Source organism: Bos indicus x Bos taurus, chromosome 11 (assembly GCF_003369695.1).
Source record: "Bos indicus x Bos taurus breed Angus x Brahman F1 hybrid chromosome 11, Bos_hybrid_MaternalHap_v2.0, whole genome shotgun sequence".
Lineage (NCBI taxonomy): Eukaryota > Metazoa > Chordata > Mammalia > Artiodactyla > Bovidae > Bos > Bos indicus x Bos taurus.
The window spans coordinates 77053188-77123549 of record NC_040086.1 but is presented as its reverse complement, the minus strand read 5'-3'; the positions used below and the strand labels follow the sequence as shown (position 1 = coordinate 77123549).

The 70362-nt window shown below is 39.4% G+C and overlaps 1 protein-coding gene and 1 long non-coding RNA gene across 2 annotated transcripts; both read left to right on the top strand.

Annotated features, from left to right (window-relative positions):
• The first annotated feature begins 13777 nt into the window (after positions 1-13777).
• LOC113901520 lies at positions 13778-37197 on the top strand. The gene is made up of 3 exons (XR_003513459.1): positions 13778-14031; positions 35480-35645; positions 36807-37197. It is a non-coding gene; the product is annotated as an uncharacterized LOC113901520 (long non-coding RNA).
• Positions 37198-59933: 22736 nt separating this feature from the next.
• TDRD15 (tudor domain containing 15) lies at positions 59934-69569 on the top strand. The gene is made up of 3 exons (XM_027554467.1): positions 59934-60232; positions 63202-69442; positions 69514-69569. The coding sequence occupies exons 2-3, from the start codon at positions 63205-63207 to the stop codon at positions 69567-69569; spliced, it is 6294 nt and encodes a 2097-aa protein (XP_027410268.1). The 5' UTR covers positions 59934-60232; positions 63202-63204.
• Positions 69570-70362: the final 793 nt, after the last annotated feature.

Below are 70362 nucleotides of genomic sequence, written 5' to 3'. Positions count from 1 at the left end.
AGCTGCAAAAAGACCCTGTTAGTGGAGTAGCTGACTAGGGACTAGGGTCCAAATGGGCTTGGAACTGCCTCACTGAGTTAAATGGCTTCCTCAGAGTCCTGAGATGGGCTTTGGCCATGTGATTGCTCCGTGGAACGACACCTTGGGAGAATAGTGCCTCTAGAGCATTCTTCTGGGCAGCCAGGAGCTGTGCTTAGTTGCACATTCGTGTCCTACTCTTTGTGACCCCCATGGACTGCAGTCCATCAGTCTCCTCTGTCCATGGGATTTTACATGCAAGAATACTGGAGTGGGTCACCATTGCCTTCTCAAGGGGGATCTTCCATACCCAGGGATCAAACCTGCACATATTGTAAGTCTCTTGCATTGGTAGGCGGGTTCTTTACCACTAGCGCCACTTTGGAAGTCCTGGGTAGCCAGGAGATCCTGTAGTAATTTCAATAGTAGGACAAATCCAGAAAACAACTGGCCTGGGACACTAAGACAGCCTATCAGCAACAACAAAATAACCCATAATAATAATAGAGTGCATTATTTTGCTCATTATTATTTTAAAATATTTATTGATTGATTTGGCTGTGCTGGGTCTTAGTGGTGGCATGCAGGGTCTTTAGTTGCATCATTTGGGCTCTAGTTCCCTGACCAGGGTTTGAACCTGGGTCCCTGGAGTTGGGGGCTCAGAGTCTTAGCCATTGGACCACTAAGGTAGTCCTGGCTTTTGCTCTTAAAGGACTACTTTTCTCCCTTTTCTTCTAGCAGAATAAACTCATCTCTAAGAGAATTAAAGATAGATTCCTGGGAAATTATGGATTCCCTTGTACCTGTGGGCCAGCAGTCTTCTTAGCTCAGGAGCAGGGCAGCGGTGGCCTTAACCTGATTAGGAAGGGCAGATTAATACTTTGATACTGTGAATGCTTTGGGTGGAGAACAGAGAAATAAAAGTGTCTCTTGCAAGAAAAAAAATAGGTGCAAAAATCTACAGATTAGAAAAGACTCATTTACATGAAATACTAGGCTTCTTCTCAAGGAAATGTGAGAAATCATTTATGAAATTTTTTTTTTAAGTGACACCATTAACATCAACCAGCCTATGAGAAAGTCACGGTAACAGCACATTTGGGTAAAATCACAAAAATAAGGCAACGATAACATTATATTATTTAGTTGAGTAGTTTCACTGAAACCAAAAGTGATTTCATTATGGTCAGAGAATTTACTCTGTATGATTTTAATTATTTCAAATTTGTTGAGGTTTGTTTATGGCCCAGAATATGGCCTATGTTGGTGAATGTTTCAATAGTCATTTGAAAAAATGTGTATTCTACTGAGTTGGATATAGACTTATATGCATGTCCGTTAGATCCTGTTGGTTGATGGTGTTGTTGAGTTCTTTTATATTCTTGTTGATTTTGTCTATTGATTCTATGAGATGCTGAGAGTAGGGTGTTGAACTAGCTGACTATAACTGGAGCTGGGACACAAAAAGAATAAGGCTTCCTTGTATCAGTCAGTCAATAAGTCAATTAATCAGCAAAAGAACATTTATTATTTTCAGCATTCTTTAGTCCTTACACTGGGTGGTGAAAGAAAGAAGATATGGATTTAGTTAATAAAACTGGGAGTTTATGTCATGTATGAAATTAGTGTGTATGGGCTCATGATGATATGCTGAAATATTTATAACTTCCCTTTCTAGAGATTTTTATGTGTTCATTAATTCATTTGGTCAGCCAAATTGTGTTTGAAGTAACCATGTGTGTGCATGCTAAGCTGCTTCAGTCATGTCCAACTCTTCGCAACCCCATGAACTGTAGCCACCAGGCTCCTCAGTTCATGGGATTCTCCAGGCAAGAATACTGGAGTGGGTTGCCATGCCCTCCTCCAGGGGATCTTCCTGACTCAGGGATCAAACTCAGATCTCTTACATCTCCTGCACTGGCAGCTGAGTTCTTTACCACTAGCTGCACCTGGGCAACTCTATGGCCCAACAATGAAGGTGGGCTTTCAGAATGGACAGTCTATTGAGCAACTTATTCTTGCAAAACAAGCTGATCCCAGGAGACCCAGAAATCCATTTTTTTCCAGAGTTGGGTACTGATACTTCCCTTGCTCATGTATTCTTTTCAGGAAGTGCATTTGCCGAATGGTTAAGAGCCCAGACTCTGAAGTCAGCACTACAGCTCTGTCACTTACAGGTAATGTGACTGGGGGCATGTTATTTAATCTCTTGTGGCTCTGTTTCCTTATCTGTAAAAAGGGGATTGGAATAGATCGTTCCTACCTAATAAAATTGAAGGTACTGCACATAGTTCTTATGCATGGTAAAGAGTCCTTAAATATTAGTTACTATCATTGGTCTGTCAATATATCCTTTCACATTCAGCTTCCTTCCTTCTTGCCAATGTCTGTGGTCTACTGATATGCACACATAATGTCTACTTCAGATATCTTCCCAGGATGAATACAAAGTTTTTCTGTTAATTTACACTCTTAAAGAGGAAGTGAGACCTACAAGAATAGCCAGACTGTAAGACCAGACGTTATTGCTCTAGAAGAGGTGCAGCTGGGTCACCAGAGGTGGTGGAGGGAGACAATGTGCTGTCATGAAAGATCCAAACCTTTGAAGGTTTTGCAATAAGTTCCTTTGCATGCTAGCTGAATGGCCAACTGACTTTTTTGTGATATTTATGTTTTACTAAATGTATTCCTGGCATTTTCTTTATTAGACGCAATTTTCATTTGAAGTAAAAACACTAACGTCTAATTTTGTAAAATGAGTTTCAGCTTCTTACTTGGTATTTTTACACATTTAGTGGAGATTCTCAGAAATCTGGAAACTCTCAAATTATTTGTCTGGTAGGCTGTTTCTTCATCTAGCTTTAGCATTTATGAAAAGCAAGTAATTCTTTTCCCATGCAATTTGTAAAAATATTTTCATAAGTATAATATAAAGTTTGCAATACAATTACAATATCCACGGTTGGGCTGAAAGCTGAGTTACCTTAGAACCTTCTGAACAGGGTAGGAGTGAATGGACTGCCCACATCTTTGATCTCTGGTCAGGGGAGGAAACTAAAGCCTCATAGTGAAATCTGATAAGGAAGATTCTTCTGTTGAAGAGCTCAGAATTGGGACTCATGATTTTGTGATTTGTTACATGGGGAGGTATTTTCTAAAATTTTAGTTTCATGAAAGACTAATACTAGAAGGTAAAATGCATCCCGCTCTCCAGTAATTCAACCAGTTGTTCCAAAGTTTTTTAGAGCTGTGATTCTTTCTGATACAACCATAAAAGGAAAGAAGTAAGGCAAAAGGACTTTCAGACCTTGAGCAAGTCTCTGAGTCTCTAAGGATCTTCTTTTTACCACATCCCCAAACCGTAAGAGTTGATCATATGGTATAACAAGTGGCCTCACAGAAGCTAAGAGAAGTGAGAATTTTAAGAAGGGTCCAGTGGAATCAAGGGATGGAAAATGTCCACTGGCTTTGGAAATTAGGAAATTATTTGAAGTCTTGTTTCTGTTAAAGGTGTGAGGCCTAAAGCCAGATCACAATAAGCTGGGATTGTAAATGGGAGACAAAAAGGAAGAGACTCTTTAGAAAAGCTAGCCTATAAGGAAAAAAGAAGGGTGATCTGAAGAGAAGAGCATAGAAGAGCCTTTATTTGGCAAGATGGAAACATGGATATGTCTTGAGGTTATGAAGGAGAAGGCTGATGGTATAAAAAGAGTAACTGAAGGAGGATTTTCCCAATGGAGTTGGGAAATAAGGGGGAAGAAGATGTGGTAAAGATTGAAAATAGATAACTCAGTGGGGAAAAGAAACGGAGACTAGGATAATAAACCCTCTCTCAAGGTGAGTTCAGTGTCTAACTGATGTTGGAAATAATGTTTAAGATGATCCTGAGAACTCAGTGGGAATTTTCTCTCTATACGGCCTTGTATATCCCTTGTAGATACTGCATGGTCGAAGTAAGCATGGATTTGGGACTGACTGAGGGATGTGAAGAAGAACAAAGGAGTCAGGTAACCAAGGGTGGTAGTCTTTGGAGGGATTCACTACGTAATCTGGAGATGAGAGGGCACAGGGGTCATGAAGTGTAGACAGATTAGAAGGGGTGAAGGGACTGAGGCTCTTTGTGAAGGTGAAAAGAAAGCTTAGTGGATGTTAGGGTCAGATGTTGGTTTTCTGAGTTTAAGCTTTCAGAAGAAGAATAACTCTGGGATTCTGGACAAAGAGATAGTTTGGAATGTGACCATGGATGTGGGTTGCTAGAATACAGGTGAAGGTCACTGGAGTTGAGGTGATTTAGAGACCTTTGATTATAGAGTACAGGTGAGTCACTGATTTAGAAACTAACATTATTAAAAAGTTGGCAGGAAAGGAAAAAATAATTTGTCCTGTTTGTTCATTCACCTGGATTTATTCAACAAACACTGATCAGTATGTATTTGTCTTAGTATTGCTGCTGCTGTGCTAAGTCATTTCAGTCGTGTCTGACTCTGTGCGACCCCATAGACAGCAGCCCACCAGACTCCCCTGTCCCTGGGATTCTCCAGGCAAGAACATTGGAGTGGGTTGCCATTTCCTTCTCCAATGCATGAAAGTGAAAAGTGAAAGTGAAGTCGCTCAGTTGTGTCTGACTCTTCTCGACCCCATGGAATGCAGCCTACTGGGCTCCTCCGTCCATGGGATTTTCCAGGCAAGAGTACTGGAGTGGGGTGCCATTGCCTTCTCTGGTCTTAGTCTTAAGAACATTCAAATAACTTGACTGTATCAGTTTGTGTCCAGAATCTATTCTGGAGTGATTCAAGTATAAAAAGACAGACTATGTAACAATCTTTAAAGGCTTTTACTTATAAGACTAAACACTTTTTGAGATAACTGCATATTCATATGCAGTGGTAAGAAATAATACAGAGAGGTTTTTGTTTGCCCTTCACCTGGATTCCCACAAGAGGAACATTTTGTAGAAGAATAACACAGTATCACAACCAGGAAAATGACACTGATACAATCCAATGACTAACTTTCACCAGTTTTGCATGCATTTGTTTGTGATATGTGTGCACATAGTTCTGTGCAGTTTCACTGCATATGCAGATTTGTGTGGCCACCCCCACAGTCAAGACACGAATCTGCTGCTGCTGCTGCTAAGTCGCTTCAGTCGTGTCCGACTCTGTGCGACCCCATAGACGGCAGCCCACCAGGCTCCCCCATCCCTGGGATTCTCCAGGCAAGAACACTGGAGTGGGTTGCCATTTCCTTCTCCAATGTGTGAAAGTGAAGTTGCTCAGTCGTGTCTGACTCTTAGCGACCCCATGGACTGCAGCCCACCAGGCTTCTCCGTCCATGGGATTTTCCAGGCAAGAGTACTGGAGTGGGGTACCATTGCCTTCTCCAAGACACGAATCTATTCCCTCACAAATACCTTTGTACCTTCTCATCACTACAACTACTTTCCTCTTCAGTGTTCCTCCTTAACCCTTGGAAACCTCTAATCTGTTCTCCATTTCTATAATTTTGTCGTTTCAAGAATGTTATATAAATAGAATTATACAGTATACATACTTTTGAGATTTTTTTTCACTCACAATTGCCTACAAATCTATAGCAATGTGTATCAATAACTGTTCCTTTTTATTGCTCAGTAGTATTGGATGGTGAAGATTTATCAGAGTATGTTTAACCATTCACCCTTTGAAGGACCTTTGGCTGGTTTTCACATTTTTGATTATTAAGACAACGACTGCTATAAGCATTGTGTATGGGTTTTTGTGGGAACATAAGCTTTTGTTTCTCTGAGATAAATGTCAGAAAGGATGCTTGGGTAAACATTATCCTGAGGCTTTGAGAACCTGCAGAGAGGTGTTTGCATGTGGAGACAGGAAGCCATTCTGCTTGGACTAAGAATTCTTGGTGGTCACCAGTGCTAAACGATAGCAAAGAGAATTGTGAATGATAGAGAGTTACTTTCATCCCTCTTCACACCTCCCCCTGGACTCTGACCTCCTTCCCTGGGCAGGAAATACATTTACCGTCTGTTTTTGTTTGTGGTGTATTAAGAAAGCAGCAGGGTTGGCCTTGAAGAGTTTCTTTCCAATCCTGTGATCTGTACATTCCTGGATTTGCTCACATGTTGCAGATAACAGATGAATTGCTTCACCTGCGTTGTTATCCTCTTCTGCTTCTGGAGGTTCTTATTCCACATGTTGTGCCCTCTCTCTCTTATCTTTAGACTCTGCTCCGTCAGCAGCACAGTTGTTTCAAGCTTTGGAGTAAAGCATTCTCTGCCCCTCTGCTCTGAAACTCATTGACTGACCTCACAGTAGGCAAACTGTTTAACCTCTTAGACTCCGCTTCTCATCTTTAAAAGGGTGATAGGAACAATTTTATCATTTCTTGGACTTTGGCATTAGACTTCTGGTTCAATTTTGACCTGGCTGTTTTATAACTGTATGCCTGGAGATATACTTCTCTGTCCTTCAGATTTTCTCATCTGCAAAATGAAAGTGAAATGAAAATACCAGTTATCCCATAAGAGTTTTCATAAGGATTAAATGAGATAATATATGTAAAGTGTCCGTTTCCTATATTAGAATGCAGGAAGCACTCAATAAATGTTAAATATGATTGTTATCATCTCAGAATTATTCTGAGAATTAACCAAGAGTGCATATCTAAAATGATTAAAATTGCATATAAAACATGCTATGCTGTTTGCATATATAAAACCTGTCAAATCCCTACTAACTTAAAAAATGTTTTTTGATACTGAATCACTAACTACCACCCTCTATTCCTCCTTGATTTTCCTACAGCTTTTCCTAAATGCAGTTCACATAAACATTGCTTCCATTTTCTCACTTCTAATTCACGTCTCAGCTCAATGCAATCTGGTGTAGACCCTCTCAGCCACTAAAACCCATGACAACTACTTTGTTAAGGGTGCCAAAACTTATTTAACACATCCCGTGTCAGCATCCCAGTCTCTATGCTGCTTGACTTAACTTCAACTTTTGACACTGATATGTGTTGCCCTGTTTGTGAAGTCCCACTCTCCTGATGAGTTTCATGTCATTACAATCTACTAGTTCTCCTCCCATCCTCCACAGAGCAACCTACTTTACCCAACATTGCTGTATCTGTTCTTTAAATGTCACTCTTCTCTCAGGCTCTGTTCTTGTCACTCTCTATCTCACCTATCCTGTGGCTTCCACCTCTATTGACATGCTGATGGCTTCTCATTTATATTTTCAGCCCAGTTTTCTTGTTTGGGATCCTCACCAACATATATAATTGCCATCCAATTGGACGTCCTGTAGGCATCTCAAACACAACACATTTGAAGCTGAATATTTCATTTTACCCATCCTTGAATCTAAATCTCTTCACCATGTGCATTCCCTATTTTATCGATGGGAAACAGTTTTCTCCACATACCCAAACCAGAACCCTAGGAGTCAGTAGGGCCTCTTCCCTCTTTATTTCTGAGCCCTGTCAATCACAAAAACAAGTCTAGTCTACTTTCTAAATATCTCCATTACTTTTTTCCTCCAGTTCTCTACAGCCACTGATCTGGACAAGAGCCATCGTGCACCCCATCTACAGCCATACAATTCAATGTGTAGTTGCCTGAATATTTCAACATCTTTCACTTCTTGGAGTCCTTGAAGATGCCACTCTCTGCCTGGAATGCTCTCCTCCCATCAGTTTGACAAACAAACTTAAAGGCCTTTCTGTAGCTATCTGTGATGTCCCCAACAAATTAATAGTTGCTTTTAATGCTACTTCTGTGCTTTGGACATATTCGCATTATAGTAATATCTGGTGGTACTGTAATCATCTATTTGTCCATCCATTTCTTCATTACTCTGACCATTTTAAGGGCAGAGGTTCTGCCTTTTCACTTTGTCAGCTCATTGCCAGGCACACCAAAATGTCTCCACTTGGATACCCCACAAATATCTCAGACATGACTTTTTCGAAAGTACAAAATTTGTTGAATATACTTCTTTTCATCTTCTGTACTTTAAGTGTGAGGATCTTCATCGTCTTTGGTGGTGAATATTTAATCAATCCTATGTCTTAAGTGATGGAGATTCACAGACTATTGGTTCTCATCTGTCATTCACAACCTGTTCCCTTCTCAAGTGGCAGTTTTCTGTAGGGTGTAATACAGACTTTTTTTCCTTTAAACTCCAATGAAGTTTCCATTGTTTCACAGAAAGATCCTCATTTGAATTAAAGCACAGTGTTAATAGGAACGCTTCCTGGATGCACAGTTGGATTTGAACAGGGCAGTGGTATTTCAAGAGCGTCGCTTCCTTTTTATCTGGCTTGCATTTAAAAAGATCAAGAAAGATAATTTCTTTTGCAGAATCATTTGCAAAAGTTATGGTTGTGTACAAACATACACACACTTCATTCACAAACCTCAAAACAATTAATGAATAAAAAAGGAAAATTAATTCACATTGTCTTAGAGGAATTGATGGTTTTTAGCAATTTCTACTATCTGTTTGGTCAGAGTTAGAAAATGTTCTTCCTTTGTGTCATGTGAAATTCCTTCTAGTTCCACACTTTATGAAACATTGTTCTACTCTGAGCAAAAGAACAGAGCCTACTTTTTATTATTTTTTATGATTCAGTAATGAGATATAATTTTCACTCTAGTAAAATTCTTTGGGGTTTAGAAAAATGAAGTAGTTTAGAATTGGAAATATAAACGCTCTGGTACATGGACCACTGGTTCACTTCTTCAGCAAAAGAACCTATCAATTCCCACCAATGAAACATAAAGCTGTGAAGGGAAGAATATATTTCTCATTTCTCAGCTATCTGAAAAATGTCACTGGGCCAACTTTAATCATCTTTCCCATTACCATCTAAATGTATATTTGAAATGCAGCATCATAAACTAAATGGATATTTTTAAATTGTCATGTTAGATTTTCACTGGTCATAAAGCTGCTTGATATTATTTTCTATTATTTTAGCAGCCAACTAGAACTTATTTTATACAACTCTCCAAAATCAACATGATATAACTAAATAACATGGAATAGTTAACTATTAACTTTTTCTACTTTTTCATTATTCTATCAGTAATGACTCAGTCATGATAGAGATAGTTATTGATTTAGAACACTGGAAAGAATGAATAGAGGACAACAACATTTTTATAGCCCAAATTTTTCTCTTGTTGTCAGATCCCTGCTTTTAAAAGTGAATGAATTAATTTTGCTGACATTAATTATCTGTAAGAAACTTAATACTTAAATAATTAGGTATTTTCATACAAACAGAAAGAAACAATCCCAATTTAGGCATGGGATTAACCTTCTTGGAGCTCAGGAAAGCTACAAGCTGTGAAATTAGGCCATAGTTAATCTTCTGATAAAAACACCTTGATTTAGATTATACAATTGTGTAAAAGTTATTTAGTCATTTAGAGGACATCAGGTAAACTTTTTTCTCAGCTACTCAGCAATAAAGAAAAGAATGTCTCTTCTGGAACAAAAGATAAATACCCTAGTTTCAAAGGATACATTTTTAGATTTTCTTAGATTCAAATTTTTAAAAATCAGACTATAAATACACAATGTGATCAGATAACAATTAGCCAAATGAGTTGCAATAAGCCAATTCAGTAAGAAACATCATGGCCTAGCTGGATACGGTAGAGTCATCATAGCCTGCTCTCTCAGTATTTTTAATAGCAGCGATTGAAGGAACAGAATCCACTGTGGGGAAATCTACACTCTTCACGCTGATGACAGAAACTGGGGGACTGCTGTATTGCATAACAAATGGACTATCTTCTATTTACTTGTTTTTGAACATGCTGCTACAGTAGGATCAGAAACCAATGCTTACACAAATAGTACAGGGATAGTAACGTGTGACACTGCGTTTTAAGGAAATCAGCCCTTAGATTTGGTCAAAGCGCTTCTAGCTAGTCTTCCACAGGGTACGCATTCCCACTGAGGCAGTAACACCCTGGCCACTAGAATCTGTTAACTGACCACTTACTAAGTAGATGCTGGGGCAGTAAATCATACAGACACCATCTTCTGTTACTCAAAAGATCTTTGTCCCCATTTTACCCAGGGTTACAAAACTACTCTTCTTACTACTAGAACACATAAAGATTATACGTGAGAAAACTGATTGTTCTCAAACATTTGGGGGCCACAGAACCCTGCCCTTTGATGATCTGATCCTAGCTGGTTTCCTCTTACTATAAATAGCTACAAATGGCCTGCAAATTTTGCACAGAACTTCAAGAGGTTGTGAAGTCCCTGGAACCCATCCAGACCCCAACAATGCTTTAGCTGCTTACTCTGACAACTAGAGGATCAGGTTTAGACTTAATTTGTCCCTGTATCTTTAGACTTCCTTGTGCAGTGACTAGCCTGGAGCAGGATTTCAGATTTACTGGCAATAAATAACTTACCAGGGGTTGGAGTTGGTGCTCTCAGCCACAGGGAGCCCCAGAGCACCAGGAGGAAGGCTCTGAGAATCTCAGTGCACCAGTGCCTGCATCTCCAGAGGTCGAGTGCTCCCCACCGCAGCCCGTTGTCTGTGCATTCAGGATAGAGGATTTCAGGAGAATTGGGAAGCCCGGGCAGCGCTGGGTGAGTGCTGGCTGTCAGGGACACCCACATGCTGGCACCAGAAACCCCAGCCTGACCACCCTGGGCAAGTTATGGGTGAGGTCACTGCTGTCAGGATGGTTTTTGGTGCTTTGGCCCGTGATATTAGATGATAGAATAATACCATCCTTCAATAAATGGTATGGTTAACCGCTCTAGTGTCATCAAGAAATCCTGGTGTGAGCCAACAAGTGTGCTGAGCCACAGGTCCAGAAATGATGGTCTTGACAGGGAAAATGTACGCTTTGGGAAGAATGCAGAGAAAGCCTTCAAATGGAATCCATGAAGCCTTAGAATCAGGTTTTCCTCTGGGTGTTGCCGTGTGTGTGTGTGTGTGTGTGTGTGTGTGTGAAAGAGAGAGAGAGACGGGGACAGGGGGCAGAGAAGGAAGTCCCAAAGCTGCGCCTCAATCCATGCTTCCAGGGATGTTTCGAGGCTCACCGTCCTAAAGTACACGTGACCTGTGACATCACTTTAACTTCTGAGCCAAAGCCTTTGGCACTGTCCCAAAGACTCACTGTACCTGGACAGTGTCTCAATACTAGAGCCACACTGAGCTGTGTAGGACAGTCATGTGCCAATATACCGCGTCAGTGCAGAGATCAGGTTTCTGTGAGAACATCCCACTGGCAAAGGTTCCTCTCAAGTGCAGTAGCTCAAGAATACAAATGTGTTAAATCTCAGATGACATGTTGTTCTGCTGCCTGTCTCTTGTCCTGTCCTGGCCTGTAGTAACTGTGCGTGGTGACTGGCCAGGGTTAGGGCTGAGAGAAGATGATGCAAGGGAGGGAAACTCGGGCTATGCTTGCTGAGAGCTGGTAGCTGGGGTCAGCCAGCCAGGCAGGAGCTTGTGGGCACAGAGGACTGGCAAGATGTCAACCCATTTACACGGTGCTGCCCTTAGGATTTGCTCTCAGTGGACTTATTAGAAATCTGCCTGGATATCTCAGTTCCCCTCCTCTTCAATGCCATTCTGTTAACTGAACTGTAATGATTACCTGGTGTGACATTTAAATATTCCTAATATTCTCTATTATTTGTGATCATTCTCCTTTACTGGTTATGTCCTTGGGAGTGAGATGTCTGTAGGCAACACCCCATGGAGTTGAGCAGGTGTAGAAATCAAGAAATACTGGCTTGAGTGAGTTAAGAATCTAACTATTGAATTATTAAAGAAGCAACCAGGCTTAGTCCAGATAATTTTATAAATATTCAAGTAGAGAAGGCATGCAATCTCTATCAACATTTCAAACTTCTTGAAAGTGACTTCTAAGTACTTTACCATTCCAACAGAGTACATACACACACACACATGAGATAAAAGTTACCTGAAACAAAACTTACTCTTATCCTTATTACATGTGATACACTGATTTTTAAAATTCTGTTTCATTAAAAAAAGAAGAAAAGAGCTGGTCACCACGCATTAAATTGATTTCCTGATCTACCAATGGGTGGCAATTTGTTTGCAAAATATTGGCTTACTTCATTGGACTATATTAAACCCGGTAAGGAACCCTATTCTGCTTTGCCCTTTTCTCTAAAAACCATAAAAATATTTTCTATTCATACATAATTTACATAAGCTAAGCTTGGAAGCAAAGCTTTACAACATTTCTTAAGTAGGTTTCACATCCAGGAAGTAGTGAAATTTAGAGCCACAGCCAGTCTTAAGTTTCCAAATCAAAGGCTATTTCCACTTTATCATGCTGCATTCATGATCTGATTAGTGTCGGTCTAGCCTCCAAAACTTGGTTGTAAGTTCCCAAAAGACCATGAATACTCCTAACACCATGCTGGATGCCCCAGGGGTGATGTGCTCAATGGTAAACAGAAAGGTATAATAAGGTTAGTCAAAAGCCATGTTCTGGTTTTGATATTGTATTTTGGGCATTTTTGTGCCGAAACTTTTTATAATGCTTTAGAGGCAAACCTCATAAAAGGAATGATTTTGTTTCATAGATTGTATCATATTTATGATACCCTATGTGTCAATGTTTCCCAAGGTTGTAGGATCTTTTGAGTGAACAGATAGGAAGTCATGAGAGAGGGACACTGGTTCCTGTACTTGAGCTTTCCCCAGAGCTCAAAGAGAAAGTTCCAGAAAGGCCAATAAAAGGACCAGACAGCAAAGTCTTTATTTCTGCTAGTTTTCCCAAATGGCTTTCCTCAGGCTGTAATTTGCAGACCTGGCAGACTCTGAACCCATGGTCAGTGCTAAAGTATCAAGAATAAGCCCCCATTTCAGTTCCTTTGGGGCTCTCCAGCTAAAATGCAAAATCCTTAGGGGAACACATACATACATCTGTCCTAAGGTATACCCACATATGTATGTGGGGGTAGGTAAGAACTTGTAAAGACTGAATAGGCAATAAATACTCACCTGTTGATTGAGAGTACGGATGTGAAAAATCAAAGTGTGAATGTATGCTATACATATGCGGATATTCAGCATTTTTATATGTCCTCATAAGGCCTGTTTTCCTCAATGTTCTAGGAGCAGGAGGTGTGACAATACCAGTCCTGGGGGCACTCAGAAAGGAAAGGATTGGGGAAAGAATAGCTGAATGGAGAAAAGTGAAGGGAGGAATGGGAAAAAAAGAATGAGAGGAAAACGTGGCTGAAATTGCAGGAAGAAGGCCCAGCAACACTGAGCGCTGATCACATCTTTGTTAGTTCTAGAATCATCTTTATCTTACTTGTTACTCTGTATACTTTGTTGGACTCAAAGTACACATTTCATATGGTGGAAAGTTTCCCTGTTTACTTACTCTTCCTGACCCAGCTTTAAAGGCTATTTGACCATTTCAATATGTTTCTTGTAGCTGATATACCTGTGAGCTGAGGTAAGGAGTGGGAGGAAGCAGACTAAGATGGCTTCCTACATCTAGTTCATGTGAAAGAAACCTATCCTAATATTACATCAAATGGAACCCTCTCAGTAGGAGAAAAATAGGTGATGTTGCAAGGATAAGACTCACCTTTCAACCTCATGACTGATAAGGTTTGGAGGAAAGAATGACATTCTGTTCAAAAGTCAGGTCAAAAGCTTATCCACACACTGATTTCTCAATCCAGGATCTGTAATACCAAATAAAACAAAGGCCTTGGTCCCAAATGAAGTCATTAGCAAATATCTCTTTGCTCTGCTGGGAGTTCTGTTCTCTCACAACATCCTTTTGAATTATCACTTTGTATTGAGGCAGCAGTTTTACTCTTTCAAATGAACTATACAATCTCAGAAGAGGCCAGTGGTTCCGAGGGAGGAAGGGAAGGCTGGTTCTACCCTTGTGCTGGGAGAAACATTAAGATCAAGAGCACAGCTATGGGAGTCAGACAGCCTGGATCTGAAATTGGTTCCACCACCAGCTCTGTAAGTGACACAACCTTTCTATGCCTCTTTTGTCAAAGTCAATGAAATGGTTTTCATATGAATGATACAAGTGATGTACTTGTTTAAAGCAGTGCCTGAATACAGCAGGCATTCATTAAATCCTAGATATGAATAGGATCTAAAAAATAAATATTATTTGCTAAGTTTGTGGTTTATTTTGGTAGGTTTTTTCCCCTGCATCTTTATAAGGACCAGTGGTTTTAAGAATCTTGGAATAATAGGTCTGAAAGGAATGTTTATTTTACAGAGATGTAAAAAGCCCAGAGCATTGAGCTCTTCAAGGTCACACAGATATCTAGCGGTACATTCAGGACTAGAAACCAGACTGCTGACTTCAGACCATTCTCCACTGGACACTTTTTCCCTGGGGGAGGATGTCCAGGACCAAGAAAGTTCCATCAGAGCAATAGCAACAACCAGAACTGCCGTACCTCCTCCAGGGGCTCCCTTGTCACCCCAATGACAATCTTAAGCTGGTTTGTTCATTCGTTCATTCACTCACTCACTCACCCATTCCCTCACTCACCCATTCCCTCACTCACCCACTCACCCATCACTGAGTTAGGCTATCAATGAAAGGTACAGAAAAGTAAAATGCAGTCTTTGTCTTTAAAGGACTTTGGTTGAAACTGGAGCAACAAAAGAGGCAGAAATAAAATGATACAATAATACAAACACTTAATGATATGGAAAGTATTAGAAAGGTTAGTCATCTTTTGCTATACAACCAATCAGAAGTTTGGTAAAAGAACTTATGATAAGGTCAGTACATTTATAAAATGACTAGGATAAATGAAACTAAGCAGGTCTACTACGAGCTGGGCTGTGCTTACTGTTTAATGTAGCTGTAGGTGTAGGTGCGGGAGGCGTCAGGTTTCTGCAGTGCCTTTCTGTTCATCTCCCCTGCTGCCCAGGGATGATTCCCTGAGAAGTCCTCCTTAGACAGAATCTGCATTATCAACCATAGCCCCCTGCTACATCACAGCCCTGTTTGTGTGGTGGTGAGGTGTCTGGGAGGGAAAGCATTCTATAGTTTTGTAGTTAAATCTCAGTGTTTGAGTGTGCTTTGGTCGCTGGTAGGTGACCTTCACAAGTGTCCCTTGGACCCCTTCTCTGTTAGGCAGGACAGGAAACAAACACATTGAGGGCTGGAGGCAGGGGAGAGCACTTCTCCCAAATGGACAAAGACTTGGGTAGAATCTTTCCCCTGAAGGGCAGGGCTTTGTTATGGAAATCACTCTGGATTTATTTCAAATTAGGAAAACTTTTCCACCACCTGTCAGAGCCATGAGGTGATGTTTCTTGGTTCTTCACTGTGAGAACCTGGTGGGTTTCCTAGAAGTAAAGTCCATGAAAGTATGAGTGATCCCCTAAGATCAGAGATTCTAGGAGTCTCACTCTCTTACTAGTCCGCACTCAGCTCCTGCAACTTGTCAGAATTACCACAAAAGTATTGTTATCAGTGTCTGGCTCCAGTGATTCCCATTCCAGGGAAGTGGACCTCAGTGACCTTACCATCCATCCAGATTTTGGGGTGGTCGCTTGCCCTGCTACCTAAGCTTCATGAGTCCAGGGAAAGTCCCTGATTTTTAGTGGGTTTTTTTTTTCACTTTTTTTGGGGGTAAGATTGTGGTTTTTACATGCAGGGCTGAAGCCTAAAGCTCCAGATTCATTTTTTACATTTGGATCTGCAGTTATACCAGCACCATTTGTGGCAAAGACTCTTCTCTCCCCACTGAATCTTTTGGCATCCTCATCAAAAATCATTTGACCATAAATATGGGAGTTTATTTCTGGACTTTCAATTCTATTCTCAAATGATCCAAATGTCTACTTTTATGCCAGTATGACACTGTCTTGATGACAGTAGCTTTGTAGTAAATTTTGAAATTGGGAAGTGTGAGTCCCTCAAATCCATTATTTTTCCCCAAGATTGCTTTGGTTATTCTAGTTCCCTTGCATTTCCTATGAATTTTAGAATTACCTTGTCATCTTGTGCAAAGAAGCCAGCTGGAATTTTGAAATAAATTGCACTGAATCTTTAGATCAATTTGGAAAGTTTTGCTTATGTTAACAATATTAAGTCTTCCAATTCTTAGATGTGGGATGTCTTTCCATTTATGTAGGCCTTTTTTTCTTTCAATGATGTTTTAAAATTTTAGGTGTACAAGTACTACACTTTTGTTATATTTATTCCTGAATGTTTTATTATTTTAATGCTACTACAATTGGAATAGTTTTTTTTTAAGTTACAGTTATGGATTGTTCACTGCTAGGATACTAACATAAAGTAATTGATTTTTGTATGTTGACTTCATATTCTGCAAACTTCCTGACTTGTTTATTAGTCCTTATGATTGTGGAGTGTTTCTTTTAGGATGATCAGTTATAACTTCTCTACAATTCAGTGAAATTGGGATTAAAAATGCCCATGAAACTTATCAGCTAGAACCATAAAATTTGTCAATTAGAACCATTCTTTAGTCGTGTGTGCACAAGAATAAAGATAACAGTAAGCAGTAATAGTGTTTTGATCTTTGGCTGGAGATTTACTGTCCAGGTGTTGTTATGAAAGTATGTTAAAAAAGTGTCAAAGATACTGATAAAAAAAAATTGAGACAACCTATCATGTTATAACAGTCTAAGTTGGCATGGAAGCCTTAGCAAGTCCTCACAGACCGGGAAACATTATGGGGGTTAAAGAACTGGAGGTCTCTCTAGTGTTGAAAGAAGGTACAGTGGGAGTGAAGGCACAAGAGAAGTAGAAGGATAAGAGGTTGAGACTCATAACGGGACAGTGCACTTCAGAGTTTCAGATGTGGTGCGTTCCAGGTGATGACAAGATTCTAGGTGTGATTTGGCTAAAGCAGAGTGGATGTGAGAGACTCTGGAATCATGAAAGTCTGGGTTCGTTTTCTGGATGGCTCATCTATTAACACACAACCTTGATATCACCAGAATTATGATAGGAACTGGGGTAGAAAGAAAGATTCAGGTCCTATATTTGCCAGTTAATGAGAGGGGATATCCTAGGAAGTTGGTAGATGACAGTAATAAAGTGAGGTAGAGGTTGGTAAACCTGAACGACCTAACCTCATGGGATCAAGAGCTTATACCCAATGTAGCCAAGGGTTACAAGGCTCTCTTTAATCACAGTGGCTCCTTCTGAGATGGTTCTTAAGGTGGGGAAGCATCCTGAGAGAATCTTTTGGGGGTGAACCAGAGCGTTAGCCCATCTCTGCATTCGAAAACTCAGCCTGGTTGTTCTGATTTAACCAACAGTTCAGTTCAGTTCAGTTCAGTCACTCAGTCGTGTCTGACTCTTTGCAACCCCATGAATCGCAGCACGCCAGGCCTCCCTGTCCATCACCAACTCCCGGAGTTCACCCAGACTCACGTCCATCGAGTCAGTGATGCCATCCAGCCATCTCATCCTCTGTCGTCCCCTTCTCCGCCTGCCCCCAATCCCTCCCAGCATCAGAGTCTTTTCCAATGAGTCAACTCTTCTCATGAGGTGGCCAAAGTACTGGAGTTTCAGCTTTAGCATCATTCCTTCCAAAGAAATCCCAGGGCTGATCTCCTTCAGAATGGACTGGTTGGATCTCCTTGCAGTCCAAGGGACTCTCAAGAGTCTTCTCCAACACTGCAGTTCAAAAGCATCAATTCTTCAGCACTCAGCCTTCTTCACAGTCCAACTCTCACATCCATACATGACCATAGGAAAAACCATAGCCTTGACTAGATGAACCTTTGTTGGCAAAGTAATGTCTCTGCTTTTGAATACGCTATCTAGGTTGGTCATAACTTTCCTTCCAAGGAGTAAGCGTCTTTTAATTTCATGGCTGCAGTCACCATCTGCAGTGATTTTGGAGCCCAACCATCAGGAGGTGTTATTTCCCACTGTTTTCCTCTTCCCAGTGAGAATTGCTGTTTTAGGCATGGCTACAGAAATCCAGGGAGAATTCCTGAGGGGCATATGGCTTCTGTCCTATTCATACTCTTGTGCTTGCAACTGACAACTACATACAGACTTGAATTTAGATTTCTGACAGACCTTCCCAAGGAAAAACACATGTATTTTTTCGTAATTATGTTTAATTTGATATGAAATAGTATAAATGCATGCATTCATTTTAATAACAGGTGTTATTTACAGTGAAATGAACAGATCTTAAATGCACAGTTTGGTGAGCTTTGACAAATGCATAAGCTCTCACCTATATCAGGCTACAGAATACTTACTCTAGAAAGTTCCCTGATGACCCTTCCCACTCAATTCCTGCCCTCCTTGAGGCAACCACAGGACTGATTTTTATCATCATAGATGAGTTTTGTTATTTTAGGGCTTCATTTTAATGGAAACATGGTTGGTACTCTTTCGTGTCTGGCTTCTTTTGCTCCACATAATGAGGCTTAAGTTAGAACTTGGGTATTAAAACAAGTAATTCTAATAGAAAATTCTCATTATTACCAAGGTGACTGAATTCAGATCAAAAGAAGGCAGATATGTAAAAGAACTGTGGTGTGTTTCCCCGCTCCTGGATAGAATTTGCCAAGAAAGCCCAAGATACTTTAATTACACATTGCAGAAATTATCCTGTGGCTAAAGTCCACTTGGCTTTGTGTCCCCATCACCACCCACTTCCTGAATTCATCTTCTGTTGATGGATTCTCAGGTTGTTTCATATATCTGCTGTTGTGAATATGCTGCTAGGAATATGGGGGTGCAGATATTTCTTTGTTATCCTCTTTTCATTTTTTTTGGATATATACTCAGAAGTAGGATTTCTGGATTATATGGTAATTCTATTTTTAATTTTTGAAGAACCTCCATACTGTTTTCCATAGTGGCAACACAATGTACATTCTCATCAAAAGTGGACAAGGATTCCTATTTTTCCACATCTTCATCAACCTTAACTCTTGTCTTTATGAGGACAGCCATTCTAACAAGTGTGAGATGATTTATTGTGGTTTTGATTTTCATTTCACTGATGATGACAGATGTTGAGCACCTTTTCATGTATCTGTTGGCTTCCTGTATAACTTCATGGAAGAAATGTCTATTCAGTTCCTCTGTCCCATTTTTAATTCAGCTTGTCTGTTTTTGCTTTTGAGTTGTATGAGTTCTTTATATATTTTGGATATTAACCCTTTATCAGATATATGATTAACAAATATTTCCTTCCATTTCATATGTTGCCTTTTCATTTCATGGATTGTTTCCTTTGCTGTGGCGAAGCTTTTCAGTAGTCCCACTTTTTAATTTTTGCTTTTGTTGCCTTATTGCTTGATATTTTCACTCTTCTGGATAAATGTGCTTTGCTGACAAGTGAGAGAAAAGTTCAGTTATCTAATTACAGACTTTTGGAAGTGTGTGTATGCATGCAAGAGAGAGAGAGACAAAAACAGTGGGCAACATTTCTCTGATAGGACATGTGCCTCAAAGATGGCCAGAAAACACTATTGTCTAGTGTATCGAGCATTGTTTAGTTAAAATCTTTTAATTGAAAGCATCAGTTCAGTTGCTCAGTCTTGTCTGACTCTGCGACCCCATGGACTGCAGCACTCCAGACTTCCCTGTCCATCACCAACTCTCGGAGCTTACTCAAACCCATGTCCATTGAGTTGGTGATGCCATACAACCATCTCATCTTCTATCATCCCCTTCTCCTCCTGCCTTCAATCTTTCCCGGCATCAGGTTCTTTTCCAGTGAGTCAGTTCTTCGCCTCAGGTAGCCAAAGTATTGGAGCTTCAGCTTCAGCATCAGTCCCTCCAATGAATATTCATGGCTGATTTACTGTAGGATGGACTGGTTTGATTTTCCTGCTTATCTCTCAAGAGTCTTCTCCAACACCACAGTTTAAAAGCATCAGTTCTTTGGTGCTCAACTTTCTTTATAGTCCAACTCTCACATGCATACAGGATTATAGGATAAACCATAGCTTTGACTATATGTACCTTTGTTGGTAAAGTAATGTCTCTGCTTTTTAATATGCTGTCTAGGTTTGTCATAGCTTTTCTTCCAAAGATCAAGAATCTTTTAATTTCATGGCTGCAGTCACCATCTGCAGTGATTTTGGGGCCTAAGAAAATAAATTCTGTCACTGTTTCCATTGTTTCCCCATCTATTGGCCATGAAGTGATGGGACTGGATGCCATGATCTTAGTTTTTTGAAAGTTGAGTTTTAATCCATGTTTTCCACTCTCCTCTTTCACTTTCATCAAGAGGCTCTTTAGTTCCTCTTCATTTTCTACCATAAGGGTGATGTCATCTGCATATCTGAGGTTATTGATATTTTTCCCAGCAATCTTGATTCCAGCTTGTGCTTCATCCAGCCTGGCATTTTGCATGATGTACTCTGCATATAAGTTAAATAAGCAGGGTGACAATATACAGTCTTGACGTACTCCTTTCCCAATTTTGAACCGGTCTGTTGTTTCATGTCCATTTCAAACTGTTGCTTCTTGACCTGTGTGCAGGTTTCTTGAGAGGCAGGTGAGGTGGTCTGGTATTCCTATGTCATTAAGATTTTCCCACAGTTTGTTGTGATCCACACAGTTTAAGGCTTTGGTGTAGTCAATGAAACAGATGTTTTTCTGGAATTCTCTTGCTTTTTCTATGATCCAACAGATGTTTGCAATTTGATCTCTGATTTCTCTGCCTTTCCTATATCCAGCTTGAACATCTGGAAGTTCTCAGTTCATGTACTGTTGAAGCCTAGCTTGGAGAATTTTGAACATTACTTTGCTAGTGTATGAGATGAGAACAATTGTGTGGTAGTTTGAGCATTCTTTGATATTGTCTTTCTTTGGGATTGGAGTGAAAACTGACCTTTTCCAGTCCCGTGGCCACGGCTGAGTTTTCCAAATTTATTAGCATATTGAGTGCAGCACTTTTACAGCATCATCTTTTAGGATTTGAAATAGCTCAACTGGAATTCCATCACCTCCACTAGCTTTGTTCGTAGAGATGCTTTCTAAGGCCCACTTGTCTTTGCACTCCAGGATACATGGCTCTAGGTAAGGGATCACACCATTGTGGTCATGTGGGTCATTAAGATCTTTTTTGGATAGTTCTCCAATGTATTCTTGCCACATCTTATTAATATCTTCTGCCTCTGTGAGGTCCATACAGTTTCTGTCCTTTATTGTGCCCATCTTTGCATGAAATATTCCCTTGGTATCTCTAATTTTCTTGACAAGATCTCTAGTCTTTCCCATTCTATTGTTTTCCTGTTTCTTTGCACTGATCACTGAGGAAGGCTTTCTTATCTCTCCTTGCTATTCTTTGGAACTCTGCATTCAGATACATATTTATTTCCTTTTCTCCTTTGCCTTTCCCTTCCCTTCTTTTCTCAGCTATTTGTAAGGCCTCCTCAGACAACCATTTTGTCTTTTTGCATTTCTTCTTCTTGGGGATGGTTTTGATCACTGCCTCCTGTACAGTGTTATAAACCTCTGTCCATAGTTCTTCAGGCAGTCTGTCTATCATATCTAATCCCTTGAATCTATTTGTCACTTCTACTGTGAGTGAAGAGGAACTAAAAAGCCCCTTGATGAAAGTGAAAGAGGAGAGTGAAAAAGTTGGCTTAAAGCTCAACATTCAGAAAACTAATATCATGGCATCTGGTCCCGTCATTTCATGGAAAATAGATGGGGAAACAATGGAAACAGTGGCTGACTTTATTATTTTGGGCTCCCAAATCACTGCAGATGGTGATTGTAGCCATGAAATTAAAAGACACTTACTCCTGGGAAGGAAAGTTTTGAACAACCTAGATAGTATATTAAAAGCAAAGATATTACTTTGCCAACAAAGGTCCGTCTAGTCAAGGCTATGGTTTTTCCAGTGGTCATGTATGGATGTGAGAGTTGGACTGTGAAGAAAGCTGAGCACTGAAGGATTGATGCTTTTGAACTGTGGTGTTGAAGAAGACTCTTGAGAGTCCCTTGGACTGCAAGGAAATCCAACCAGTCCATCCTAAAGGAGATCAGTCCTGGGTGTTCATTGGAAGGACTGATGCTGAAGTTGAAACTCCAATACTTTGGCCACCTCATGCGAAGAGCTGACTCATTGGAAAAGACTCTGATGCTGGGAGGGATTGGGGGCAGGAGGAAAAGGGGATGACAGAAGATGAGATGGATGGATGGCATCATTGACTCGATGGACATGCGTTTGAGTAAACTGGGAGTTGGTGATGGACAGGGAGGCCTGGCGTGCTGCGATTCACGAGTTGCAAAGAGTTGGACATGAGTGAGCGACTGAACTGAACTGAACTGTATAATCAAGGGATTTGATTTAGGTCATACCTGAATGGTCTATTCCCTGGTGGCTCAGATGGTAAAGCATCTGCCTGCAATGCTGGAGACCCAGGGTCAATCCCTGGGTGGGGAAGATCCCCTGGAGAAGGAAATGGCAACCCACTCCAGTACTCTTGCCTGGAAAATTCCATGGATGGAGAAGCCTGGTGTTACTGTACCTGGGCTACAGTCCATGGTGTCGCAAGAGTCAGACACAACTGAGTGACTTCACACTTTCTTTCACACACTTTCTGAATGGTATAGTGGTTTCACCTACTCTCTTCAATTTAAGTCTGAATTTTTGCAATAAGGAATTCATGATCTGAGCCACAGTGAGCTCCTGGTCTTGCTTTTGCTGACTGTATAGAGCTTCTCCATCTTCAGCTGCAAAAAATATATCCCACCCATCAGAACAAGACCCAGATTTCCCCACAGCCAGTCCCTTCCATCAGGAAGCTTCCACAAGCTTCTTATCCTTATCCATCAGAGGACAGACAGAATGAAAACCACAATTTATAAAACAGATAAACAACAAAGACTACTGCATAGCACAGTGAACTATATTCAAGGATAATGCAAAAATCTATAATAGAAAAGAATCTGAAAAAGAATATATATATCTCACTTTACTGTATACATGAAACTAACACAGTACTATAAATGAACTATACTTCAATAAAAAAGAAATTGGAGGGATTCTTGGGACCTAATTTCTCTGAACATAAAGTTAACAGGTTAATTAAATACCAGATGATCTCTGATATCCCACCCAAGCCAAACTTTTCAAGACTTTTACACTCAGTTCAGTTCACTCGGTCATGTCCGACTCTTTGCAACCCCATGCACCGCAGCACACCAGTGAGGTCCGCAGCATGCCAGGCCTCCCTGTCCATCACCAACTCCTGGAGTTTACCCAAACTCATGTCCATTGAGTTGGTGATGCTATGCAACCATCTCATCCTCTGTCATCCCCTTCTCCTCCTGCCTTCAATCTTTCCCAGCATCAGGGTCTTTTCAAATGAGTCAACTCTTCACATCAGGTGGCCAAAGTATTGGAGTTTCAGCTTCAACAGACTCTTAACTATTTGATTTTAAATTATCTTCCAAGCCTCATCTTCTCTAACTTGATATAAACCTAATTTTTTCATATATTCATATATTTTTACCATTAGAAATACATTTTTATATCACTTCATAAAAAGTAAAATTCAATACATAAGAGTTCAGGAGCAATGAAACATTTTTCTTCTCTTCAAATGAATTTATTAATTCAGTTCATGTTCCATAAATTGTCACTGATCTGGTAATTTGCTGGAAACATTTATATACAAATATTCCACTAAAATAAAAAGTCTGTGGACACTAAGAAATTTATTCAGCCATATATGTAATCTTAGAATAAAATACTCTGAATACATACAAATGAGTAAGACATGAGAGTATAATAAAAAGCATTTCTACTGGAGGAGTTTGATGATATATGTCTCTAGAGATTTAAAATTGCATTAGAATCACCTTATCTCCATTTTCTTTTATTTCAAAGATCTTTCATATAGCACACTACTCTTATGTTGGGAGTTTATCACTAAATTTAACTTTTTTACAATCTTAATTACTTCATTATTTCTTTTTTGTAACCATTTGAAATATTGGAATAAAGTCAGTTATTGCCAGGCTTTATGAAAATTATATCAAATTCTAAAGTCGCCTAGCCCCTTCTGAATGGTGTTACCCTAGATAGCTGCTTCTCTATAGCTATTCTTTTTAACACCAACATTTTTATTCACTTTGTCATTTTAAAGAAAAATTTTCCATAATCAGAGCATCCTCCTCAGAGAATAATGAACAGAGCTCAGTATTTTCTTTATGATTGAAGATTATCCTTAACCTTTTTCTTTTACTGCAGAATCATTTATTAAGCATACATTGAACAAATTGCTAGAGATGCTACTACACTAACTCCGTGTAGGGCCTAAGTACAAGGAGACATGCTCAGGGCATATTTGGGCATGGACACAAGTGATTGCTGGCCTGGAGATGGAAAAGGTTATAAATGTATCATAACTGGTGTGTCTTCATATTTTTTCATTTTTGTTCCACACATACCCTTCAAACTAACACTAAATCTCCCATGTATACTTCTTTTTATCCATTACCAGATGTTCACCCTCTTTTAATCCTCAAATACAAATCTACAAGATAGATGGGTAAATGGTATCCTTCCCATCTGGTGGGTGAAAAAGAAATACAGGCTCTAAGGCTAAGTGCTTGCCTGGATCCTGCAATATGTAGCTGGTTGGAGTGAGGATACATTTGTCTTCCAACTCATAGCCTGACTCCTTAGTATCTCTGATTATTTTGCCTAATCTTTGCACAAAATAGGAGAGGAATTAGTAGTTGTGAATAGGAATGGAAATATGGTGAAAAGGAATACATCTATAATGAAACTCGTCAGCTTCCTTCAAAAAATAAAATGGCAGGTCTCCACACAGGTTGGGAAGCTGGATCACAGAACTCTGACTTTCATCCTTGAGATTCACTTGCCCCTAAGTGGTTTTTTACACTGGCCCAAGCTTCCCTGGTGGCTCAGAGGGAAAAGCGTCTGTCCACAATGCGGGAGACCTGGGTTTGATCCCTGGGTCAGGAAGACCCCCTGGAGAAGGAAATGGCAACCGACTCCAGTATTCTTGCCTAGAGAATCCCATGGACAGAGGAGCCTGGTATGCTACAGTCCACGGGGTCGCAAAGAGTCGGACACGACTGGATGACTTCACTTTCTTTTCACTTAAGCAGGTACACACAGATCACTTTCTTGACTCTCCATAGCACAGCTGAGAAACTTTTTAAAATGTATTTAAATAGAGATTTGTTTATTCAGATTTTTGACTCCATCTTAATCATTTTGATTTCAAGTTCTTTTCTTTCAGCAGGCTAAAGATATTGTTCAGTATCTTCTTTCATCCAATACTGTTGATGACACATGTAATGCCACTTATTTTGAACAACCTTTTTCTAACCCTCTCTGGAGGCTTCAGAAGTCTGTCTTTTCTCTTGTAGTTTTAGCACATTGACTATATACCTCATGTTCTTAACTTTCATTACTTTTGTACATTGTTTTATCTTTGTTGTGTGTTTATTTTTAATCCTTCTCTATAGTTGGAATCCCGGGGATGGGGGAGCCTGGTGGGCTGCCGTCTATGGGGTTGCACAGAGTTGGACACGACTGAAATGACTTAGCAGCAGCAATAGTTGGTACCATTTGAATCTGAGGATTTATATGTTTCTTCAACTATAAGAAATTTCATCCTATTATTTCTTCATATTTTACCTTTCCTCTGTTTTCATTATTTTCTACTGGGTAGATACTATGGCTTGCAGAACTCTCTTCCATGTGTTAAGTTTTCATCTTTTTCTCACCTCGTCCTTCATTTCCAGGCTGTCTTCCAGATATCCAGTTTCTTTTATAGCTGCGCCCATTCTTCTATTTATATCTACTGAATTTTTAATTTCAATAATTTTTTACTTCCAAGGTCTGTCTTTGGTTTTATAACAGACAGTTTCTGATTCATTATTGTGACTCCATCCTATATCTGAAGACACTAATTAAACTTGTATTAAAGTCCTTTTCTTATCACTCTATTAACTTTTGCATAGTTGTACCTCTGTTGGGTTGTTGTCTGTTTTTTCACAGTGGCTGCATGCCAGATGTTGGTGATTTCTAATTATAGCTCATCTCTGTGCTTTGGATCCTTTGCCAGATCCTTTATACTGCCAGACCCTCAGCCTTCCTTGTGGGAGCTGGAGAAACAGCTATTGAGGTTCGTGCTCCCCACTGTTTTCAGTTGAAATGGGGAAAAGGTGGGACGCATGCTGGATGGGATTCCTTCGAGGCTGGTATTCTGGGCTGAGTCATTCTCTCTGGGCACTGTCAGTTTCTGCCTCTCCTTCAGCATGGCTCCTGCTCAAAGACAAACCTGAACGAGTGGAGAGGAGAGTAGGATGCACGTGGCACAGCCACTGTGGGGATCCCATCGCGTTCCCTGTCATCTGCACTGAATCCCTCTTCTCTGCTCCTGGCTTCTACCTGCAGGCATGTGTGCTCAGCTGTGTCTAACTCTTTACCACCCTATGGACTCTAGCCCACCAGGTTCCTCTGTCCATAGAATTTTCCAGGCAAGGGCACTGGAGTGGGTTGCCATTTCCTTCTCCAGGGGACCTTCCTGATCCAGGGGTTGATACCCCGTCTACTGTATCTTCTGCATTGGTGGCTGGATTCTTTACCACTGAGCCACCTGGGCAGCTCTTCTCCCTGCAGGCAGGCGGAATTCCTGGTGAAGCCCCCATGTGCTGTGGCAGTACTTTCCAAAATGGTCCAGCACAAATTCCAGACTGCAATTACCCTCTTCAAACTTATCCTTTGTTTTCTTAGACTCTCGGAAATTCTCATAATTTTCATTAGCTAAAAATTTCCCTTTGAATTTACAGAATGGGGTATATATTTCCATACTCATGAAAAGAAAGCCAAGGCTTAGAATAGAAGGACAGAGAAGGTTGGGGAAGGAGAAAACATTCCTGGGTGCGGTTAGTTTCCCAACAGAAAGGCAAAAACCCCCAATTTTATTTTGGGTTGGTTGTCTTTTTCTTATATTAGAGATATTAACCAATTGTTAGTTATGTTGTAAATACTTATTACTCATGTCTAAGGTACTGCCTGAGATACAGAAATTTTACATTTTTATGAGGACAAATCTGTCCATTGTTTTACTTCAAGATTTCTGGGTGTTGTGTCATGCTCAAGAGACCATCCTAATACAAACCGAAACCTATTTTACTATATAGTGACTTTTAATATTCAGTAGTTCAGTCTTTTGTGGTTAGATATTTCATGTTTAGATACATATCCATCAGGATTTTAATTTTGTGTTTGGTCTGAGATTTCGTGTGTATCCCTTTTCCAAATAGAGCCTTGTATTGCTGATGTCTCCTTCCACTCTGCTACCTTGTGGGTATGCAGGAGTTGTGAACGTTTGTTAATATTTTTAGTTCATCGGTCACCAAACCATAAGGAACCACATACTTGATCTGAAGTATTTGATGAATTGGACTGCACCGCAGTGAGAGTTCTTACCTTTGAGATGAATGTAGTAACTCCCTAAGATTTGGGGTTATCTCTCTTGGGGACAAGGTGAGTGAGAAGCGGGATCTGCAGATACAGTTAGCCAGAGCATCCACAGAAGCAATTTTCCAGTTTTCCCTTTGAGCACACAGCTAGAATCTATCTTCCTGCTTCCCTCATGACTGGGTACAGCCATGGGACTATGCTCTCCCCAGTGTAATGTGAACAGTATTTATGCCAGGCCCCTAAAAACTCTCACTTACACTCCTCCATCCTCCTTTTTGAAGCTGAATATAGAGGATGAGTTTCCAGGAGATGAGGCCATGAGATGCAAGGATTCTGAGTACCTGTAAGACTGTGAATAGGGCTTGCTAACCAGAAACACTCACCTTGGACTTAAGTAAGAAAGAAGCTTCTTTGGTTGTTTGCCTAAACTAAGACAGGAGACTTAGGTTTCTAGTAGATATGTTGTACCCAGTTAGGGAAGTTTCCTTCCATTTACCTAATTTACCAAGAGACTTTCTTGTGTAATCAGGAATGGATATTAAATTTTTTAAAAAAAGATTTATTATTTGATTTTTGGCTGTGCTGGGTCTTCATTGCTGTGTGTGAGCTTTCTCTCTGTTTGCATAGGACGGGGCTGCTCCAGGCTGCGGTGCAGGGCTTCTCACTGCAGTGGCTTCTCCTGTTGTGTAGCACAGGCTCTAGGTGACGGGCTTCGGTAGTAATTGCAGCCCGTGGGCTCAGTAGTTGTGGCTCACAGGCTTCACAGTGCATGAGCTCAGTAGCTATGGCACGTGGGCTCAGTTGCTCTGTGGCACGTGGGATCTTCCTGGAGCAGGAATAGAACCCGTGTCCCCTGCACTGGCAGGTGGGCTCTCAACACTGGACCACCAGAAAAGCTCTGTGTTACATTTTATTAATACATTTTTGATATCTATCAAGGGTATTGTAGACATCTTACCCTTAAGTTTCAAAATGTAATAAATTACAACTGTTATATTAATATTGTCCTTAAAACAAATGGTATTGTGCTTAGTCATGGCCAACTCTTTGCAACCCTTTGGATTGTAGTCCACCAGGCTTCTCTGTCCCTGGGATTTTTCAGGCAAAAATACTGGAGTGGGTTACCATTTCCTCCTCCAAGGGACTTCCCAAGCCAGGGATCAAACTCACATCTCCTGTGTCTTCTGCATTGAAGGCAGATTCTTTACCCATTCAGTTATGGGGGAAGCCCCAATAGTCCTTAAAACAGAATTATATTTAAATAATTTCATGGCATAGTATTCTTTTAAAAGCAGTTCTGGAAATAACTTTGCTTATAATTTGTTAAAACTCTCCAAATAATTCATTGGTTTATGGTTTCCTTGTTTTATTCTATCTTTGTCCACTTTCCACATTGAGTTTATGCCAGATACAAACTGAGACACTTGTCAGATTTTTCTCTGGTCTTGAACAACTGACGTCATGAGTCACTGGGGACTGTCTTTGAGAAATACATTTTTTTTTTAAACTATAGTTCTAATTTCCTCTATGGTTATTGGTCAACTCAGTTAATTACAAGTGAAACATCTTTCTACTTTGGAGTTTTCTGGGCCATAGTTTTTCCAGCTTATATCGAGTTAATGAGCAAGCAACTGAAAGCAGACCTGTATTCCTGTACAATATGTTTGGTGTTCTTGATGTACAATTTTACCTATTTAAGTGTTTTAGAACTTAAGTCTTACTGTGGATAAAAAGGAACCTGGATTCTTATAGATAACCTACATCTTTTTTTTTTTTTTTTTACTAATTGGAAAAATGTACATATTGAACTTATCCATGTTAAAACTTCTGAATTCTAAAATTATCACAAATATGAGAGCTTAACTAATAGAAACTGGCAAACTTCTGTCTTTAAATATTTCAATTTTGTTATTGTTTAGTCACTAAGTCTGACTTTATCAGACTGGACAGTAGCGTGCCAGGCTTCCCTGTCCTTTACTATCTCCTGAAGTTTGCTCAAACTCATGTCCATTGAGTCACTGGTACTCTTCAACATTTCATCTTTTGTAGCTATATGTGAAAATGAAGTGTCTTATTAAAATGACATGGTGATTTACACTTCTTGATTATCTGTATCTTTGGAATTAGCTGCCAAATAGAAACCTGATATGACCATAAAGTAACCTTTATATGACTTGCTCTAGGGATTTAAAGATGCATTTTCTTTTTTTTTTCTAATCATCTCATTATTAAAACCAAAAATATGCAAAGTAAATTCATTCATTAGGAGGCTATCTAATATCATCTCCAGTCTATATCAATACAGTTCAGAATATGGACTTTGGCCTAGCTCTGTGACATTTGGCAAGCATCTTAACCTCTCTGTATTTCAGCTCTCTCAAATGTAAAGTGACAACAAATATGTTAGCGGCTTGATAGGATTTTTCCAAGGGTTAAGAGTTCAAAGTGAAAAGTTACTAGAACATTCCTGGGGAAAATATGACAACTGTTAAGAGTAAATAAATAAAAAAACACTGGGAAAGATTGAAGGTGGGAGGAGAAGGGGACGACAGAGGATGTGATGGTTGGATGGTATCACTGACTCAATGGAGATGAGTTGGGGTAAACTCCGGGAGTTTGGCATGGCCAGGGAGGCCTGACATGCTGCAGTCCATAGGGTCACAAATAGTTGGACATGACTGAGCAACTGAACTGAACTGATTTTTATTACAATCTAGGAGAAATCACAGGCACCTCTCTGAAAATCTTTTGCTGATTTTCTTCTCATTATTAGAGTGTCCTTTATGTTAAGGAACATTCTACAAATTATCATAATCTTATTTTAAACCTCATGATATAGTATCATTACACTCTGTAAGAAAAACTAAGAAACATGAAATAACTGTTCAAATTCACAAATAAGAGGCAGAATTGGGATTTGAATCCAGGTCTGTCTGACACCAAAGTCATGCTCTTTTCATTACATTACTCAGCCTGATGCTACCTCTCTCTGTAAAACCCACCACGATCACCTCTTTCTGCCATCACCAAAGCAGAGCAGTTAATATTTCTTTTGGAATACTGAAAATAATGATCCAGCAGTGTACACCTCTGTACTGACATTAAACTGTTGGTACCCGATGACATTAATGATTTATTCCTGCTTCTCTCAGCTTACCCCAGATAATGTGTCAATCAATACTCAGTTTTTTGGTTTTCTCTATGCCATGCCTCTCAGCTTCCAGTTTCAAATAGGTGTTTAAGGATGCTGTCTACTCAGACAACATTGAAAGGCTACTGTAATCAAAACAGCACAGTTCTGACATAAAAACAGACATATAGATCAATGGAACAGAATAGAGTCCAGAAATAAACCCACACACCTAAGGTCAATTAATCTTCAACAAAGGCAGCAAAAATACACAAGAGAGAAAAGACAGTCTCTTCAATAAATGGTGCTGGGAAAGCCAGACAGCTACATGTAAATCAATGAAATTAGAACACTCCCATATACCACATACAAGAATAAACTCAAAATGGTTTAAAGACCTAAGTATAAGACATTACCATAAGTATCCTGGAAAAGAATAGAGGCAAAACATTCCTGGACATAAATCATACCAACATTTTCTTAGATCAGTCTCTTAAGGTGAAATGAATAAAATCAAAAATAAACAAATGGGACCTAATCAAACTTAGAAGGTTTTGCACAGCAAAGGAAACCATCAACAAAATGAAAGTACATTCTATGAAATGGGAGAACATGCTTGTAAATGATGCAACAAACAAGGGTTTAATTTCCAAAACACACAAAGCTCATACAACTCAGCATCAAAAAAAAAAACCAAAAAAACAAACAAAAAACAAACACAACTCAATCAAAATTAGCATAAGACCTAAATAGACATTTATCCAAAGAAAATAAATGAACAATTTTTACTCTATCTGGCATCTGGATTACACTTCACAGTTGATACATTTTTTTTGCATAAATTACCCCTTTAATTCATTATAATAATCTTCAGCTTAAAAGTTATATTTTTATTATGAGAGAAAGAATTGAAGCTTAAGGGTGGTATATCACTTGTCCAAGACCACAAAGCTAATCAATGGGAAAGTAAAATACATTACTTTACTCCCAGCTCTTAATGGGAGAATTAAACAATCTATGTTCTTTGAGATTCTTCCCTACATGCTCTATTCACTCTGAATCACAGAATTGAGAAGTTTCCAGAAAAGGATACTTGCTGTTTTCCCATATCTCATAGGTGTCAAAGAAAATAAAGGCTTAAATAAGTAGCAGGAGTGATTTAGGTTAGATATTAACTGGGTGGCTGATGCTGATGAGACTGAAAAGATGACCAAAGGATATTTTGAGATTATCTGTTTTGAAAAAACAGTATGGGTTGGATTCCATTCCAGTACATGCCTGGTGGTGCAAGAAGTAATTAAATGAATTCTTGTGAATTATTTGAAAGCAGTTTATAAACTGGATGATTTAATGGAGTTTCTTCGAGTTCTCTGATTCTATAACAAATATTCTACTGAACGGATTTATACTACTGAAGTTGCTCTCTGGTATATGGGGATGGATCTTGTTTTCTTGACCCCTTCATCTGTGATCTCTGGAGAATGCAGATCCCCTTATTCAATTCCATTTCATACCCTCAGGGTTAAGCCTTCAGGGAAGAGGTCAGAGATGACCTAACTTACCTGAGGTCCTGAGCTGCTTCCTGGGCAGTTAGCTTTCCATCCACTGTTGATTTGATTTCACTCTGCACCCCAGGGAGATTTTAAAGATATACAATTTTAGTCTGAGTGTGGTTCAATTTCCAACCTTTATGGGATGTCAGATCATGTAAGATCATGGCATCTGGTCCCATCACTTCATGGCAAATAGATGGGGAAACAGTGGAAACAGTGAGTGACTTTATTTTTTTGGGCTCCAAAATCACTGCAGATGGTGATTGCAGCCATGAAATTAAAAGATGCTTACTCCTTGGAAGCAAAGTTATGACCAACCTAGACAGCATATTAAAAGCCAGAGACATTACTTTGTCAACAAAGGTCTGTCTGGTCAAGGCTATAGTTTTTCCAGTGATCATGTATGGATGTGAGAGTTGGACTATAAAGAAAGCTGAGCGCTAAAGGATTGATGCTTTTGAACTGTTGTGTTGGAGAAGACTCTTGAGAGTCCCTTGGACTGTAAGGAGATCCAACCAGTCCATTCTAAAGGAGCTTAGTCCTGAGCGTTCACTGGAAGGACTGATGTTGAAGTTGAAACTCCAATTCTTTGGCCACCTAATGCGAAGAGCTGACTCATTTGAAAAGACGCTGATGCTGGGAAAGATTGAGGGCAAGAGGAGAAGGGGACAACAGAGGAGGAGATGGTTGGATGGCATCACTGACTCAATGGACATGAGTTTGGGTAGGCTCTGGGAGTTTGTGATGGACAGGGAGGCCTGGCATGCTGCAGCTCATGGGGTTGCAAAGAGTCTGACACAACTGAGCGACTGAACTGAACTGAACTGAACTGAACTGATGGGATGTCAGAGCTGAAGAATAAACAAAGGACCGGGTAGTTGGCTTAAGGCAGTAAGCCTAATAAAACAAAGACACCTAGTGGGGAAAACAAAATTGTCTGGGTATTTATCCAGATGCTGCCACAATCAGATACCTGCCTTAGAGCAGCATCTGTAGGGTATTAAATCCATGTGATTTCACTCATGCTGGAAAGTCCCTTTTCTCCTCAACAGAAGTGTCATCTGTGCATCTTAAACTGATCCTATGCATGTTAAGTTGCTTCAGTCATGTCCGACTCTGCGACCCTGTGGACTGTAGCCTGCCAGGCTCCTCTGTCCATGGGACTCTCCAGGCAAGAATACTGGAATGGGTTGCCATGCCCTCCTCCAAGGTATATTCCCAAGCTGAGGATCAAACCCACACCTTTTATGCCTCCTGCATTGCCAGGTGAGCTTCTTTACCATTCAGTTCAGATCAGTTCAGTCGCATCCAACTCTTTGTGACCCCATGGACCGTGAATGCCAGGCCTCCCTGCCAACCACCAACTCCCAGAGTTTACCCAAACTCATGTCCATTGAGTTGGTGATGCCATCCAACCAAACAATCCTCTGTCGTCCCCTTCACCTTCTGCCTTCAATTTTTCCCAGCATCAGCTTCTTTTCAAATGAGTCAGCTCTTCGCATCAGGTGGCCAAAGAGTTCAGCTTCAGCATCAGTCCTTCCAATGAATATTCAGGACGGATTTCCTTTAAGATGGACTGGTTGGATCTCCTTACAGTCCAAGGGACTCTCAAGAGTCTTCTCCGACACCACAGTTCAAAAGCATCAATTCTCTGGTGCTCAACTTTCTTTATAGTCCAACTCTCACATCCATACATGACTATTAGAAAAACCATAGCCTTAACTAGATGGATCTTTGTTGGCAAAGTAATGTCTCTCCTTTTTAATATGTTGTCTAGGTTGGTCATAACTTTCCTCCAAGGAATAAGAAGTGTCTTTTAATTTCATGGCTGCAATCACCATCTGCAGTGATTTGGGAGCCCCCAAAAAGAAAGTCTGACACTGTTTCCACTGTTTCCCCATCTATTTGCCATGAAGTGATGGGACTGGATGCCATGATCTTCGTTTTCTGAATGTTGAGCTTTAAGCCAACTTTTTCAATCTCCACTTTCACTTTCATCAAGAGGCTTTTTAGTTCCTCTTCACTTTCTGCCATAAAGGTGGTGTTATCTGCATATCTGAGGTAATTGATATTTCTCCCGGCAATCTTGATTCCAGCTTGTGCTTCCTCCAGCCCACCATTTCTCATGATGTATTCTGCATATAAGTTAAATAAGCAGGGTGACAATATACAGCCTTGACGTACTCCTTTTCCTTTTTGGAACCAGTCTGTTGTTCCATGTCCAGTTCTAACTGTTGCTTCCCGACCTGCATATAGGTTTCTCAAGAGGCAGGTCAGGTGGTCTGGTATTCCCATCTCTTTCAGAATTTTCCAGTTTATTGTGATACACACACTCAAAGGCTTTGGCATAGTCAATAAAGCAGAAATAGATATTTTTCTGGAACTCTCTTTACCATTAGTGCTGAAATGATCCTGTAGCATGAGTGTTAGTTGTTTAGTCATGTCCGAATCTTTGTGACCCCATGGACTGTAGCCTATCAGGCTCCTCTGTCTATGGAATTCTCTAGGCAAGAACACTGGAGTGGGTAGCCATTCCTTTCTTCAGTGGATCTTTCTGACCCAGGCTTCAAACCCAGGTCTCCTGCATTGCAGGCATATTTGTTACTGTCTGAGCCACCAGGAAACTAATTCTGTTTCCCTGATGTGTTTAAATCTATGTGTTTTAGTTTCCTCTTTATTCAAAAGGAAGAATTAAAACTTCCCACCTCACAGTGTTAGAGAGCTAAGTAATGGAGCTTTCTGAAAGGTATCATGCATTTCACTTTAAAGACCCTTTCAAGAGAATATCGAAATTAAGGGAAAACTGTTGTAGAACTCATCTAACAAAATACTTCCTAAAAATTAAGGTAATGCATTATATGCAAACAAAACTGGTAATCAATTCAAAAGTAATGTGCATCTGAAACTCAAAAACATAAAAAAGAAAGTCATTTTTTTTTTTTTTATAAAAGTACTGCTTCTCACCCACATATCCTTTCTTTCCTGTGTCTTTGAACTCCCCTCATTGGGGGGCCCTGACTTCCAACACTGTATCTGACAAGTGAAGAACTGGGTTTCGAGGGGCAGTCACCAAAACATTATTTTAGCAAACAGCCCAGCTTTTCCAACAGGCCCGCACTGTGAACCTGGAGCAGTGATTACACTGCTCCTGCCTAACGTGGGACATTTAGCTTCTGGAAGTCCACAGAAGAGAATGCAGGGCTGGGGAGGGTACTCAGTGATGATGCCGTTCCACCAACCCTGTTACTGTGCAGATGACAAAACTGAAGCCAAGACATAAGCCAGTTTTTTTTTTTTTTTTCTCTTTTAAATTTCAGAGTTAAATTCTTCATTGAAGAATGCAATGAAAAGCAACGTGAAAAAGGCAAGGGTGTACACATGTATCCCACATTCAGGGTGTGACTGTTTGCAAGCAGACGTGCCTTCAGATAGCCCACCAGGTCTGCAGAGCCTACAGAAAAATGAAAGATCACTCCATACCAGGTATCGTCTCAGTAAGTCATGAGGTTAAGGCCAACAGAGTTTAGCTTCACGCTTAGCAAATCCCCGTTCTTGGCAGAACTCTCTTCTAAGCCCAGATAACATCAGATAACATGAGAATCTTGCCTCCAAAGATCTGCCTCTCTACCTCTTCAGGGCAGCAGGAGGCTTCCGTTGGCAGCTCTAATCAGCGCAAGATCAACACAAATCCACACACGTCAATCACTCTGTTTTCACCTACTCTAGATTGCCTTCTTTCAGATTTAATTGTCTGAATTTTAGTGTCTGTGATAAGAACTCAGGGGTCATATCACACACCTCTGGAATCCTTCCACTGATTATGGACTGTGCCTGGCAAGTGATGACAGTGGAATTTAGGCAATTACGAGTGCAGGATTTTCTGGCCCTGTTAGGATCTTCACAGAGAACGTCATGCTGTGCACATTCTCATGGAGCTGGCTTGATTTTGCAATTTTTTACACCCTATTGTAAAATACTGCTATCTCCAACAAGGTCCCTGTCCAAGCATGCTTTGATGTTTTACTGGAATAAGTGGCAGCATTCAGGATTTAAGCATCAAAAGTAGAAATACACGTTTTTCTTTTTTATTCTGTAAGATTTAACACATCAATTATAAGCTTAATCACAAAAGAGGATGGTGAACAAAATGTGCTGTTATGGAATTATGAAAATGTTTTAATACTTTTACATAATTTAGAATGTTTCTACAAAGAAAAAATAATTATATTTCTGAATCATGTGCTTTAAAGGATCCCACCGAATGTTGTGGGGCTTACTGGGCCTCTGAGAGGCTTACTGTGGATTGTAGGGCACCCCCGAACCCAATGATGACAGGAAACACTAACTTCCAGGTTTGGGGCCACCTTGAGGTTTTATGATTCCTTGAAAGCTCTAAACTCATAATTAAAAATGGATCGCCAAGGCCTGGGGCATGATTCCAAAATTAGTTTTATTGTTTTGAAAGTCCAGATCTGGAACCGGAATGCTTCAGAAATCCACTTGAGGAGTTGAATAAAAGGCAGGTGCTCCTTCAGGAGGAGAGGGGGCTGGGTACCTTACTGTTATTAATACTCCTGTGATTTCTGCTGCTTCTGTGTTTTCCTCAGTGTGACTAACTAAAATGCTCTTTGTTCTTTGTTCCAGACTCAGAGACATCCCTGCCACGCGGCACACAGATTTATAACTCTGGGCAAAGGTTTCAACAAATATGATTTCTTCACTCCAAAGTCCATCTATGTGTATTGCCTGAAATACAGAGTGGTGCGTGATTGTCTGCTGGTCTCTAATCCCAGGAGCCTCGGCAGCAGAGGCAGGACAAGTTCCTATAACTCTGGAGACAGAGATGGCTCACACAGTGCTGTGTAGGGGCGTTCATGGAATTTATTGTTCTTTTTTCAAACTGACATAGTGCCTACACTGACACAGCCCAGAAAAAAGAAACTATTGTAAATGAAAGATCTAAAATTTGTCTATTGTAAATGAAAAGATCATAACCCAAAGATTTGGTGAAAACATGCTCCTTATCCAGACAGTCCACTGTAATGTTTCAATTGAAGAGTTTCACTCAGAGAAAGAGAATGGGTTCAAACAAACAAACAAAAGACGACAAGATCCAGGGGTTAGGTTTGATGGTCTTAAACACACAAGGACGAAGACAAAACTTCTGATTCCATGTTGGCGAGCTGGGTACATGAACTGGGATGTAAATTTGAATCTTTAAAGGCTATATTACACTTTCCCATCCACCTCTTCCATGAAGACAGGCAATAGGGAGGTACTTAAATTTTTTCATGTCCTATGGGTGTCACTGAGCAATTTGTTTCCTAAGCATCTCCCATGAATATGGCTGAAATAACAAGTAAAACACACCCGGGTGCCTAACTGGAAGAATGTACTTCTAACGTCCAAAGTCCATGTGACAATGTTATCTGAAAAACATTTGACATGAACCCTATGCAATGATACTGCTGCTAAGTCACTTCATTCGTGTCCGACTCTGTGTGACCCCATAGATGGAAGCCCACCAGGCTCCCCCGTCCCTGGGATTCTCCAGGCAAGAACACTGGAGTGGGTTGCCATTTCCTTCTCCAACGCATGAAAGTGAAAAGTGAAAGTGAAGTCGCTCAGTTGTGTCTGACTCTTAGCGACCCCATGGACTGCAGCCCACCAGGCTCCTCCACCCATGGATTTTCCAGGCAAGAATACTGGAGTGGCACTAAACTCACTCTAATGAGCAGTCCTGTAAAAGGCATCCATTTTGGAACCCAGGCCAGATATGAGTGAAACTCAGTAATAAGTATGACAATCTGACTTTACCACAAGGTCTTACGACAGAGTCCTGGTATGGTGTTAACCTCTGGATTACCCAATCTTGGGAAGGAGCCAACTGGCCTATAGAACTCCTGAAAATGAAACACTACCCATCATAGGTTGGAAAGTACGTCTACCTAAGTAACTCTGATAAGAGGCCCTCGAAAATGGAAAACCACAAAAATGCCAACAATACTATAGTTCTTGAGAAGTTCCTTGTCTAGTGGGAAAAGGAGATAAAATAAAAAGCTTGGGACTTCCCTGGAGGCCCAGTGATTAAGAATCTGCTTGCCAACGCAGGGGACATGGGTTCAGTCCATATTCTGGGAAGATTCCGCATGTCTCAAGAGAACTAAGCTCATCTGTTACAACTACTGAAGCCTGTGTTTCTAGAGCCTGTGCTCCATAACAAGAGAGGCTACCACAAGGAGAAGCCCAGGAATCAGAAGTACAAAAAGCCTGTGTGTAGCAAGGCAGACCCAGTGTAGCCAAATAAATAAAAAAATGTTTTTTAAATATTGTTATTGTTGTTCAGTAGCATCTGACTCTGCAGCCTCATGGACTATAGTACGTAGGGCTTCCCTGTTCTTCACCAACTCCCAGCGCTTGCTCAAACTCATGTGCATTGAATTGGTAATGCCATCCAACCATCTTGTCCTCTGACATTCCCTTCTCCTCCTGCCTTCAATCTTTCCCAGCATCAGGGTCTTTTCCAATTAGTGGGCTTTTCGCATCAGGTGGCCAAGGTACTGGAGCTTCAGCTTCAGCATCAGTCCTTCCAATGGATATGCAGGATTGATCTCCTTTAGGTTTGACTGGTTTGATCTCCTTGCTGTCCAAGGGACTCCCAGGAGTTTTGTCTCCAATACCACAGTTTGAAAGCATCAGTTCTTCAGTGCTCAGCTTTCTTTATGGTTCAACTCTCACATCCACACTTGACTGCTGGAAAAACCATAGCTTTCACTATACAGACCTTTGTTGGCAAGGTGATGTCTCTGTTCCTTAATACACTGTCTAGGTTAGTCATAGCTTTTCTTCCAAGGAGCAAGCATCTTTTAATTTCATGGATGCAGTCACCATCTGCAGTGATTTTGGAGCCCAAGAGTATAAAGTCTGTCACTGTTTCCACTGGTTCTCCATCTATTTGCCATCAAATGAGAGAACCAGATGCCATGATCTTTGTTTTTTGAATGTTGAGTTTTAAGCTAGCTTTTTCACTCTCCTCATCAAGAGAGGAACTCTTTAGTTCCTCTTTACTTTCTGCCATAAAGTGAAGTGAAGTGGCTCAGTCGTGTCTGACTCTTTGCGACCCCATGGACTGTAGCCTACCAGGCTCCTCAGTCCATGGGATTTTCCAGGCAAGAATACTGGACTGGGTTGCCATTTCCTTCTCCAGGGGAACTTCCTGATCCAGGGATTGAACCCGGGTCTCCCACATTGTAGGCAGACGCTTTACTGTCTGAGCCACCAGGGAAGCCCTTCTGCCATAAGGGTGGTGTCATCTACATATCTGAGGTTGTTGATATTTCTCCCTTGCAATCTTGAGTCCAGCTTGTGTTTCATACAGCCCAGTATTTCACATGATGTACTCTGCATATAAATTAAGTAAGCAGGGTGACAGTATACAGCCTTGACATACTCCTTTTCCAGTCTGGAACCAGTCTGTTGTTCCATGTCTGGTTCTAACTGTTGCTTCTTGAATTGCATACAGATTTCTCAGGAGGCAGGTAAGGTAGTCTGGTATTCCCATCTCTTGAAGAATTTCTCACCGTCTGTTGTGATTCACACAGTTAAAAGCTTTAGCATAGTCAATGAAGCAGAAGTAAATATTTTTCTGGAATTCTCTTGCTTTTTCTATGATCCAATGGATGTTCATAGTTTGATCTCTGGTTCCTTTCCCTTTTCTAAATGCAGCTTGAACATCTGGAAGTTCTCGGTTCACGTACTGTTGAAGCCTACCTCGGAGGATTTTGAACATGACTTTGCTAGCGTGTGAGATGAGTGCACTTGTGCCATAGCTGGAACATTCTTTGGCATTCATTTTCTTTGATATTGGAATGAAAGCTGACTTTTCCAGTCCTGTGGCCACTGCTGAGTTTTCCAAATGTGCTGGTCTATTGAGGGCAGCACTTGCATAGCATCATCTTTTAGGATTTGAAATAGCTCAACCGGAATTCCATCACCTCCACTAGCTTTGTTTGTAGTGATGCTTCCTAAGGCCCACTTGACCTCGCACTCCAAGACGTCTGGCTCTAGGTGAGTGACCACACCATCATGGTTATCCGAGTCATTAAGATCTTTTTTGTATAGTTCTCTGTGTATTCTTGCCACCTCTTCTTAATATCTTCTGCTTCTGTTAGGTCCACACCTTTCTGTCCTTTGTTGTGCCCATCTTTGCATGAAGTGTTCCCTTCGTCTAATTTTCCTGAAGAGATCTCTAGTTTTTCCCATTCTTTTATTTTCCTCTATTTCTTTCCATGGCATGGCAACCTACTCCATACTCCTGCCTAGAGAATCCCATGGTAGAGGAGTCTGGCAGGCTACAGTCCATGGGGTCTCAAAGAGTTGGACATGACTAAAAGATAGCATGCATGCACAGAGAAACATATACATTTCCTGTAAAGTTATCTGAGTTGGATGAGCTGAAAGTTGTAGAATGGGCTCTATCTGGCTGCTTGGAGAGATCAAGGCCGTAAAAGTGTATGCTGTCATTTTCTTTTTTTTTTTTTTGATATTTATTTACTTATTTGGCTTTGCTAAGTCTTAGTTGTGGCTAATGGGATCTTTCAGTCTTTAGTTGTCTCATGTGAACTGTTAGTTGTGGCACATGGGATCTGGTTCCCTAACCAGGGATTGAACCCAGGCCCCTGGCATTGGGAGCATGCAATCTTAACCACTGGACCACCAGGGAAGTTTTTGAATGTCATCTTCTAACTGCCTGGTAAAACTGTTTATCTTTCATGGGTTAGTTAGTTTATATCCGGGACAGGGTCTGACTAGCCTAATCATGAAAAAACTCAGTTGTGTATTAGAAACTTCTTATCCTTCTTTCTTTTCTCACTGGAAATATTCATAGGTCCATTATTGCTCTGGACTCAAGAGGGAAAATAAGCTCAGAAAGACAAACTGCAGGCTGGGGTTATGCCAAGCGTATCCTCTGGATGTCTTATAGTGGGTTTCTTAAGAGAGGCATGCTTTGTTGTTCAGTAAGGGCCACACTCTAGGATTTTACTCTGAGTTTGGACACAATGCAGGATCACTTCTATTATCTTGGAAATGAGAGTGGTGGTAGCCAGTGGAGAGACTCTTTTGGAGTTAAGACAGTAACATTATCTAAAGCCACTTCCAGTTTGTAGATAAATAAATATGCACCAACTGATAGGATCATGCAGATTTTCTCATCAGACCTGCTAATGTAGTAAATTGAACAGTTTTTAACAGTTCTGTTGAGATGTAATTCACATACTATACAATTCACCCAATTAAAGAATATGATTTAATAATTTTTAGCATAATCACATAATTGTGTGGTCATCACAATTTAATTTTAGAATATTTTCATCACACCAGAAAGAAACCCAGTATCTCTTAGCCATCACCATCAAATGTCCCTATTTCACGCCCAGACCTAAGAAACCACTAATCTACTTTCTGTCTCAATTGATCTGCCTATTATAGACATTTCATATAAATAGAATTATATAATATTATGATATTTTGTGACTGGCTTCTTTAATTTATCACAGTGTTTTCAAGGTTCATCTTGTTGTGGCATATAACAAGGGCTCATTCTTTGTTATTGCCAAAAAAGTTCCCTTGTATAATACTCTTTGTTTTATTGAGTTATCATTGGTTGGACATTTAGATTATTTCCACTGTTTGGCTACTATGAATAATGTGGCTATGCAGCACTATAGCTAAGACATGGGGACAATGTAAGTATCTATCAACAGATGACTAAGTATCTATCAACAGATAAAGAAGATGTGATATATATATATATATATACACACACACACATATACAGTGGAATATCATTCAACCTTAAAAAAGAGGAAATCCTACCAATAGTAACAACATAAATGGACTTTGAGAACATTATGCTAAGTGAAATAAGGCAGACAAAGACAAATACCATATGATCCAACTTATATGTAGAAACTAAAAAATCAAACAAACTCATAGAAAAAGAGGTCAGATTTGTGGTTTCCAGATGTGGGGTTGGGGGAGATTGGATGAAGGTGGTCAAAAGGTACAAACTTCCAGTTATAAGATACATAAATACTAGGGATGTAATTTAAAACATGATGATGATAGTTACATTGCTACATGATATGTATGAAAGTTAAGAGAATGACACCTAAGAGTTCTCATCATAAGGAAAAACTTTTTCTTTCTCTTTTTCTTGTCTTTGGTATCTGTATGAGATGATGCATGTTAACTATTGTGGTAATCACTTCACAATGCATGTAAGTCAAATCATTATGCTGTGTACCTTAAACTTATACAATGCAGTACGTTAATTATGGGCTTCCCTGGTGGTTCAGATGGTAAAGAATCTGCCTGCAATGCAGGAGACCTGGGTTCAGTCCCTGGGTCAGGAATATCCCCTGAAGAAGGGAATGGCTACCCACTCCAGTATTCTTGCCTGGAGAATTCCATGGACAGAGGAGTCTGGTGGGCTACAGTCTACGGGGGCACAAAGAGTTGGACATGACTGAGTGCCTAACATACACACACACACACACACGTTAATTATACCTCAATAAAAATGGAAAAAATTCAGCTCAGTTCAGTTCAGTTGTTCAGTTGGTCTGACTCTTTGCGACCCCATGGACTGCAGCATGCCAGGCTTCCCTGTCAATCATCAACTCCCAGAGCTTGCTCAAACTCATGTCCATCAAGTTGGTGATGCCATACAACCATCTCATCTTCTGTCATCCCCTTCTCCTTCTGCATTCAAACCTTCCAGCATAAGGGTCTTTTCCAATGAGTCAGTTCTTTATATCAGGTGGCCGAAGTATTGGAGTTTCAGCTTCAGTGTCAGTCCTTCCAATGAATATTCAGGACTGATTTCCTTTAGGATTGATTTGATGGATCTCCTTGCAGTCCAAGGGACTCTCAAGAGTCTTCTCTTGAGCATGAACATTCATACTCAAGTATTTGCATGGACATATGTTTTCAACTCTCGGTTATACATCTACAAGTAGAATTGCTGGGTCTCTATTGTAATTCTATGTTTAACCTGTTAGGAATTGAGAAAACCAGAAAACACTGGGCTTTTTTTCCTAAGAAAATGTGAAGGACTGGCCATAAAAGGAGATCAAGGTTGACTCTGAAAGAGGCTATCCTCAAGCCAGACTGCTCTCTAAGTCTGATATCATCTGGATATCAAGGTCAGTAACAAAAAATACTTCGTGGGCAACACAGAAAGCAAAACTACAAGTAAACTTTCCAGTAGTCCTAACATCCCAAGATTTTTTTTCTTTTTTTTAGATTCAAACAGCAAGGTAGATAGATTTTCAATTCCTGTAAATTATTTCTACATGGCAAGTCTTAGAAGTACTTCAGGAGAAGCTGTGTAGATCTAGAGTCATATCTGATTCCTATAAAGATATATGAGAAATATAATGGCCACTGGTTCTATATGGCTTTAGCAATTAAGTTAATCAAAACAAAATAATATTTAACAGTCATGTCCTCAGTTGTACTAGCCACTCTGCAAGTGCTCAATACGCACATGTGACTTGTGGCTACTACACTGGGCATTTCCCTCATTGCATAAAGTTGCAGAAAGGGTTGTTGTGAAGCAGAGGTCCTAAATGGTGGCAATTTAATCCCCTCTCAAAGAAATCTGGCAATGTGTGAAGACACTTTGATTTTCTCAACTTGGGGAAGGAAGGGTGCTTCTGTATCTAGTGGGTAGAGGCCAGGGATGCTGCCAAACATCCTATAATGCACAGGGCAGCCTCCAGAACAACTAGTCATCCCCAAATGTCAATAGTTGTAGGACCGAGAAACTCTGTTCTGAAGCAAGGATGTCCAAACCTGGGTAGCTTTTTATCAAAAAATCAAAAGAATCACCTGTTCCTCTTTTTAACAATTCATATACCTGAGTCCCATCCCTAAGATTCTGATTAAGGAAGTCTGAAGATAATCCAGAAATCTGTGTTGTTCAAAAGCTTTCCAAGTGATTCTAATGACTGAGAACATTCAAGAACTATTATGTGAAAGGAATTGACTCTCAGCTCTTAATTCAGAGGAATATCACCTGGTAAATATGAGCAGTACTCCCAGAATAGATTAATGGCTCCAAGGCCATTGCCTCTTCTGTTTAATTTCTCCAATTACTTATTTGACAATTAACGGGGTCATTAAGCACTTAAGAGTTGCATTAATGTCTCTCCTCTTTAAAAAAATTCTTTTATTCTGCGTAAATCCAGTTTGCAAATGGTTACATCTCGTTAATTATTGTACACTTTCTGTTTACAAACAGAAAAAATGACCTAGAAAAAGTCTGGCAGCTGTCTCTGTTCACTGGTGTTTGATGAGATATAGCTGAGCAAATTAGCATACCATCCCTGTAGGTAGTATGGCATGGCATATTAATATCCATTCCTTTGCTACCAACTAACTTAATACATAGAAGCAGAATTCATTTTAAGTGGTTTGAAGTTGCATAGTTTAAGGTCAATACAATTCTTCTAAACTTAGAAAAGTGTATAAATGAATTAATTTTAGCTTTAAGACATTTTTTCCTTTTCCATTTTCCATCACTCTGTAATAAATTACAAAAAGGGAATAGTTCTTGCTCTTAAAGCTCAACATTCAGAAAACGAAGATCATGGCACCCGGTCCCATCACTTCATGGCAAATAGATGGGGAAGCAGTGGAAACAGTGTCAGACTTTATTTTTCTGGGCTCCAAAATCACTGCAGATGGTGACTGCAGCCATGAAATTAAAGACACTTACTCCTTGGAAGGAAAGTTATGACCAACCTAGATAGCATATTCAAAAGCAGAGACATTACTTTGCCAACAAAGGTCTGTCTAGTCAAGGCTATGGTTTTTCCTGTGGTCATGTATGGATGTGAGAGTTGGACTGTGAAGAAGGCTGAGTGCTGAGGAATTGATGCTTTTGAATGGTGGTGTTGGAGAAGACTCTTGAGAGTCCCTTGGACTGCAAGGAGATCCAACCAGTTCATTCTGAAGGAGATCAGCCCTGGGATTTCTTTGGAAGGAATGATGCTAAAGCTGAAACTCCAGTACTTTGGCCACCTCATGCGAAGAGTTGACTCATTGGAAAAGACTCTGATGCTGGGAGGGATTGGGGGCAGGAGGAGAAGGGGACGACAGAGGATGAGATGGCTGGATGGCATCACTGACTCGATGGACGTGAGTCTGGGTGAACTCCGGGAGTTGGTGATGGACAGGGAGGCCTGGCGTGCTGCGATTCATGGGGTCTCAAAGAGTCGGACACGACTGAGCGACTGATCTGATCTGATCTGATCTGATCTTGCTCTTAAAAAACTTAAAAAGTGGTAGTGGAAAATGAGACATAAACACAAGTATCTGAAAGAAAAAAGATGTTAAATATTTTGAGAGGATATAAATTTGAGAGGAAGAAATCATTCTGACTGGAGAGATCTGGGAATATTTTCAAGCAAGTAGAAGCATTTTCATTCATTCAGTAAGTGTTTGCTGGCCCTACCTCATGCTAGGAACACCATATCTGACATATGTAAACAGCAATTCAATATTGAAATAAAACCAAACAACCCAATCAAAAAATGAGCAGAAAAACTGAATAGACATTTTTTCCAAAGAGGGAATGCAGATGGCCAACAACACATGAAAAAATGTTCAACATCACTAACCATCAGGAAATGCAAATCAAAACCACAGGGAGATATCACCTCATACCTATCAGAATGGCTATCATAAAAACAAAACAAAAAAAACCCCGAAAAACATCCAGTAACAAATGTTCGTGATGAAATGGAGAAAAGGGAACCCTCTTACACTATTGGTGGGAATGTAAATTAGTGCAGCCACTGTAAAAAACAGAATGGAGAGGTTTCAAACAACTAAAAGTAGAACTATCATGACCCAGCAATTGCACTCCAAGTTATATATTTGAAAAAAACACAAACGCTGATTCAAAAGATACATGCACCCTGTATCACACCTGATGTTCATAGTTCAGTTCAGTCGCTCAGTTGTGTCTGACTCTTTGTGACCCCATGAATCGCAGCATGCCAGGCCTCCCTGTCCATCACCAACTCCCGGAGTTCACCCAAACTCACGTCCAACGAGTCGGTGACGCCATCAAGCCATCTCATTCTCTGTCATCCCCTTCTCCTCCTGGCCCCAATCCCTCCTAGCATCAGAGTCTTTTCCAGTGAGTCAACTCTTCGCATGAGGTGGCCAAAGTATTGGAGTTTCAGCTTTAGCATCAGTCCTTAGAAAGAACACCCAGGACTGATCTCCTTTAGGATGGACTGGTTGGATCTCCTTGCAGTCCAAGGGACCTTCAAGAGTCTTTTCCAACACCACAGTTCAAAAGCATCAATTCTTCGGTGCTCAGCTTTCTTCACAGTCCAACTCTCACATCCACACATAACCAGTGGAAAAACCATAGCCTTGACTAGACAGACCTTTGTTGACAAAGTAATGTCTCTGGCTTTTTAATATGCTGTCTAGGTTGGTCATAACTTTGCTTCCAAGGAGTAAGCATCTTTTTAGTTCATGGCTGCAATCACCATCTGCAGTGATTTTGGAGCCCCCAAAAATAAAGTCAGCCACTGTTTCCACTGTCTCCCCATCTATTTGCCATGAAGTTATGGGACCAGATGCCATGATCTTCGTTTTCTGAATGTTGAGCTTTAAGCCAACTTTTTCACTCTCCACTTTCACTTTCATCAAGAGGCTTTTGAGTTCCTCTTCACTTTCTGCCATAAAGGTGGTGTCATCTGCATATCTGAGGTTATTGATATTTCTCCTGGACATCTTGATTCCAGCTTGTGCTTCTTCCAGCCCAGCGTTTCTCATGATGTACTCTGCACATACCTTAAATAAGCAGGGTGACAATATTACAGCCTTGACGTACTCCTTTTCCTATTTGGAACCAGTCTGTCGTTCCATGTCCAGTTGTAACTGTTGGTTTCTGACCTGCATATAGGTTTCTCAAGAGGCAGGTCAGGTGGTCTGGTATTCCCATCTCTTGAAGAATTTCCCACAGTTTATTGTGATCCACACAGTCAAAGGCTTTGGCATAGACAAAGCAGAAACAGATGTTTTTTCTGGAACTCTCTTGCTTTTTTGATGATCCAGTGGATGTTGGCAATTTGATCTCTGGTTCCTCTGCCTTTTCTAAAACCAGCTTGAACATCTGGAAGTTCACATTTCACGTATTGCTGAAGCCTGGCTTGGAGAATTTTGAGCATTACTTTACTAGCGTGTGAGATGAGTGCAATTGTGCGGTCATTTGAGCATTCTTTGGCATTGCCTTTCTTTGGGATTAGAATGAAAACTGACCTTTTCCAGTCCTATGGCCACGGCTGAGTTTTCTAAATTTGCTGACATATTGAGTGCATCACTTTCACAGCATCATCTTTCAGAATTTGAAATAGCTCCACTGGAATTCCATCCCCTCTACTAGCTTTGTTTGTAGTGATGCTTCCTAAGGCCCACTTGACCTCACATTCCAGGATGTCTGCCTCTAGGTGAATGATCATACCATCGTGATTATCTGGGTCGTGAAGATCTTTTTTGTACAGTTCTTCTGTGTATTCTTGCCACCTCTTCTCAATATCTTCTGCTTCTGTTAGGTCCATACCATTTCTGTCCTTTATTGAGCCCATCTTTGCATGAAATGTTCCCTTGGTATCTCTAATTTTCTTGAAGAGATCTCTATTCTTTCCCATTCTGTTGTTTTCCTGTATTTCCTTGCATTGATCACTGAGGAAGGCTTTTTTATCTCTCCTTGCTATTTTTGGAATTCTGCATTCAGATGCTTATATCTTTCCTTTTCTCCTTTGCTTTTTGCTTCTCCTCTTTTCACAGATTATTTGTAAGGACTCCTCAGACAGCCATTTTGCTTTTGCATTTCTTTTCCATGGGGATGGTCTTGATGCCTGTCTCCTGTACAATGTCATGAACCTCCATCCATAGTTCATCAGGCACTCTGTTTTTCAGATCTAGTCCCTTAAATCTATTTCTCACTTCCACTGTGTAATCATAAGGAATTTGATTTAGGTCATACCTGAATGGTCTCATGGTTTTCCCTACTTTCTTCAATTTAAGTCTGAATTTGGCAATAAGAAGTTCATGATCTGAGCCACAGTCAGCTCCTGGTCTTGTTTTTGCTGACTGTATAGAGCTTCTCCATCTTTGGCTGCAAAGAATATAATCAACCTGATTTCGGTGTTGACCATCTGGTGATGTCCATGTGTAGAGTCTTCTCTTAATGATAGTAGTACTATTTTAAACTGCCAAGGTATGGAAGCAACCCAAGTGTCTACCAACAGATTAATGGATAAAGAAGATACATATTTGTAAAATGGAATACAACTTGGTCATAAAAAAGAATAAAATTCTGCCATTTGCAGTAACATGGATGGACTCAGAGGTCATTTTGCTAAATGAAGTGTCAGACAAAAAGGCAAATACTGAATGATATCACTATATGTGGATTCTAAAAAATGCAACAAACTAGTGAATATTACAAAAAAGGGGAAGACTTATACAGAACAAACTAGTGGTTATCAGTGTGGAGGGGGATTAATACAGGAGTGCGAGAGTGGGAGGCACAAACTATAGGCTCAGTGATGTACAGCATGGGGAATATGTCTAATATTATGTAATATCAGTAAATGGGAAGTAATATTTAAAAATGGATAAAATACTTTAAAAATGGAAAAAGCAATAATTCTTTTAGTAGATATCAACTTTATTTTTACCTATGCCCCTCTTCTTTTAAGTCATGTTTACATCACTAACAGTTTTAATTCTATATAATCATTAAATTTGTTTTAATGGTTTCCACTTTTATTTTGAGGAATCTTCAATTACTTCACAGATGTAGCATCAGCAATTATTTAAATTTTTGCTAATTGCTTAATTAGAAGAGATTTCCTTTTCATTTTAACTCTTCTGACCACAAACTCTGTTGGCTAAAGCAAATCAAACCACAAGGCCAGCCCATCAAGGGAAGGGAAATAAACTCATCTATTCGTTTGTAAGATCTGGAGAGTCATTCTGCATTTTAACCTTTCCAGTACCTACCCACCCTCAGAAAAGACTACTATGAAATCAATGGTGTGCCTTAAAATTGATGGCTTCTTAGAAGGGGGTTTGCTACATATACAGTAATGCCAGTTTAGCTCTCTCACACATTAATCCTTCATTAGAAACTACTGAGTATTTGTGTTCAATACACTGTACTAGGTGTAAAAGATATTAGCAGTGAGTAAGATAGATGTGATTCTGGTCCTTATCTAACTTACCTTAGGTCTAGAGTCCATAGTCACAAGGTTCTGTTAATTTGACATTCTAAGTAATCTTGAATCTGATCCATCTTCTCTCTGTTTCCTACCTCTGCTCTGGCTCAAGTCCTTAACATGTCTCACATCTGTAACTGAAAAAACCCCTCCCCACAAATTCATTTTTCCATAACAATCTGTGATTTGATTTCATCACATCTTAAAACTTAATTGGCTCATCCATCAATTCTAAGATGAGGTTCACTGTCTATAAAATATCATGCTCTGTCCTCTGTAGTCAGGTTTCTGCTACCCTTAGGCTATGTCTCTGAACAAGCTTCTTAATTTATCCCCGTGTATCACCGCCCTGAGTTTAGGCTCTGTGCATTTCATGCTATTTTCCTCCTCTCTGCATTGGTCTATATTATCCTGACAAGCCACTGTCCTTGGTCTTTGGCTTGCCAAATCCTCCTCTTCCTTAAAGGCTTAATTCAGTGTCACCTGCTGGAATTTAGAAGAAGAAACAGAATTGGAGGTTTCAGGAAATACTATGAAAAGGGACATGAAAGCTATGAGGATGGAGCTGGAGGTCAGAATGAAGGAAAGCTGTGTTGACAAATGACAAAGGGCTGGGTTGAAAGGAAAGGGTGCTGGGGCCGTGATGACAGGGTGAAGCCTGGGCACTGGAGAAGGAATAGGACAGGGAGCTCCTAAGGAGGATGGGGAAAAGGAAGACTTATGTGGGAAGTCTTAGAGTGGTGTTTCTGGGACCTGGGAGCAGATTTAGGGAAATGGAAGCAAATGGTGCTTTTCTATGTAGTAATTAAAATTGTCTAGTGTAACAGAGCTGGTGATACATATACCATTTTGGGAAAATATTTCAACACTGTTGTTTTTTAACAGCTGCAAATTCCTGAATTTCTTATTGCTGAATCCTTACTTTGCTTCTAGTTCACATTATTATAAGCAAAGTCGTATGCATTGTCTCTGTAGCTGTATTTTTGCTCAGGGTCACAATAATTTCTTTAAGAGAAATGACTAGGGGTGGGAGAGTGGTTGTGGGAAGGAGGAGTGCCAGGGTAAATGGTATACACCCTTTGAAGGCTTTGGATGGATAGTTTTCAAATTGCTTCAATTAACACTTCTACCACAAGTATATGATGGTACTTGTTACACCACATCCTTATTAACAATGTATATTTTGGGGAAAAAGAGGTCAGTTTTAATTGCATCTTAAGTAGAAAAGACTTCTCACCTTAAGGAAGTGACAGAATGACTGCAGATGTATAGGCATCAAGGGTGAGATAGAGTGAGATCACAAACCAAGTTTGTGCTGCCTCCTGGTGGCACCTAAGAAACCAACACGACAAAAAATGCAGTTAACCAGAAAGGAGACTATGCCAACAAGTCATCAAGGTTAATTTATTTAATGCTAAAGTTCTGGAGAAGGCGGTGGCAACCCACTCCAGTACTCTTGCCTGGAGAATCCCATGGACGGAGGAGCCTGGTAGGCTGCAATCCATGGTGTTGCTAGGAGTCGGACACAACTGAGTGACTTCACTTTCACTTTTCACTTTCATGCATTGGAGAAGGAAATGGCAGCCCAATCCAGTGTTCTTGTCTGGGGAATCCCAGGGACGGGGGAGCCTGGTGGGCTGCCATCTATGGGGTCGCAGAGTCAGACATGACTGAAGCGACTTAGCAGCAGCAGCAGCAAAGTTCTAGAAAATGGGCAGTAGAAGTCTAGAAAAAAAATGGAGCTAACTTTAGGATATTGGAGGATACGGGAACTAGAGGAAAAATATTCTTACCCACATGTATCACACATGGCATGCTATACTCATAAATGATTAAACTGAATGATTAAAAAAAATAAATGGCATGTTCTGAGGACGGATCATGTACAGCTTCCATGAAAAGGGGTGATGGAAATGACTATATTTTATATGTTTTCCTACAAGATGGTAAAGGCCATGAGGCACAAAAATTTAAGAGACTTGCCCAGTTTATAGTCTTCTGGAGTTAAGTATTTCACTGAAAAGAACACGCTGCTTCCCAGGTGGCGCTAGTGGTAATGAACCTGCCTGCCAACGCAGGAGATGTAACAGACGTGGGTTTGATCCCTGGGTCAGGAAGATCCCCTGGAGGAGGGCATGGCAACCCATTTGAGTATTCTTGCCCAGAGAATCCCATGGACAAAGGAGTCTGACAGGCTGCAATTCATAGGGTTGGATAGAGTTGGACACAACTTAGCATGCAAGCATAATAGCAGCTGGGTATTTCGGATTTTAGACTGGTTTGGTGTAGCAGGGTTATTTTTACTCTTGTATGTTTCCTGTGTGCAAGACACTGTGCTCCTTACTCAGGACAAAAGAGGAAAGGAAAAGAGGTGCAAAAACAAATGACACAGTTGTGGTCCTAATCAGAATTGTTAATACACTGTTCTTTTCAAGGGTTCCATCCTCTGCTTTGCTCACATGTTCCAGATAATCTCATCTAACTCCCAGACTGCAGATACCACCTAGACAGTAATGTATTTGTTCATTCAACTTCTCACTTAAAGATTCACTGAGGAAAAATAATATGCTCACTATTATTTCTATGAGACTTGATGTTGCAGGAGAAACAGACACTAATAATCATATAATTATGCAGATGAAACCCCCCTTATGGCAGAAAGTGAAGAAGTACTAAACAGCTTCTTGATGAAAGTGAAAGAGGAGAGTGAAAAAGTTGGCTTAAAGCTCAGCATTCAGAAAACTAAGATTATGGCATCTGGTCCCATAACTTCATGGCAAATAGATGGGGAAACAGTGGCTGACTTTATATTTTGGGCTCCAAAATCACTGCAGATGGTGACTGCAGCCATGAAATTAAAATACACTTGCTCCTTGGAAGGCAAGTTATGACCAACCTAGACAGCATATTAAAAAGCAGAGACATTACTTTGCCAACAAAGGTCCATCTAGTCAAGGCTATGGTTTCTCTAGTAGTCATGTATGGATGTGAGAGTTGGACTATAAAGAAAGCTGAGCACTGAAGAATTGATGTTTTTGAACTGTGGTGTTGGAGAAGACTCTTGAGAGCCCCTTGGACTGCAAGGAGATCCAACCAGTTCATCCTAAAGGAGATCAGGCCTGGGTGGGTGTTCATTGGAAGGACTGATGCTGAAGCTGAAACTCCAATACTTTGGCCACCTGATGCCAAGAGCTGACTCATTGGAAAACATCTTGATGCTGGGAGGGATTGGGGGCAGGAGGAGAAGGGGAGGACAACAGAGGATGAGATGGCTGGATGGCATCACTGACTCGATGGATATGGGTTTGGGTAGACTCCCGGAGTTGGTGATGGACACAGAGACCTGGCGTGCTGCGGTTCATGGGGTTGGAAAGAGTTGGACACAACTGAGTGACTGAACTGAACTGAACTATGTATTCACACATTGTAATTATTAAGGGGAAAAGTCCAGCTTGCTATGAGAAAATAAAATAGTTCAGTGGTTCCTAAACCTTTTTGCTATCATGCTGTTAATGCACCTGTATCTCTAATGACTGAATGATTGAGGAATTGACTAAATTCTTCAGTCTTCACTTTCTCTCTCTCTCTTTTTTTTTTTTAGTGCTAAAATTAGAGACCACTTGACTTGAATCATCTTTCTTAGTGTCTGGGAAGTTTCATAAAAAGGCCTTATCAAAAATTGCCAAATTATATGTGTTATTCTTTTTCTTAGATGTGACTCACTTAACAGATAAACTCAAGACAAATATTGTTAATTCCTACATTCCTTTTTCAAAGTTTGTGTTTTTCTTTTTTTCATTGAGGTATAATGTAAAGCATACTCAAGCGTACAGGTCAATGGCTTTTTAACATAAAGACAGTGGTAGCAATGAGACCTTTAATAACATTTTAGAAATGACCACTATCTGTTGCAGGGATCCGATTCAAGTTTCTGCAACACAGAGAAACAGAAGAAAATACAATAACGTATAGAAATACCTGATTCATTGGGGCTCAATAAGTGACTTATTTTCACTGGTCTGTTAAGTCTACAGACTGGGGGCACCCGGGTTTCTTTCCTGGGCAGTTACAAGGGGGATTGTCTGCGTGCTCTGCAGTCTTCACACAACCAGATCTGCAGTCTTCACACAACCAGATACGAGGGGTGATTGCACCCCATGTGCCACATCCACCAGGCAAGCAACATCCTTTACAGCACCCTAGCCCTGCCCCCTTCCCCAGAGGCCTCCCACAAGGCTCTAACCCAGGTGTTAGCCAGGCCCTCAAAGACCAGGCTGTGAGGGTGCCCACCTGGAGTAGGTAGCTCAAATTGAGCAGCAAGCTTCGCAGAACCGCGGTGGCTGGCGTTCTCAGGCTGGAGGAACAGCTTGCACCTGCGAGCGAGCCTCCCGTGGCGCCCCCGGCCTCCACGTCCTGAGCCTGCGCCCCGCGGCGCACAAGGGGCGAGAACCGGCTTCAAGTTTACCGCCATCTTGGGCTGTGGGAGGAAACTGACCTGCGTCAGGAAGAAACGGACTCCCTCTGAAGGTCCGTAAGTCGCTATCTACAAAATGGTCAACTCGCGGTAGGCGGTATTGTTTTTGAAGGTGACACTTCTGCAGCCCCCTTCCCCCTTTGTTCCTTGACTGTTGTGGTTTTGGCTTCAGAGGAGCGGGGCGCCGGCCCACAGCCTTCGATCCGGGTCGGTATCCCCTCAGCTCTGTGACCTCCCGGCCTCCTAAAGGTGTTCGCTGCTCGGCCTCTGCGTGGGCGCCGGTGCCCTTGACCTGAAAAATGCTATTTTCAGAGAAGGTGTACCCTCCAGGTTTGGTTCAGGAATCGCTGATAGTATTGCGGAGCCCTTTTTTTCTGTGGAGGTCAAAAGATACCAAGTCGGAGTGTGACGTTGCTCTTTTGAAGAGATTGAGCTTTGCTGAGTCACCTCATTGTTGTAACAGTTTAATACACATTCAAAAATAACGTGTTACCTTTTGGAATTTAGAAAAAGAAATGCAAGCCTTTTGGAGTAGAGCAGCTAAACAGACCCACCCCCACCCCATTTTGCCAGTTCCATCTCCTAATTTATCCTTCTTCTCTTTTATCTGTTTGCAGACAGACACATTCCTGTACATATTTAGAATATTATTTTTGTTTTTTGTAAGTTACTCTGAGCCGCCCACCCCAACTTAACAGTATTCCTAAGACCTGTTCCAGTCAATAAAAATTGACTATAGTCCACGGGTCGCAGAGTCGGACACGACCCTTTCATTTTTAATTTCAATAAAAATAGATTGAACTTACTGCGTGGCTCAGAAGGTAAAGCGTCTGTCTACAGTGTGAGAGACCTGGGTTCGATCCCTGGGTTGGGAAAATTCCCTGGAGAAGGAAATGGCAACCCACTCCAGTACTTCTTGCCTTGAAAATCCCATGGATGGAGGAGCTTGGTGCAGACTACTATCCATGGGGTCCCAAAGAGTTGGGCACGACCGAGCGACTTCACTTCACTTTTAAAATAATAGAGACGCCATAATTTTACTCTTTTCAGGTTGTGTGTTTGTAGGGTGTGTGTGTGTTTGACAGCTTTGCTGAAGTATAATTCAGGTACAACAAACTTGCATGTGAAGTGTGTAGTTTGACACTTGACAGAATGTGTGTGACCATGAAATGATTATAATCAAGATAATAAATACATCGGACACCCCCAGAAGTTTCTTCTGCCCCCCTCAACACTGATCAACTTTCTGTCACTATAGTTTACATTTTCTAGAAATTTTATGTAAACAGTGGAATACAGTGTATATTGTCTCAGCTTTCTTTCACTCAGGGTAATTATCTTTGAGATCTATGTCTGCTGTGTGTACCAATACTTTGCTCCTATATATTGCTGTTTAGTTTTCATTGTGTGGCATACAGTCATTGTATGATTCCATTCTTACTTCAGAAACAAACTATGATCATTCAGATTTGGGTATTTTGCAGACATTTTCCTGAGAATGAGTAAAGTGAGCTTGACACTTCAAGGAAAACACCTGATTGTATTTGTCAATGATATAATTTAAGCTTTAAAGCCAAAATTGAAAAGTTGGAAAATATATGGACTGTTAATGCAAGCTTGATGCCTTCCCAGTATTTGGGTTTTCTAATAAAGTTGATGGTGATATTAATTTAACTTGATGTTGGTTAATGTGCTATGTATGAAAGTTTTGTATAACTGAATCAATATTTTCAAATCAGTGTATCTTTGAAATCATTCATGTTTGAAAATCTCATTCAAGGTGCATGATAGACCAAGGAAGTTTAAGGTCACAGAGTACAAAAATTTGTTAATATGATTTAATATTCCATTTTGTAAATAATTTCTAAGAAATGACTTCTCACAGAGCTTTTGTGAATATAAATAAATCCTCAGTTATATGAAAAAGCTGTTAAAGTGCTCCTCCCTTCTCTAACTACATTATCTGTATGTGGTCAGTTTTTATTCATATACTTTAACCAGAACAACCTATTGCATACTGAATGCAGAAGCAGCTGTGAGAATACAGCTATTTTCATTAAGCAGAGATTGAGGTTTTCAAAAATTGTAATTTTTTGGTTCTGAAAAATAATCTTCATGAAAGTACCAAAATTTAATGGGTTTATTGTTATTTGAAAGTGAATTACTAAATATTTTAAAATTTACCATTATTTATAATATGGTCGGAGAAGGCAATGGCACCCCACTCCAGTACTCTTGCCTGGAAAATCCCATGGATGGTGGAGCCTGGTAGGCTGATAGTCCATGGGGTCGCTAAGAGTCAAGACACAACTGAGCAACTTCACTTTCACTTTTCACTTTCATGCATTGGAGAAGGAAATGGCAACCCACTCCAGTGTTCTTGCCTGGAGAATCCCAGGGACGGCGGAGCCTGGTGGGCTGCCGTCTATGGGGTCGCAGAGTCGGACACGACTGAAGTGACTTAGCAACAGCATAATATGGTAAATGTTGACAGAGCCATGTATATGTTCTTTGGGGTCTGTCTTAGTTTGGACTGCTGTAACAAAATACCTTAAACTGAATGGCCTATAAACAATAGAAATCTATTTCTCATAGTTTTGCAGGCTGAGAAGTCCAAGATCAAGGTTCTTACTGATTTAATATCTTGTGAGAGCCTGCTTCCTGGTTTACATTTTTTCACTGATGTTTGTGTTTTGCCTCTTTTGTCTCATGAAGAAAGCTTTAAGATTAGATTGTTTTCTACCAATTCTTTAGATGGTTTTAAAGAATTCTTTTATCTCCCTGTTTTTGCTCTCAGCAAAGCATTTTCTTAACCAGTATTTTGGTATGGATAATTGCTGTGTTTTCATTGTTTCACTGGTCACATTCATGAGAACTCAGTTCTCATGAGATAGTCTTATCCCATCATTGGGAGATACAGTTTCAACATATGAATTTAGGGGGAGAGGACACACAACCTCAGTCCTCATTAACTGGTAGGTGTATAAAAGGGTCCTGAGGCCAGATATTTGAGAACCGGTAATCCACATTGTGTATTATATTTTAAAAAAGATCATCTGGTTACAGTGCTGAGAATCATCATGATTGAGAATAAGGTAGGGTTAAAGACAGAGCAGGAAGATAAGTTAGGGACTTAGCATTACAGATGATAGGAGTTTGGGCCAAGGTTGTAGCAGCAGAGATGGAAGAAATGTCAGAGTTTTTTTGTACTCTGGAGATGAATCTAGTAAGATTCCTTGATGGATTGTGTGTGAATGTGAAAGTCGCAGTCGCTCAGTTGTGTCCGTCTCTTTGCAACCCCATGGACTATACAGTCTATGGAATTCTCCAGGCCAGAATACTGGAGTGGGGAGCTTTTCCTTCTCCAGGGGATCTTCCCAACCCAGAGATTGAACCCAGGTCTTCTGCATTGCAGGCAGATTCTTTACCAGCTGAGCCATCAGGGAAACTGGATAGCTTCCACTTGGTAAAAAGTGGAGTCAAAGGTGACAGAATATATTTGGACTGAGGAAATCATTTTTTAAAATGTGGTAAATTATATTGACTTTTATATATTTTTAAATTGATTTCAATTTTGTTACAGCTTTATTTTTTGTAATATTTTAAATTAAAACTTGGTAGCCTCTTTTGTCTCATGAGGAAAACTTTAAGATTAGATTGTTTTTCTACTAATTCTTTAGATGGTTTTAAAGAATTCTTTTATCTCCCTCGGGTTTGTTTTTACTTTCAGTAAAGCATTTTCTCAACCAGCATTTTGGTATGGATAATTGCTTTTTTTTGTGGGAGGTTATTCTGTCCATTATGGGATATTTAGCAGCATCTCTAGCATATATTGGGCTTCCCAAGTGGCTCAGGTAAAGAATCTGCCTGCCAATGCAAGAGACGCAGATCCAATCCCTGGTTCAGGAAGATTCCCCTGGAGGAGGAAATGGCAACCACTCCAGTATTCTTGTTTGGGAAATCCCATGGACAGAGGAGCCTAGTGGGCTACAGTCCATTGGGTTGCAAAAGAGTCAGACACAACTTAGCGACTAACAAACAACTGGCATATGCCTGGTATATGCCAGTGGGAACCCTGACCCTGGCCCAGTTATGATAAGTGAATATATCTCCAGATGTAGCAAATGTCCCCTATGGGACAACATTGTCCTTGATTAAGGAACTACTTCAGTAAAGAATGTTAACAAAATTGAAGTACTGATTTTGAAATATGCAATTTTAAAAGTACTCTATGCTGTTTTATTTTTACTTTATCAGTATCCTTAAAGACCTAAACCTAGAAACCATTTTGAATATATGGAGAATATAGGAGGAGGAAAACCAAGGCACAGATGCCTAATTTGATCCAGTCTTTTGGAACATGGTAACCTTGCCAGAATGCTAGTCAGAGTTTGACCAGAATTATCTTAAATTTTGAAAAAGGAAGAATAAGCTGATTCTATCCCATAAGGGTGCTTTTCCTATTTTTTTTGTTGTTGTTTAGATTTTTGATTTGTATCTTTCACTTTTTATTTCTTGTCCATGATTACATGGGTTAGTTGAAAGAGCAGTGTGAAACAGTGGGAGTAATGTGGGAGGAGAACTTGGAGAACTGGACTGAATCAGAAAATGTAAATTCAAGCTCCCTCCTGTATTTCCTTTATCTTAAGTTTTTTCATTTGAAAAAAATGGAAGTCTTATTGCAAAGATCTGTTAAACTAATGTGCAGAAAACTTTTTTTAAAAAATGTAAAGTGTTATAAGAAGCTCTTAATATAAGGAAAGAATTCAAATTTTTGTTAGAAAATTTACAAATCAAAAATTTAAATTACTCTCATGACTCATTAAGAGTGGCATCATCTCTAATATGTATTCTGTAGAATCAGGGAATTTTAGTGTAGGAAGGGGTTTCCATATCAATTTTAATAGTTTTATGGATTGTATTTTCACAAACCTTAGCAGAACAGTGATACTTTGAATTTTTGACTTAAATTTAATTCATGAGTTTATGAACTTTGAATTTAATTTTTAAAAATAGTCTACTTTTTAAAGAAATAAAATATTTCAATATGATATATTAAACTTAAAAGCAGTGATGAGCACTGATTGGTGCCATACAATTAATTTATTTAAATTGAGGCTGTACTGCATTTTTTTTTTTTTAAGATTAAGAAAAAAGATTTATTGAGCTGATAAATTGAAAACAGCAAGAAATGGGGAGGTGACAACTAAATGCTTGGATAACTTCCTAATAGTCAATTTATAAACAAACCTTAACATACATTAAGAGGCAAATAGCATGACTCAAAAAAACACAATATGGGTTAAGTGATCTTCATATTTAAATAATTACTAGTGTCATCCTTGAATCCAAAATAATATGGATGTGTTTTTTAATTGAAGTATAATTGACTTACTGTGTTTCAGGTATACAGCAAAATGATTAAGTTATTTGTTTATATTCAGATTATTTTCCATTTTAGGTTGTTATAAGATATCAAAGTTCCTTGTCCTACACAGCAAACATTTGTTGCTTGATCTATTTTAAGTATAGGAGTGTGTATCTGTTAATCTCATACTCCTAATTTATCCCACCCCTGCCTTCCCCTTTGGTAACTGTCTGCTCTATTTTTGTTTGAACTTACCTGTATCTGATCATGTACTATTGTGAAAGTGTTACAAATGTCTGAGCCTAATTTTTCCCCTAATACTGTTACCAAATACAATATTAAGGAAAATTATATGATGGAGCTGCTAGAAGACTGTGTTCATCAGAATGATTTTATTATTCTCATTTACTGGCTTTATAATTGTATAAATTTATGAAATTATTGGGGCTTCCCTGGTGGCTCAGAAGGTAAAGAATCTGCCTGCAATTCAGGAAACCTGGGTTTGATTCCTAGGTTGGGAAAATCCACTGGAGGAGGGCATGGCAACCCACTCCAGTATTTTTGCCTGGAGAATCCCCATGGAAGAGGAGCCTGGTGGGTTACAATCCATGGGGAGGCAGAGTTGGACATGACTGAGCAACTTAGCACAGCACATGAAATTATTAGCATACCATTTATGAATCTAACTGATAGATATTTGAAGTTTTATATTTACTTTTTGCACCTTTAGATTAAGAAGGATTTCTACTATTGCCAAAAAAAAAAAAAATGTTCAAAAAACCCAAATTTAACTCAGCTCTCTCATTTTACAGATTTGGAATCTGATTCTAAGAAAACAGTTCCCCAAACTTCATACTGTTAATTGAATCTCAAGTAAAACTCAAGCTTCCTGATATCCTAATCTTGTGTACAAAGTGTAAGTACTTTCTGTCAGTGTAATAATAATCTAAGGAATATAATACTGAATAGAGTTTGGATCTAGAACATCTTTAAGTTATATCCTTAAATAATTGTCCCTTGTATAAAATAATTGGTTTAGTTTTAAATTTCCTGTTGATGTTTTTTCCCTAATTTTCTCTGAATTGTTATAGTTTGATGATCTTCAGATACACAAGGGTAGGAGCTTTATCCATGACCCAGTGAACCTTCTTCATGATCGTATTGAGCAAGCATTGGAGAGGCAGGTGCCGGAGGCTGATTGATAGTCATTGAATAAGTTCTGTCTACCTGATTAAGAATCTTTTCCATAGTGAGCCCTTCAATGCACATCACATGTGATCTACAAGTTTTATTCATGTGCCAAGTCTGAGAGGCTCATCCATATGCCTCTTCTTCAGATTTATTTTGTAACAAATCCTCCAACCTTGTTCCTTCAGAATTGCTAATCATCCTGCAGAAACTATTAGCTGTGGCCTACTAATATGCATAGGTTGTTAACTGAAACAGTTTCTTCTTCAGGCAAAGTAGACGTACTGGTAGTCCTGTCAACTTCAATATCTCCTTTTATTTCTTTGGCAAGGACTCTCCTGGGTTGGGATACAGTGCTTTTGCGGTCCATTTCTGGAAGTTACTGGCATTAGGTGAGAGAGCATGTGCAGATCAAGCTTAGATTTTTTTCCCCCTTTCTCTCTGAAATTCTCCATGAGGCCACTTATTTTGTTTGAAGAAGGGACAGCGGTGTGGAGGAGCAGGCTTCTGGTAGTTGGGATAACCTCATCACATAACTTCCTTTGGGCTTTTCTTTGGTCTATTTTGTATATACCACATTCGCTTCATCAAGGAATCCTTCTGGCTGCATCTGCTTTTTATATCTAAAGTGTGTGTGATTCCTGGAAGACTTAACTATTTTTATCCTTTTCCTATCTACTCAGGTGACCCTTTGGGTGAATACCAAGAAGAATGTTCTTGGTATAATCAAACACAGGATCCTTTCTTAATAATACTTGGTCTTCCCTTCATGTAAGGTATTATAGATTTATAAACTGACTAAAGTCTGGTAATTGAGTAGAGGCCTGTGACTTTAATTAAAGGCGGCTTAGTCTGATGAGAGTCTTTAATGTATTGCTCATTGATTTTTATTCTTAAGGACATCAGGGTCAAATGAGCATTGCCTGGAATCTCTGTAGATCAAGCCATGCTGATTATCACACCAAGTTAATTATCTGGGAGGAAATAAGAACCGTACTCAGTACCCAGATGAACCTACATCATTCCTCTTTCTCTAGCTTTCCAGTGGCCTGTTTCACTGTGTGGACCTGGGTCTTAAGTCTAAAAAAGGGCTTCTCTTCTCTTATCTCTGAGATAACAACGTTTATACTTTGGTAAGATTTTATATTCCTGTCCTTCATGCTTGTTTTTCATCTTTTTATCCTTCTGAGTGTTTTGGGTATTTCACAAAATTTTCTTGTCTTCCATTCATCTTTATTTTGCATTGACTTTCCTCATAGCAGTAGGGACATTCCCATTGACTCTTATGTGTGGGTAGTTATTCCTGATTTCAGTTGTTGCATCTTAATGACTACTTAGTCATATAAAGATGCATCATCCTCTTTTGGGCTTTTTAAAAATAGGAATCAAACTATTGAAAAACAATGTTTTGCTGTTTCCTTCAGTACAATGTTTATTCCTGAGGTGAGGGTTTCCTTGGTTTCTTTTAAGTGGTTCCCTCATTTTTTTTAGCTCCAGTGTTTCTGTCTGTCTGTCTCTCATTCTCATAGAAAAAAAAATTGCCAACTATTAGAGTCAAGCTGGAGTTATGCTGTATCCTACCACAATAGATGTTGGTTCTTACCTGAATTTGGGGGCTATTTTATACTTCTTGAATATTTGACTTACAGTTTTTAGAATTCTAACAATCCAGAGAAACTTAGCTGGAGCCGTAGTTGTAGTAGAGAGCTTTGCCTCTGTGCTAAAGATTTATTTTCCTCTCCCCCTCCCTCCACACTTTTTGTGGGTGCCACCCATGCCAGTGACAGAGGCTTCCCAGGTGGTGCTAGTGGTAAAGAACCACCTGCCAATGCAGGAAACATAAGAGATGCAGGTTCAATCCCTGGGTTGTCAAGATCCCCTGAAGGAGGGTGTGGTGACCCATCCAGTATTCTTGCCTAGAGAATCCCTATGGATAGAGGAGCCTGGCGGGCTACAGTCCATAGGGTTGCAAAGAGTCAGACATGACTGAGCAATTTGACACTTACACATGCTAGTGACAAGCCTGGATGTACTTAACCTGTCTCAGGGTCTTTCCATGCCTGGCTTTCATTACTGGTGTCCCAGCCTATCGTCTCAACTTGTTGCCCTCAGAGGAGGAACCTGGAGTTGTATAATGATGCTGATAGGGTCCACATACTGCCAATTGACACAAGGTAGGGAGGATAAACAGTGTGTCCCCTGTTGGGTAACCATCCACCCTTGCTTCTAGCACTCACCCCTTGGAATTATGGGTACTGGAAGAAGTCTGCATGAAGGAGTGTAGTTCTCTAGTAGACTTTATTTGGCTTTCTTCCATTACACAGTATCAGTCCAATATCTAGTAGAGATTTGTTGGTCTCTTGAAAAATACTGCCTTTTTTTTTCTGTTTTCCAGTGATTATATTCATCTCCGTATTTTTAAACATATCTTGGTTATTTCAGTAGGATTTTTTGAAAGTGTGAAAGGCAGTGAGTGGTCAGATGCATTTTATTTATTTCGTCATCTTGTCCAATATATATAATTTTTACCAACATGTTCAGTTTGATAAATACAGACATGGAATTATTTTGATATTATATGTTTACATACATGTAAGACTAATTTGGTTTATGTTTACATACATATAAGAGTAATTTCATTTAATTTTGACAACTGTCAGTCCAGAAGCTAATAGGTTCTTATTATTTGCTTTTTAGAAAATGGATCCTACATCTTTGTTACCAACCCTTTTAAATGTGGATCTGACAATATCACATATAGAATGTCTTCCCAAGGACATTCTGGTGAAATTTCAAGGCAGAAATAATATTGAATGTGAGTTTGACTACCACATATTGCAGAGGGAAATACAGCATATTCAAAAAGGAAACAATAATGTAGACATTGATGACTTTTGTTTGGTAGAGGAAAGAGTATCAGGAGAATGGCAGAGAGGAAGAGTTGTGGAAAAGAAGAATGAACTCTATACTGTGCTCCTCATAGACCGCGGAGAGGAACTGAGAGTTGACAGTACACAAGTTGCTTCAGCCTGTGGCAACTTATTTGAGCTACCACCACGGGTAACATTTGGCATTTTGGCCAACATACTACCAGCTGGGGAAAAATGGTCTCCCAAGGCTTTGAATTATTTCAAGTCATTAGTAGGACTACAAGTGAAAGGTTGTGTACAAGCTGTTTTGCCTCTTCAGATGATTCTTCTTGAAGTGCCAAACATAATATCCCAGGTACTTGAATTACAATTAGGGAGACTCATTGATGGAGATTCATTTCGTCTTATTGTGGAAATGGTAAAAGAATTCCCCAAACAAATGCCAGATTCATTACACCATAAAAGACCTGAATCATCATTAAGTAATAACGATACTTTACTTGATATTCAGCATGTTCTGGATAATTTGCAACCATCTTTGTCAGTGGGCAGTACTGAAAGTGTAAAAGTATCATCTGCGTTGAGCCCGAGTAAATTTTATTGCCAATTAATTAAATGGATTCCAGAGTTAGAAAACTTTACAACATGTATGACGTTGCATTATGACATCATCAGCCAAGGAAGTGGTCCCACCTGTGATAATTTTGGACTACTTTGTGCTGCCAGAAGGAGAAATGGACAGTGGCATAGAGGAATTCTTCAGCAGCTTTTGCCCAATAATCAAGTGAGAATTTGGTTTATGGATTATGGCAGTACTGAGACTGTACCTTCAGTTCTCGTAAAGAAACTTAAACAAGATTTTATCTTAGTACCATTATTTTCATTTCCGTGTTCTCTAACATGTTTACACAGTCCAGACAGAGATACAAGAAAATTTCAACTGAGTATATTTAAACAAGCCTTGTTAGGACAGGTAGTATGTGCGCACCTTGATGGGTTCAATAAGGACGAGCATTTGTATTATGTAACCTTAGAAACTCAAGAGTCTACAATTAGTTCTAAGTGTCTGCTGAAGACTGTAGGCACGCAAGTACTTTGTCCAGTGTCTGATTCAAAAATTTATAATAGGCTGAGGGAGACTAGTGCTTCTGAGGTAAACAGCTTTGCAGTTGAGAGTTTTATTGCAAACACCAAGCAGTCAATAGACTCTCTAAGTAAAAAAGATACTTTAAAAATAGATTTTCCTGTTAAAACTGTAGAAATGAAGATAGAAGCTGCCTACATAGCTTTTGTAGTGTATGTATTAAACCCATCACATTTCTGGGTACGTACTAATGAACATCAGAATGAATTTCAAGATATAATGAAAAATATAAACAAACATTATGATTTGTGTGAAAATGATGAACTGATTCTAAGAAATCCAGAACCTGGATTACTTTGTTGTGCTAGATATAGCAAGGATAGACATTTTTATAGAGCTGTCATCACTGAAATTAACGGTCATAAAATTAATGTTTATTTTTTAGATTATGGAAATACTGATTCCATACCATTTTTTGATGTAAAAATTTTGCTTCCAGAGTTCTGTGAGTTGCCTGCTTTAGCCATGTGCTGTTCACTTGCACATATATTTCCTGTTGAAGATTTATGGGTGAAGGCTGCTGTTGATTATTTTAAAAAAATTGTCCTGAACAAAGAAGTTTTGCTTCAGGTTATAGCAAAAAAAGATGACAAATATACTGTAAATATTCAGAGTATTGAAGCCTCAGAAAGTAGTGATATTGTCTCTCTTATGTTACAAGCTGGATATGCAGAATATTGGGAAGTAGAACCAGAATGTTGTCCAAAATTTGTAAGTGAGTATTCAGTATTAAATTTAAAATCTAAAAACAAAGTTAAGAAAGTCATATCTGCCCTTGAAGGACCTCAGTCTAAAAGGTACTATTCAAATAAGCTAAAAGAAAGTAACTTGTCTTTGTTAAAGTCCCCACCTGTTAATTTCTCTGATTTTAAAAACCCTTTCACCTTGTCTTTGGGACCTGAGTCACCATGGCGTTATAAAGAATATGTGTTTAAACCAGGAACAATCCTTGAAGTTAAGTGTTCTTATTCTTGTGGCCCAGGTGACTTCTTATGCCAGCTGCAATGTCAGTTAGAAGACTTAAAATTACTAATGGAACAACTTCAGCATTATTATAGTGTTCATTCTGATCCTTATCAGGTTGGGCACATGGCTTGTGTTGCTAAATCCTCTAAAGATGGGAAATGGTATAGAGCTGCTATTTTGACTCAAATATCAAAAAAAGAATTTGATGTAGTACTGGTTGATTATGGTTACCAGGAAAGAGTTTTAATTAGAGATCTTTGTGCTATTAAGCCACATTTTCTTTCTTTAGAAGCCCAGGCCTTCAGATGTAGTCTTAACCATTTAGTTGAACCCATTAGTTGTAAAGTGCTCAGTTGGTCGAGAGAAGCATGCAGAGACTTTGAGAATTTTATTTCTTCATCTAGAGGGTTATTGACTTGTGTCATCTGTGCCATAGTTCTTATATATCCAAACTGTTTAAGTAATTTAGTGGATTTACAGTCTCCATTTACTAGTGCAAAAGAATTTCTTATTCGTCATGGCTCTGTACAATATTGTACAGTATCAAAGCCATTTCCATCTTCAGTTAGTCTTTACAGTTACTGTTATTCTTCCTTCAATATAAAAGTTGGAAGTGAGGAAGAAATATATATATCTCACATATATAGTCCTCAAAAGTTTTATTGCCAACTTAGTAGAAATAATAAAGACCTAGAGATGATAGAAACAAAAATCAGGGAAATTAGTTACCTCAGTGATTGCCCCAAATATAATTTTAGTAAAATGAGATTATGTATAGCTAAGTATGTAGAGGATGGTCTCTCTTACAGAGCTTTATCAATGCCAACAGATTCATTATCTGACATCCTGGTGTATTTTGTGGACTTTGGAAATAAGCAGTTAGTAGAAGAAAGTATGTTGAGGGCTGTTTCAGATGAATTTCCAGAGTTGCTGTTTACACCTATGCAAGCTATTAAATGTTTTTTGTCAGATCTTAGCCATGTAGATATTCCAGCAGAAATCAATAACTGGTTTGCAGATAAATATTTTGGAAAACCATTAAGGGCAAAAATACTGTCCAGGGAGCCAGATGGCCAGTTTGGTGTGGACTTATATGATGGATATCAACATATAAATCAGAAAATTAAAATGTTGCTTCATGCTTATGGAAAAAAACATTGTGACCAAGCACAGTGTGTGAAAAAGGATCATAAAACAAATGAGAATAAAAAGGAGGCTGTTGCCTTGAAAGGCGAAATAGAAAACAACTATCACCGTAACGTAAGTAAAACTAGTCTGATAACATATTCTGAAAGCAAAACACATCAGCTAATGAATCCCAGAAGTATGTATGCTAGGCTTTTGAAACCATCAGTTTGCTGTAAAGTGGAACCTGTGTCAAAAAACAAGGTGAAGTCTTTGCAAGATGAACTTAAAGATGTAAAAATTGTCCCTGGACTTGCACATATTCTTGATGAACATGATGTGGGCCAACAATCAGTAAAGGTTGTATCACAGTCTTTTATCAGAGAATTAAATCAAGCAGCCTCAAAAAACATATATAGTCATGCCAGACCACAAATTAAAGACCTTCCTCAACCCAAGATTTACTTGAATGCCAGCGTTAAAGGATATGTTTCTAATATAAGTAATCCAGCGAGTTTCCATATTCAGCTTGCTGAAAATGAAAATGTAATCATCAGACTAGCGGCTGCTCTAAATGCAAGAAGAGCCAGTATAGTGAGAGAGAGAATATCAGTTAAACCCATGGTGGGAGATCTTGTAGTTGCAGAATACTCTGGTGACAATGCCATTTACAGAGCAGTTATTAAGAAAGTTTTGTCAAGAAATTCTTATGAAGTGGAATTTATTGACTATGGTAACACTGCAGTAGTAAGCACATCTAAAATTTATGAAATTAAGAAGGAATTCTTAACCATTCCTCAGCTAGGAGTTCATTCTTTCCTTAGTGGAGTCAAGTGGAATGAACCTAATGAAATATGGGACAGAAAAACTGTGGATTATTTTGCTTCAAGAGTAAGTAACAAAACAGTTTCCTGTGAGTTTTTGAAAAGGCATGAACAGAAATGGGAAGTAAATGTAATTTGTGATGAAAAATGTGTCATTAATGAACTAGTGAAATGGACAGCATGCTTGAAACTACAGAAAACAGTATTACAAATGCCTCAGGTTGTCTCTCAAAAGGTGGGCCCTGTTGATAATGAAATGAAGAAAGGAGGATCAAATGGATATGAAGGTTCTGTGATCCTTCAGCCATCCTACCAACAACTGGATAGTATTCCTTTTGAAGAGTTAAAACCTGGACAACTTGAAAAGGCTGAAATACTTCATGTTTCAAAAAGTGGAACGTTTTATGTGAAGTTATCTAAAAATAAAAAGATTTTATCAGATTTAACAGTATTAATTACTAAAGAAGTAAGAAACCCTGATTTTTTATCGGTGGAAAATATTGAGAAAGGCTTGGAATGCTTGGCAAAATCTAAGAACACTTTTCAGTGGTATCGATCAAAAGTAGATAAGTATGTTGATGAGAAAGTGCTTGTTTTTTTAGTAGATCGTGGTAAGTATGAAATAGTGCCTTTATGTAATACTAAGGTGCTTAGTAATGAAATCAGAAATATTCCAAGACAAGCTGTGCCTTGTAAATGGATTTGGTTTGAAAATTTTAGGAAGATGCCATTTGAGTCCATTGTGGGTTTGTTTGCTCATTTGGAAATAAAGATCCTTTTCCTGAAATATTTAGACTCTGCTTGGAAAGTAGACATTTTGATAGATGGTCTGTTACTTTTGGAATATTTAAATTTAAATACAGTTCATGTTGAAGAAAACAAATTTAGATCTTCAGGAATTATTTGTAGTGTTGAATCTAAGACTCCTGTATCACCGTGTACCATAAGATCATTTACTTGGACACAGCTTCAAAATGGTAGGCAATATTTTGGTATTGCCACTGCTGTTTCAGATCCATCAGACTTCTGTGTTCAGTTGGAAGATTTCTTTGACACAATGAAATCTCTCTTTATGTTGCTTTCTGATCTACCAGAAGACTTACAAACAGTGCCTCAAGAGCATATAATTCCCGGTTCTGGTTGTTTGTTCAAATATGAATCGGAAGATCAGTGGAATAGAGTAGAAATTTCCGAAGTCTCTGATCAGAATTTACTTCTTACATTGATTGACTATGGATTTTCTGTTTACATACATTATTCAGATATAAAAAATCTTAAAGTTGTTCCTGAAGCACTTCTGAATTTGCCGAGGCTAAGTTACCCTTGCATCTTACATGGTATCTTACCTGCTGAAGGGAGACATTGGAATGAAGAAGCCAAAAGATTTTTTCAAGATTTCCTGAGTAAACCAGGCTTAGTGTTTCAGTTTAGGGAATACAGTTTTGAAACAAAACTGAAGGTAGACATCATTCATGAGAAAAACAATTTGGCAGACGTGTTAGTTGCCTCTGGTCTTGCAATTTATTCTAAAGATTCAGCTCATCTTGACGCAGTTACTACTACTGGATCTATTGAAGTCCAATATAAGTCAGAGAGTAAGCCTATTTGCCAATTGTTAGATCAAAATAATTCCAAAATAGAAAATATAAATTGTACATGCACTGAGCAGCAAGTGCTAAAAAATCAGAAAACTATAAAGAGGAAAGACATCTATAAACACCTCTTAAGGAAAAGCCATATTACTAGAAGATTACAGTCTGGAAACTCAGTACTGAGGAGGAAGAAGGTTGATACTGGAAAACATAATCCCCAAAGTACCATTACATTTGATACATGTGCAACAGCTTCATTTTGGAAACTACCTAATGGTTTGAAGAATAACACCAATTGCATTGAAACCATTTTTGCAAAGCTAAGTGAAGGATTGCAGGAAAATAATACAGTGGACTTAAGAACAACAGGAAAAGCACTGCATGTTAATGAAGTAATGGTATCAAAACATTTGAAAGGTAAGTGGAAATTTTTAAAGAAATCATTCTTTTTTGTAGATTTTGTAGATTCTATTTTTGATTATTTAAAGGTTTGTTATTTACTAAAATTATTCAAGTTGAAAAATGCCCTGCAAGATTTTACTAAAAATTTGAATAAATGGATAACTAGACGAGATCACTTGAATTATAAAATGATGCTTTGCTATTTTTACCTTTTATGAATGCTTTGTGAATGTAATGAAGGTAGAGGATTTGAACCACATATGTATGAACACGTGCATGACATTTTGCAAACTTTAGGGGTTTCTCAAAACTCCTGAAGGTCCACAGATCTCAGATTGATCTTACTACTGTTAGAGAGCTTCCTGGGTGCATTTTGAAGGTGCATTATACTTTGATTCTTATCACATTAAATATATCTTGAGGTTTTTTGAATGTGATTTTTAGCATATTGACAATGTAATTAAACTTGTAGAATAAACTGACTCTAGCATATTCATCTGAAAACTTTTAGACATCAAGCTGTTTGTAAACATTAAATTTTTAATAGCCTATGTGCTAGAGTTAAAATTTTAATATTCTGTGTGGAATATTATCTTTTTTTTGCTTATGCATGTTATATTTCATTTTATATATGAATTAGTGAGGATTTATAGGTTATAAAGAATATTCTATGCTTAATGAATGCTCCAACTTGTATATTATTCCACATTATAACTAGTATAACAGGTTACATTGTTTCAGTGAATGGAGGTATCTTGTTTTTAATTGATATATTTTAGAAAGAATATTTCATTTGAATTCATATTAGATGTTTTATAGTGAATTGATGAATGCTGTAATATGGGCCCTTTTTTTCTAATTTTTGAATCACTCTTTTATCATAGTAGCAATAATGGTCGAATGCTTATTATGTTCCCAGGTACTGGGTGGAGTTA

Excerpts from the sequence above, each read along its gene's own strand:
- TDRD15 (XM_027554467.1), top strand. The coding sequence starts at position 63,205 with ATGGATCCTACATCTTTGTTACCAACCCTTTTAAATGTGGATCTGACA. Across the intron at positions 69,443-69,513 it reads GGTATCAAAACATTTGAAAG|GTTTGTTATTTACTAAAATT; the intron begins GTAAGTGGAAAT and ends GATTATTTAAAG.